The sequence below is a fragment of the Vipera ursinii genome (genome assembly GCF_947247035.1).
Source record: "Vipera ursinii genome assembly, chromosome: 7".
Lineage (NCBI taxonomy): Eukaryota > Metazoa > Chordata > Lepidosauria > Squamata > Viperidae > Vipera > Vipera ursinii.
The window spans coordinates 64531998-64604086 of NC_139521.1; the positions used below are offsets into that span (position 1 = coordinate 64531998).

At 40.2% G+C, this 72089-nt stretch overlaps 1 protein-coding gene across 2 annotated transcripts; it reads left to right on the plus strand.

Annotated features, from left to right (window-relative positions):
• Nucleotides 1–1992: 1992 nt before the first annotated feature.
• SNCA (synuclein alpha) lies at nt 1993–36592 on the plus strand (the record flags this gene model as incomplete). Of its 2 annotated transcripts, XM_083366873.1 has the most annotated exons (5): nt 1993–2113; nt 5550–5591; nt 8922–9064; nt 33552–33638; nt 36560–36592. In XM_083366873.1, 5 exons carry the CDS (start codon nt 1993–1995, stop codon nt 36590–36592), a joined length of 426 nt encoding a protein of 141 aa, XP_083222999.1. The 2 variants fall into 2 exon arrangements, with proteins under 2 accessions (XP_083222999.1, XP_083223000.1); XM_083366874.1 differs by lacking the exon at nt 33552–33638.
• Between the last annotated feature and the right edge of the window lie 35497 nt (nt 36593–72089).

Below are 72089 nucleotides of genomic sequence, written 5' to 3' on the forward strand. Positions count from 1 at the left end.
TAGCTTGGGTTCCACGTAGATATGCTGGTGTCAAAATTAAAAATTTCTCTAGTAATTTAAGGGTGAAGCCAAGCTATGACTGTCTCTGGTAGTCCAGATGATTATTGCATTTTTTGTCTTCTAAATTGCACGGCTGAGTGAGGAATGAATCAAAGTGACTGAGCAAGCCAAGAGGTCCTTCTACGTTTTCAGTATACAAAAGGATCTTTGGTTCTTTCTCGGATATTTTGTAAAATAAGGAATTGTTTAAAAACGAACCATATTGTGGGCTTCAACATGATCTCAGCTAATGTTAGAATCCTCCCTTTGAGACAGACTGAAGCTCCTCCTCATCACCTCATTCCACTCGTAGTTCACACTCCTATTTTAAAAGAATTACTCACAAGCTTGTGGTTCGGAAGAACTTGCTGTGATATCAGATTATGGCTTTACATTTCTGTTCTTGCCATCCTGACAGAATTGGGAGCCCTGATTTATTTTAAAAATCTGAAAGACAAATGAGCTACAATGCTACAACCACTTAAAAAGATATTGGGGTGTGGGTGAGAGAATCCTGGATAAAACTGAATGGTTGTAGTTATAAACATTAATATTTTAGCCACTTTGGGATGAGCAACCTCCAACTGTTATTCCACATGTCTCAGTTTTTGAGTAAATTTTATTCCAGGGGTCTTCAAACTTGGCCCTTTTATGACTTGTGGACTTCAACTCCCAGAATTCCTCAGCCAGCATGCCTGGCTGAGGAATTCTGGGAGTTGAAGTCCACAAGTCATAAAAGGGCCAAGTTTGAAGACCCCTGGTTTATTCTGAGATTTATTTGTGAGCTACAGTGCATGACGTAAGCTACATGCTGGTAGCCTCATTCACTAATTAAAATATAATTTAAATTAGTAGACTTAATTTCTTGCTAAACCTAGCTTGGATTGGGTTGTCAATGTACTGTCTGGAATGTACCCCAAGATATGAGAGTGATCAATCATTTCCAATGTATTAATGAGATGTTATCTGATAAGTGTATCACAAAACCATTTACAATATAGGAAACATTTGTGCTGGGTTCACATTGCACATTAAGCCATAATGTAGTGTGCTGAGTTTTGAGTTAGCATGTTGCATGACTCCAGTTACTGGTATTATGGTTTATAAATCATGATTATAACTTAAGCGGATTGTATGAGCCCAATTTTTGGACTAAGGTTTTGTGTTTAGCAGGTTGCATGAAGCCAGCCATTTGTGCTTATTGGCAAGCCAGGATTACAGAAATAATGGCATGGTGTAGTATGTAATATCTGAGTGTAATGAGATTGCACTGGTTCTTTGACTCCCTTGGTGATTTAATTCCAGGAATATCAAAAAATGAACGAACTTCGGGATCTAGTGTAGTCTGTGCTTCTGTTTTATTTGTGAAAGTTGACTTTTTTGTACAACCATCGTTGGACGCTGTAGTTACTAGGGGGTCAAATGAGGTGAAGAGATGGTGTGAGTTTACCATTTAAAAAAATTGGGCAAAATATTTACAATTAAAAACTTAAGGCTGGAATGAAGTAGGAAATGAAATATTCAAAGATCTTTGCATAACCCACCCCTCTTAAATTACACCACTGTGAAACAGTCCCTTTAAACAAGAAACAAGAGTGGTGGTTAAAAAAAATGCATTAAAGCAATGTTTACGAAAATCAAATCACTGAAGAAGCATAGCACAATAACACCAAAATGCAAAGATTTACAAGTCCGTAGGAAATAATCAAAAGTTGTTTTTGTGGCTATAGACGTGCAGGACAGTGGTTCTAATGAGCATGATCCTGTCCCATTTTCCCTCCCTGATGCTTCGGTTATCTCCATATTTAGCCATCTGCGTAGTTTTAGACCAAGGCGATCATGTATGCATAGAGGGACATGCTAAGCCACATGATGTTGTTCTTTCTTAAATGACTTAATAAATTAAATAAAAGCTATCTATTTTTCAGTTCTGGACACAGAGGTATTTTGGCCATGGATGTATTCATGAAAGGATTTAATAAAGCGAAGGAAGGAGTGGTAGCAGCAGCGGAGAAAACCAAGCAAGGTGTGGCAGAGGCAGCAGGAAAAACAAAAGAAGGGGTCCTTTATATGGGTAAGTGGTGAGACACTAAATCGGAAGTGTGTGATTTTATTTTTATTTTTTATATATTTGAGCCAAGGACCACACATGATTGGCACGTCAGGAACCCATGTCAAACATTGAGTGGAGCCAAGACAGAAAGAAACTATGAATGAAACTGAATGAAATCTAGAGTCATAGAACAATATTTTATTTTTATTTTATTTATTTTATTTTATTACATTAATATACCGCCCTTTCCCGAAGGACTCAGGGCGGCTTACAGGGTGATTAAAAAACCAAGATACAAAAGTTAAAAACAAATTTAAAAACATTATATTTGTCCCTGCATAAATAAAACCCCAGTTAAAACTAAGATTAATCCTCAGCCTGGGCCAGAGAGCTCGAAGAGCCAGGTCTTCAGGTCCCGGCGGAATGAACGGAGGTCGGGGGCGGTCCTCAGCTCCACTGGCAGCTGGTTCCAAAGGGCAGGCGCCCCCACTGAGAAGGCCCTATCCCTGGGTGTCGTCCACCGGCAATCTCTTACCGGTGGCACCGTGAGAAGACCCTCCCTGTGGGAGCGCACTGGACGAAGGGAACTTGATGCCGGCAGCAGGTGTTCCCTCAGATATCCCGGACCCAAGCCATTTAGGGCTTTATAGGTCATCACCAGCACCTTGAATCTCACCCGGAGGGCAACTGGGAGCCAATGCAGCTCACGGAGTAGAGGTGTTACATGGGAGTATCGGGAAACCCCCATCACAACTCGCGCGGCCGCATTCTGCACCAGCTGAAGCCTCTGAGTGGTCCTCAAGGGCAGCCCCATGTAGAGAGCGTTGCAGTAGTCTAAACGGGAGGTCACGAGCGCATGAGTGACTGTGCGTAGGGCATCTCGGTCCAGATAGGGGCGCACCAGGCGAACCTGGGCAAAAGCCCCCCTGGTCACGGCTCCTATATGGTCTTCAAAATTGAGTCGTGAATCCAGGAGAACTGGAAGGGAGCTTGGTGGTCCTCTAGTCCACCCCCGGCTCAAACAGGTGATCCTTACAGATCTAAATTCAAATTTTAGTGGAACACGCACTTTCCTGTGTGTCCCAGTCAAATTAAGATTTCTTGCAACTATAGAGACCCTTTGGAGATTCATACAGATTCAAGGTTCATTAGGAACATGTGAAGTTCTGGGCTCTCAGTTTGTAGAATTCTTTAGATTTTCATCTAATTTTTTGTCCATGAACCCAAGGTGAGATTCTTGTATTCCTTTCCTCAATTTACCTTTTCAAAAACAATCTGGGGAGAAACATTGTTTTGAAGATAGAGTGAAGCTTGGATCTCCTTGGTCTCAATCCAACATTTTAATCATGACAGCAATCTAAATCTCTCGTATGTACTGCTATTCTGAACAAAACGAGCAGTCAAGATGACCTGTAGTAATATGTTCCTCCTTTAAACCAAAGGCATTATTACATTTCTTGCTCTATTTGAATAACAAACTTTTAGAACTGAAAATAACTAAAGCGTCTACTAAGCGCATGTACTTTGGATGTAATAATATTTATTCCACTTAGAAATTAAATATCTGTTGTATTGGTGGATTGCGTGCATCTCTTCAGGGAGAGACCTTGAGGAAGTCTTAAAGAAATTCAGAAGAGATGCATTGCATCTGTGGGGAGTAGATTCATGGTTGCTATCCAGATTAACAGGCCCAGGTCTAATTTGTAGAGCTAAATTAGATGAACACTGATGAACCCTGACTTTGTTGTCACATGTGTCTTAATACTTAACCCTACTCAAATTTGCCCTAATAGGTCATATCCTCCTCACCCAAATGAGAATAGATTACAAGAACACAAGCAAGCAGTTAGATGAAGAGATCCAAACTCATTGGTAGCCTCCCATTGCAATGAACAAAGACATACATTCAATTTTGTAGCTATTAAGATTGTTGGCTGAGCAGGGACAAAAAGAGCCAGGGAAATGATTGAAGCCTGGGAAACAGGCCCCTTGTCAGTCAACAGGAGTGCTGATTTACCACCAGCTTAGCAAGTACTTAGGAACCAAGTGCTTGGCAGCACAATGAAACAACAGCCAATGACTTAATAGCCAGCCATCAACATTCCAATCAACAACTGAGAAGCCACTCATAAATATTACACATAGAATAGCTCAAAGCACACATTCTACTAGAGACAAGTTCCCTGAGGACGAGTTCCAGCATGAGTCCAAAACCTTGAAAGACTAAATTTCTTGGCCCAGTGACCAATCCAGATTGGATCCTGCAGTATTATCCTGGGTCATGTATATTTGCCTTCATTCACAACTGAGAATAAGATTATTGTCTAGGCTGGTTTACTGCTTAGAAAAAGAGTTGTCATATGGCAAGCAACTATCTGCTGACCTTTCAGAAGAGGCCATCTAATAATGTGAAGATGTCATCAGGAAGAGTATGGCCAAAATATTTTTTTGGCTTCGTTATTATTTTTAAAGGATGAGAAAGAGGAAACCATTCCATCCACACCAAAGGTTGAGTCCATATAGAACAATTTCTCCATGATTTTAAGAGGAGTTTATGAATGAATTTCCCTCCCAATAATTTCCCAGTTCCATCCCCACCCCTTAAATTCTGAAAAAAAGAAAGACAGTAACCAATTGGTTACTTCTCTAAGGATAAAACAACAAAATGCAGCTATTTTACTGTTGGTGTAATCTTAAGGGATATGTGTGTATGTTTTGAGAGGGGTGCTCCTGAAAACTGTATGTTTCCTATTCCTAGCCTAGATTACTTCACTTCAATAATGTGATAATTTAGGAGTAGAAGTGGATTAGTAGATTTATATTGGATTTATTTACAGGTTGTTTTGATGGAATTTGAGTCCTTAAAGAAACTGAGCCAGCAGATTTAGCCATGCCCAACCAAATAACTGTATGATTCATGCTTCACGGCTGGTGTGAAAGCTGCATTTTCCATAGATGTTGTTTCATTTCACAGCACGGGGCAATTAAAAGGCATAGCTAAATCCAACAAACTCGCATCTGGGAGCACTGTCAACATAAACCAGCTTAGCACACTTACAGTATATCATTCAAATGCACAAAAGGCAAATGTTTAATGCGTCTTTTGGGTATGGAAGGGTTACGCATGCATCAGGAATTTTTTGCATCAATAAATTGTAATTTGCTATGAAAGACCTTTAAAGAATCCAATACTTTTCACCACAAAAAATTAAATTCCAAAACGCAGAGGGATTGGAACTCTGTTATTCTCTTTGTGTGAATCAAGCCCTAATGCTAAGTTATAATTTGCAGTTGTTTATTTAGGCTACTATTTTATAAAAAACACAACAATTTGTGTTGAACCTAGGATGAACCAGATGTGTGAACTCAGCCTGGGGTTCTTTAACTGTATCTTTACACTTCCTAAGACTTGTTCCATTCAGTTTCCACTGATTTTTTTTTTTTGTTGAATAAACAGGGTCAAAGACCAGAGATGGTGTGGTTCATGGTGTCACAACAGGTAAGTCCATTTCTATCTGCATTTCCATTTCTAAGTCATCAATAAATCTTTTGCCTGTTTTTTAAAAATAGGCTCTGATTTAGGAAGGAAATGGTCTGCGATATGTTCTGGCATTTGGGAAACAACACTATTGGTCTTATCCAGTGGTGGGATTCAAATATGTGAACAACCGGTTCTCTGTATGGATGCCGCTTCCAGAAGTCCATTTTGGACCCTAGGCAACAAAAAAGTAGCTACCGGTTCTGCCAAACTGGTGCGAACTGGCTGAATCCCACCACTGGTCTTATCGGGAGATGAATATTCCTGTAGATAGGACATTTGGAGTTATTAATCTGTAGTACAAATCCAGTTTCTGACTATTCAAACACATGACATGCCATCTGTAGTGAATACAAAGCCAGCAAAGTATTGGCCCAGAATGCATATCTGTTTTCGGGCAATAACCAGTGGGCCTCAGTGATTATTTTCACCGCAAGAGAAAAATGTCATACGGAGTTCCCCAACCCTTGCAGCTTTGTGGAGCACCTGGGAGGGAGGGTGGAGAGGGGGTGGCTCCACTCCATTTGCGTAAGCAGCAAGCATGTGCACTCCTGTTCACGCAAATGGAGTGCATCTGCATGCACTCACCTGCTGCACATGCTGCCCAGTTCCAAACGGCTCAAGGCCCAGTAGTGGGCCACAGTCCAGGGGTTGGGGACCTCTGATATATAATGGATGGAGTGCTCCTTGGCATCTGTAGTCTTTCCTCACATTAAAAGCAGCTTTCACACCTAGAACTCCTTTGATACACCGGCACTTGTTTAAAAATTAGTTATACACAGTTACATATGCTGGCGTAGGCTTTCACAGCTGGTGTCTGTTGAGCTTCAAGGTTTAGTGAACATGGTCTAGAGAACAGATTTCCCGATGTTGCATGGGAACTGTGGCTGTCAAATTAGTCAGTCAGGCCCTGCTCAGTTGCCTGTGATCTGCATAGCAGACCACTTTGCCTCTGAAGATGCCAACCAGAGTTGCTGGCAAAACGACAGGAAATCCATTCTCTAGACCAGCGCTTCCCAACCTTAGGAACTTGAAGATGCGTGGACCAGCTATGCGTGGACATAGCTGGCTGGGGAATTCTGGGAGTTGAAGTCCACGCATCTTCAAGTTCCTAAGGTTGGGAAACGCTGCTCTAGACCATAGAGATATTATCTTCAGTGATCAAGGATGGCCCTGGAATAGTAAATAGTTTCTTAGCATTTCAGTACAGTTATTGGCTGTCTGCCCCCAACAGCAGCAAATGACTGATTTATATGCCTGTTACTTATATTTCCAGGAATTCTTTTCTTATAAAATAATTTGTGGTTCTTGTTGCCGCAGCTAAAATTCATGTCAGGATCTCAGAACACATTTGGACCTTGCTTAGGCACCAAATGACAGCTGGTACAAGAGCAAATTTTCTTCCTTTTTGATAAAATATGGATGTAAGAAGGAAGTTCCAAAGCATTGGGCAGTTCTGTGTTCTACCTAATTCTCCAAATCATTGAATTGTGCAAAGTCTGTATCAAAGGTACCTGTAAATATTTGGGGTTATAGCTAATATAATCTATAATATTAGTTATGTTGCTGTAGACAAAACCATTTGAATGCCCCAATCTTGGTTGTCTTTCCTCTATTTTCAAGTGACAAATTTTGTCCAATATATTTTGTTTCTCTTCTGCATTTACACCAGAGCTATGTTCATTGTCTACACACTGGACATTGGTTCACACTGGTTCATTGGAACATGTGAATAATGTTGATACGAGCTTCCCTGGAAATAGAACCAAAGTGTTGTCATCTGATGCATTCATTTAGTACAAATCTGTTGTACTCCTGAAAGAGCCTTTAAGTAGGGTTGTGTAAATCGTTTGCAATGGGGAGCTAATTCAGTGAAGTATCTATGATTTCATTTGTTAAATCACACTTATTTATCAAAGTGGTCTGCATGATACATTTTGATTTGCACAGTGCAAAAGAGGCTTTAATGCCCAAGTAAAAAATCTGTTCAACTTTTGAATCAAGTCAACCTGCTCTGTATATTCGAATTGATTATATGAAGTGGACTCAATTCAAATTGGTATATTTTATGTTCAGGTTAATAGATGTTTCAGTATAAACAGCTGGGTATAAATTTTGTAAAACAGTGGGCTATGAGCATCATGGGATTGGAATTGTTCTACCAACTTATTTGATGAAGGAAGATCCATCAGATAGACCAGGCATAAGCAATGTACAGTAGCCCTCAATTTACAACAGTTCAACAGTGGCACTAAAAAGAGTGACCTGTGACCATTATTCACATTTATGATGGTTTCAGTGTCTGCATGGTCATGTGGTCAAATTTCAGATGCTTAGCAACTGACTCAAATTTGTGATGGCTGCAGTATCCCGGGGCCATGTGACCACCTTTTGCAAACTTCTAACAATCAAAGTCAATGGGGAAGCCAAATTCACTTAACAACCCTGTTGCAAATTAACTGCAGTGATTTACTTAACCATGGCAAGCAAGGTAGTAAAATGGGATAAAACTCACTTAACAACTGTCTCACTTAGCAAGAGAAATTTTGGGCTCAATTGTGGTTATAAGTTGAGGACTACCTGTATAAACATTGCAGGCTACAGCTCAGTCAGTTTGATTTCTAAAGAGATTAGAATGCCATCACATGACAATGTGACACGAATGGGCAGGATATTTTAATCCTTCTGGGGATATATAGGGTAGGGAAGGGCAAAGGAAACCCCCAAGAATTATCTTCCCTTACTTTCATCCTTGAGACCACTCAAAGCATCTCAGTTTTTGTTTAGAAAGACTCATTGGCTTTTGTAGATGTTCATCCTCTTTTGAATTATCTACTAATGGCTTTGGGAATTTAACTGGGTAAGAGTTTAAATGGATACTGCACACTTTTATGATCTGGGAAAAATACAGCTGCTACAACATTGAAACGATGCATAATCAGACGTGTTGATCTTTGCATATTTAAGCAAGTGTTCTCCTGCCAGAAGCTCCAGCTGGAAGACTATTTTGGAATTTCAACTGTGGCTTAAGTCATTTTTAAGGTTTTAATTTTTCAAATTAAATTTTAAAAAATTATGTGTAATTGTACCCTGGATACAAAATATGCATATAAGGCAAGTTTGATTTAAGGGAGAGATGCTTTTGTGATTTTCTTTTTTTTCTTTTGCATGCCCAATAAAATTGTACCTTGTGCCACCTGCGAATAGTCGGAGACAGCCATGTTGGCCTTGAAAAGAACACTTGAGAGTTTTTCTTCTCTCTCACCTTTAACATTTCCCCCCCCCCTGCAGTGGCTGAGAAAACCAAAGAGCAAGTGTCAAATGTAGGGGGAGCTGTTGTCACCGGAGTGACAGCCGTAGCCCAGAAGACGGTGGAAGGTGCTGGAAATATTGCTGCAGCCACTGGCTTTGGCAAGAAGGATCAGTCGGGCAAACAGGTTTGTGTGGTGGTGGATATTTCCAAAGATGGATTTCAGGTGGAGTGTCTGCTTTCTTTGTGAGGTTTGGTTTTGGCTTTGGAAAGGCTTAACCAGATGCACTTGCTCTGTTTTTCTTTGCTTATTCTTTATAATGTAGGTAAACCCACTGAATGATGGGAAATCCCTGTTTATGTTGCTTGCTTGCTAACTTCCTACCAAGGCCATTATATCCTGCTTGACTCAATTACTCATCACTCACTGGAGGGATCGGCACAATGCGAAACCTCAGGATGACACAGTAGATGCATGACACTCTGATTTCAAACCATTATCATTCAAGGATAGCTTGAATGGTTTCTTTTTCAATTCTGGGCACGGCCACTTACAATTTCCAAGTGCCTTTCGTGGCTCTTCTGACTAAAATCCTGACTTTCTGCCCTTTTGAGGCAGGAAATAAGCAAACCTGTCACGTCAACCCTCAGATACAAAGGGGGTTTTTTTGTGTTTTTTTTTTAAAAAAGCTCTTCCTTCAAAATCATAAGGACGGGAGAGAATCAGAAAACTGATTCCCCTGCCTATGTGTTTGGTCTGTTCCTGCCCTCGCTGCCTCATCTCTACAACATTCAGTTCTCTTCAAAATGTCAAGGGCGACACCTGACTACCAAAAGATTGTGTAGTTCTTTATTTAAATATAATAAGGGCAGTGGTGGGATTCAGCCGGTTCACACCACTTCGGCAGAACCGGTAACTAGCTTTTTGTTACCCAGGCCCAGAATGGACTTCCAGAAGTGGTAATCACACGGAGAACCGGTTGTTCACATATTTGAATCCCACCACTGAATAAGGGGACTGTTCCGAGATCACATCTGTCAATGTCAAGGCTAAACATGGATTGGAACCTACATCTGTTTTGCCTAATCCAGTGGTTCTCAACCTTTTCTTTACCATGGACCCATTGTGGTCACAAACTCCCAAGATGTAACTCAAGATTTAAATCATAACATTTCTTCAAGCCTTCACACACACCCTGTGATGACATTGTGCCCAGGTTGAGGTTGAGACCTGATGCCCTAGCCTAATATCTTGAGTTTACTGAAGTATGGAAACAGATACCGTTTATGAAGTCTGGATGTTTGATGGGTTAATCTTACTCAGTTTGTTTTGACTGAGAGCATTTTTCTCAGGTCTAACACAGGAAACAGCCTTTCTGATCACAGGTATCCAGTCCATTTTAACAGAGAGTCCCTGAAACTGGCATATTTTGCATTTTAAGCATCTCTTCTCTTTCTGTGGTTTGCAAAGAAAGTGAAAATCAGTGTTGACAATTGAAAAGCAGTGCTTGCTGCCTTAATCTGGGGGGTGGAATTAAGAAGACTTTTATAGTAAATCATTTGTCTAAAAGGATTGTTTTTGCACTTCCCTTTCAAGTTTTTAAAAAACAAATATTGATTAAAGACTACATGGAAAAGATACTTTGCTATATAAGCCATTTAGGAGCATTTACAACTAACATATAGCAAATCACTGGGGAGTCTGATGAAAAACTGTTAGGCAGAAACCACAGTGTTTTATTACTTGGAGATATCTTTCTGTATTTGTCAGAAAGGCGATTTTATTCATTCTTCCTCCAAAGCTTTTTGAAACCATATTGGCCATTTAGCAATGATAGTGCAAATGCAATACCATTAAGCCTGTGAACTGCTTGTGTGGCTTAGTTCTCAATGTTGATGGAAATCTATATTGGAATTTTATCACTTCACTCCGCAAGTCTTTAATTGCATTGACCCTTTTGTTGTATCTCCATGTCTCTTAAATTTTTAATTTGTATTTAAAGCCTCACAATCTGGAGCAGACTTTCCTTTCACCTCAGTTTCGGCCTAAAAGTCTCTAATTCTGATATTCAGTTTGATGGATCAGCTTCCTAAAATGTGCTATACCAGTTTCATAATTTATCACATTTGAATTCAATTTGAAATGGTGTGTGGGGAGGGGTTTCTTCCTCTTTTTGCAGAAATAGATGCTAGTATGCACTTGTTTCGTTGTTCAGATTTTTCAAGGCTTTTTAAAAAAAAATGGTTCTCCTTTAATATATAGAAAGCATCAGCCTTAGAAAACTCAATGAAAGGAGCTTGAATAAGTACAAGAACTGAATATATTTCCAGGAATATAGAGGATTCATGCCTCTAATAAATTGAAAAGACATCTGCTGGAAAGGTGATTCAAATATGAAAAATAGCTTTCAATTCCCCATAGCTTGAACTTGGAAGGCATCACAACTTTAAACTTGCTGGGCATGAATCCAATAACATTGGAAAACTGCTGTTGGCCTTGTGCAATTTATGTGCTAGGATTACAAGTCTGGGGATTATCCATGACAGGTTGTAAATTTGTGGTTGGAGACAGATATGCTAGTTTGTGAATTGCAAAGGCTGAAGTGTGTATGTGTGTGTGTGTGTGTGTGTGTGTGTGTGTGTACACACACACACACACACACACATATATATGTCAAATGCTTGTTAACTATTTTTAGATTACCTTGCTAGGCCCCAAACATGGGACAAATCTTTATTTCCTGTGTCAGCCTAACCTGAAGGCCATCGACAGGCAGTAGTCACACCGGTGACAGCTCATATTTGTGTAAATTTTAAATTGCTAACAAAGAATTAAGGGAGACAGATATGATCATTTCAAACTTATTTGTTCTCATCAGTCAGCCATACCCTTCTGAGATTCGAACCTGGACTGACTGCGTCTTAAGCAGTTGTATACATATACATACATACATACATACATACATACATACATACATATTCCTGCAAACTAGGGTTATTGAAAAACACATATATATGAAGTGTGTGTTTTTGTTAACCAAGTGGTAATAAACAATAAAAGTCACCATAACTACAGAGGATAGTGGTTATACTTTGGTTTATAGGAATATTGAGCCACTTTTATGAGAGAAATGAAAGAGTATGTTCACTGTGACAAAAAAAACATTGAGAATATTACATACCTTTCACCTCAAATTCTAGGACAGGGGTGTCAAACTGCCAGCCCTTGGGCTGGATGTGTCATGGCGAAACCGGGCCCACCCCACTGTGGCAATGGAAAAAAAGTCACTACACATCACCTGATGTTGCGAGTTTGACACCCCTGTTCTAGGATCAACCCAAAGAGATGTTGCCAAAGAAAGGTACCTTTGGCAGATGACATCAAAAAGTCAAAACGGTGGTCATGACTATGCAATCAAAACCGCACCTCCTTTTTATATGGATAAGGGTCACAATTGCCAACTTAACTTTTTTGATACTTCTGGCTGCCTAAAGTGAATAAGTAGCTGATGCTCCCACTAACTCACCCGTGTTAAGGTGTACAGTGTTTAAAGTTAGTAAAAAATTATTTAAGCATAGGCAGCAGCAAATTTTACTAACATTGTCCCTCTCTGATTGAATATTAGGAGCCAAATTTTATATCTTTAGACAAGAAGATAGTAGGCTGCCTATTATTTATGTTTTATTTATGTAAAACATTTATATAGCCACCCACCTTTCAACCAAGCCTGGGTGGCTAGAGTTATGATAGATACTTCTTTAAAAGAAAGGAGTAAGACATTCTACGGAGAGAACTCAGACTTTGCCTGCAGGCATGCAAATTTGTCTAATTAAAAAGATAAAACAGGAGAATTTGCCAAATGTCAAGAATGAAGCATTGTAAGATCTGAAAAGTCAAGCAATTCTTGTTAAATACCTGCAAAATACAAACAAATTGACACATTAAAAATAGTGGGGGAGTTTGCATCCTGTTATGGGTTCTCTTCTTACATTTCTGCCAACCCTGTTACCTCCACCTTTTTCCTTCCTAGAAAGAGAAGTGTTTCTTTAAAGAGATGGCTTTTAAGTGGGAATGGATTTGAGGGGTAAGAACCAATTAGTGGGTTAAGAGTAGCAATTCAATATAAATGCCTGCATCTGTTACAGCTTAAGAAAATAAGTTTTATTATAACACTATGTTTTCAGAAGAGCAATAAAGGTAAAGGTAAAGGTTCCCCCACACATGCGTGCTAGTCGTTTCCGACTCTAGGGGCCGGTGCTCATCTCCGTTTCAAAGCCAAAGAGCCAGCGCTTGTCCAAGGATGTCTCCGTGGTGATGTGGCCGGCATGGCTAGATGCCAAAGGCGCACGGAACGCTGTTACCTTCCCACCGGAGTGGCGGAGTGGTCCCTATTTTTTTACTTGCCTTTATTACCTGCTTTCGAACTGCTAGGTTGGCAGTAGCTGGGACGAGTAACAGGCATTCACACTGTTATGCGGCACTCGGGATTCGACCCACCAAATTGCCGACCATCTGATCGACAAGCTCAGCATCCTAACCCACTGAGCCACCGCAATATAATGCAATATAACTAATAATTAATTATAATTAATTTATTTATTATTAATAATAATTATAATTAATTATAATTAATGCAATATAACTGCATTAATCTTTGGTAGTATTTTAAACTCTTAATATTTTATATCTGGCTTGGAGGTAGTTAAATATCCTTTTATATTATCAGTTGCACCAGGGGCAATTTTGGATGATTTTTATAAACACACTGCCCTTAACACAGTGTGAGGCACTGAATGTTATGTTTATGATATTGTTGCTTGAACCTCCTTTTAAGCATAGTGCAGGCATAAAACATAAAAATTAGAATATCTTGGAGTCCTTGGTGCTCACTGAGCTTAATTATTTGCTTGCAGGTGTTTCATTTCCTGACTAGGTAACATCAATGCATTGATGATGTTACCTAGTTGGGTAATGAAATGTCTGTAAGCACAGTTCAACCTTGAGCTACATACATGCTCCTCTATTGGAATAGAATCTCTTTTCCATGTCAAAGAACTCTGCAAATTGAGTAATATGCATCTGATAAAATTTAATATATATATCAAAGAATCCAGGATGGAAGAAATCAATAGAATTTTAGAATAACATCTTCCTTCTATATTAATAACCCTATAAAGTTTGAAAAAAACATTTCTTTCTACATTAGATAACTGAAGTAGTATGTAATATTTAAAATAAACATCATTGATTCCAGACAAGCCACAAGTCATACTGAGCGAGGAACACCCACTGCTTATGCATTTCCTTTGATTCTAAATTGGGGAATAGTTGATGGACACATCTGGTAATACCCTGATTAAAGAATGCTCTTTTAATGTAAGTGTTACAATTAAGATTTACTTAATTTCAACATGAGAATACAAAGCATATTCACCCCCACCCTATGTTACCAGTGCCAAACATGGACACTTATAACAAAACATAAACGAAAATCACTATGGAAATGAGATCTGTTTGAGGAAAGCTGCTGGAGTAACCAGAAGAGATAAAATCAGAAATGATATCATAAGAAAAAGAATTGGCATGGAACCAATCTTAAACTACATACAAAACAGCAGATAAAGTGGTTTGCTCACCTGGAGAGGTTGTCATGGGATCCCATTCTGTACAAGGCATATGCAAAAAGTGGAGAAGGTCAAAGAACATGATGCAGACCCAGAAGAAGATGGAGAGACACACTACAACAGAGGTCTTCAAACGTGGCCCTTTTATGACTTGTGGACTTCAACTCCCAGATTTCCTCAGCCAGCATGCCTGGGTGAGGAATTCTGGGAGGTGAAGTCCACAAGTCATACAAGGGTCAAGTTTGAAGACCCCTGCACTACAACATCAATTAACAATGGTTGAGGCTGCCAGAAGAGCAAGAACCAGCCCTTTATATCTCTCTCAACACAAAAAGAGGAAATTAAGAAGAAGAAGAAACAACATGAGATTTTTTTGTAAAATATTCTTTACTTTATTGGGAGCAGTGACCCTTGAAAAGTAGTTCTAGACTCATATGCCCTTCAGTAATGCAATGTTCAGCAATTCAGTCAAAAAATTAGCATATATTTTTAGGGCAAGTTGTGTGAAGATTTAATGCATATTTAGCATTTTTCCTCCCACCTCCTACACACAATGAGTTTTTCAGGTTGCTAGTGTTCTCTAAGATTGTTGTGCAGTTTACTTTTCGGACATGTGATTTGCTCTGGGCTGAATGGAAAATGATTGATGAAATTTTCCAGGGATGCTGCTTTTTCTGTAAAGGTTTTACAGGGGGGGAAAAAAAACCTTTATTTTAAAGATGGCAGGTCAACTTGCACTAAAGTTTTCTGAAACTTGCTAGTTAAAGAAACAAGAAAATAACTGTCTTCTGTTAAGAAAAAAATGTAAAATCCAGCTGTTAAAAGTCAAAACCTGGACTTTATATCTGTATTTGATACCATTCAGTTCTTACATATTTCAGCATTTTCTAAATCAGTAGCTTGATAAAATCATTGCTTCACTAAGTAGCCATATTTCTGTATCTTACCTCTAGTTCTTAAAAAGCTCTGCGCTGTTTTGTGGATATTTAGTGGATACAACAAAATTATTGCCAATTTAGTTTATTTCCCTTGATCTTGCCCTTTTGATATTATACTGTTGTTAGGGAAATAGCCTTTGTAGACTGAATCAGATTTACAGTTCTGAACATCTATTTCAGTATAAACTCACTCCCCACAAAGGACACATAAGATTACAACTGCAGTCCATCTATTTCTTAATTTAGATTTTAAAATGAAGTATTTGAAATCCAGCCTTAAGATTTTGTACAAAAACAGTCCCATTGTCTTTAATGGAACTCCTTCAGAAACATTTGAGCATGTTATTTTAGTCCCATTTCTGCATACATCAGAGGTGTCACGCACATAATTTAGAGTTTCCAGAATATAAATCAAATAACATTAAGAAATATCAATTAGAGACAAAGAGGAATATATGTGTTTGTGGGAAATGAAGCATTAATACTCTCAAGGAATGGGGTGCTTTAGGGTGAACTTTAAGAATAGAAAAATAATGATGAAGGTCCTTAAGTCATGGAAATAATTTTAATACAATTTTGCATTGTTCAGCTAGTGTAGCAATTTAGAACAAATCTTCAATTAAATAGGGATCAGCAAGTGCATCCACACCTGCCTTTTGCAGTAATGCCTCCCTAGAGATCCATGTTGTTCCCACTCTGATGATATTCTGGAACGATTTAAATCTTGTTCCCCTAGCCTTGACATACGGTACTGTAAGTCAGCAATAAAAGCTAAGATAATCTTTATTGTCATTTTTTACTATGGGCACAACCTTTCCAGCTTTGGGAACTGGCAGTGGTGGGGTAGGGAGAAGAAGGGATGGTTTCGTGCAAGCAATAGGCAAGTGCGTTCATGCGCACAGCTCCATTTATTTATTTATTTTAATTCCATTTATATCCCGCCCTTCTCCGAAGACTCAGGGCGGCTTACAAGCTTAGCAGTAGCCTTCATTCTATGTATATGCCTGCTTATTAGGGCTTTCACACACACCCCAAGCGGCATTATTACAAAGTCAGCTTAATTGCCCCCAACAATCTGGGTCCTCATTTTACCTACCTCGGAAGGATGGAAGGCTGAGTCAACCTTGAGCCTGGTGGGACTTGAACCTGCACTAATTGCAGGCAGCTGGTGTTACTTAAGGAGGCATTAGCCCACTGCTCCACCAAGGCTCTTCTAATTTGCGCAAGTGGTTGGCCTGCACTCCCACTGCTTCCACAAATGGAGCTTTACGCATGAGTACACATGTCCACCATTCATGCAAGTGGAGCTGCATGCATGAACGCACTTGCCTGCCCACACGCGGCCCGGTTCTGAATGGACCGTGGCCCAATACTGGATTATGGCCCTGGGGGTTGGGGACACCTGCTGTAAGTGATATTATTTGGAGGGAGGGTGTTTGTTCACATCCTAGGTATTATTTCCTTTTTCTTATTTTTGATGTCAGCTGCCCTGAGTCATTTGAATTTGGGTGGTCTCTGAGCCTCATAAATAAGTAAATAAATAAAATCCAGTCTGTAACCTCATCATCTGCTACTATCGGGGAACTGATCAACTAAGCCCTGTATGACCTATTTGTTTTAAACAGCTGCATATTTTTAGGTAAACGTAAAGCCGAAAGTGGGGGATGGCAAGAATAGCCATTCAGTGATATAATTAGAGCAGGGGTGGGCAACTGTGGCAACTTTATGACTTCAAATCCCAGAATTCCTGGCTGGCTCAGGAATTCTGGGAGTTGAAGTCCACAGGTCGTAAAGTTGCCATAATTGCCCACCCCTGTGTTCCTCTTTGGTGAACTTTTAATGTCCTCCTTATTTCCTGTCCGCAGTTGATGAGAGCTGTAATGGATGTCATAATGTCTTGATTCTTGGATATGGTTTTATAGGTTTCCTATCAAGGTTGCTTTCATCAGGGTTTCTGTTTAATTCTTGGTGTGTTGTTGAGTACTTGGAATGGTTCCATTTCAGAACTGTTGTTCTTTGTTTGTCAAAACTGATGAAGTAGGCTTAAGGGAATGGGATTACTGGTAGAAATCAAAGCCAGGAAGCCAATCCATTAATTTTCACAGTGCAGTACACGTCCTGGTACCATTTTGAATGACCTTTCCTCTCAGATTCAAATGCCATTTAGATGTGTCTTCATATTGTGCTTTTGAAGTTTAAAGAAGCAGGAAAGCCTATTAACTGTCCAAAATTTCTGTATGTTTCAATACCATTCACACTCTTTTTTTGTTCTATCATTAACTTTCAGTGATGTTCATTATGCTTGGCCTCATTAGACCACCATAGTAATATACAATTGCTTTGTGGTAACACAAAATCAAAAACTCTAGAATGGAATAAATGGAAACTTTAAGCTCTGGTGCATGAGCATGAAATATATGTGAAGAAAAATCCAATGTCTCAGAGGTTTTCCATAACATCTCTCAGATTGCTACCTGGAATTTGGAACATTTCAGATGTTGCACAGCAACCCCCTTTAGCCAGTATAGACAAATGTTTAAAAAGTTGATTTCCTAATTATAGTCCTCAACTTATGACAATTGAGCCCAAAATTCCTGTTGTTAAGCGAGACGGTGGTATAAATTTTGCCCCATAGGACTCCATAGTACTGTCTTTCCAATCTAGTGCTCTCCAAATGTGCTAGAGTAGGACTCCAGAGAAGTCCAGCTTCCTGAATTTCCAACAAGAATAGCCACTGGCTAGCTTGCTTGAGGATGCTGGGAGCTGAAATTTATTTAATTAATTAATTAGTTTTCTATACCGCCCTATTCCCGAAGGACTCAGGGCAGTTTACAGGGCAATATTTCAAAGACAATATAAAGTTAAGATAAAAATAGAATTAAAAAGAATTAAATTAATAATAGCCCAACAATAAAACAATGTTAAAAACTTAAAACTAAAAACCCCCTCAGTCCAGGCCAGATAGATCGAAAAGCCAGGTTTTCAGGTCCCGGCGAAACGAGCGCAGGTCGGGAGCAGTCCGGAGTTCCACAGGTAAATCATTCCAAAGGGCAGGCGCACCCACAGAGAATGCCCTCCCTCTGGGGATCACCCGCCGGCATTCTCTGACCGGCGGCACCCTAAGGAGGCCCTCCCTATGGGACCGTACAGGATGATGGGAAGTTGATGCCGGCAGCAGGTGTTCCCTTAGATAGTCCGGACCCAAGCCATTTAGGGCTTTATAGGTCATCACCAGCACCTTGAATCTCACCCGGAGGGCAACTGGAAGCCAATGCAGCTCGCAGAGAAGAGGTGTTACACGGGAGTATCGGGAGACTCCCATCACAACTCGCGCGGCCGCATTCTGCACCAGCTGAATGGTCCTCAAGGGCAGCCCCATGTAGAGAGCGTTGCAGTAGTCTAACCGGGAGGTCACGAGCGCATGAGTGACTGTGCATAGGGCATCTCGGTCCAGATAGGGGCGCAAGTGGTGCCCCCCTGGTCACGGCTCCTATATGATCTCCCAAACTGAGCCGTGAATCCAGGATAATGCCCAAGTTGCAAGCCCTATCAACAGGGGGTAACACCTCACCCCCCCATAGTTAACGATGGACAAAACTGGTTCTCCTGAGATGCCGGTATGCACAACCACTCAGTCTTGGCAGGATTGAGTCGAAGCCTGTTTCTCCCCATCCAAACCCGGACCGCCTCCAGGCAACAGGACATCACGTCAAGGGCATCACTGGGTTGGTTCGGGGTGGAGAGAAAAAGCTGGGTATCATCAGCATACTGATGATACCCCACCCCAAAACCACGAATGAGCTCACCCAGCAGCTTCATATAGATGTTGAACAAGAGGGGAGAGAGAACCGACCCCTGAGGAACTCCACAAATGAGAGGCCTCGGGGCGGATCTCTGCCCTCCCGTCAACACCGACTGCGAGCGGCCCAGGAGGTAGGAGGAGAACCACTGTAAAACAGTGCCCCCCACTCCCAGTGCAATCAGAAGATACTATGCCAGGAGTCTTCAAACATGGCCCTTTTATGACTTGTGGACTTCAACTCTCAGAATTCCTCAGCCAGGCGTGCCTGGCTGAGGAATTCTGAGAGTTGAAGTCCGCAAGTCATAAAAGGACCAGGTTTGAAGAGACCTGTACTGTGCTATGCTAGTGATGTCTACTCTTTGTGAATTAAGGCTTTGTGTTCTACAAGCCTTAATTACCTCTGTAACATCTCCATCTCACGGAAGCAGGGCTGGGTGATCCTTCGTGTAAAACAGAGTCATATGAGGTAGCCTTCTAACTTCCAAAGCTATCATGTTTCCTAACATGGCAGTACTGATTAAAAGAGTAATGTTTTCCAGTGGGACTATTGAAAGACAGCTCTGTAAATTACTCAGTATAGAACAGCACTGCAAAAGAAAAAAGAAAAAAAGAAATTACATGCTACATCCTACACAGTTGAATGCCATAAATAACCATATGAGAAATCTCTCATATAGTCACTTTGTTAGAAAAAGTGACTGCAGGCCATCTGAGTTCATTGTGAATGTTCCTTTTGTTCATACTCTATGCATTGTTGAAGAACACCAACAAGTGCTAAATGCAGCATTGTCCAGAACTCCAAATCTGGAGGCAATCGCATTATTGTCATTTCAAAAGAACTAACTGATAAATATTGATTAAAAAAAATGTAAGAAGCTTTTCACTTTGGAGAATTCAGTTCCTTTTTAACTTTGTCTTCACAAAGGAGGATTTCAGAAAGGACTGTTTGGTCAAGGGAGCAATTTTTTGATTTTGTCCCCCCCCCCAATCCTTGAGGAATTATTGTGTATTGGATGCAAACATTTCTATGTGTGAATAGAAGCCACTTCTTCTAGCAGAAAGAGTAGAACAGACATGTCAAACACAAGGCCCGGGGGCCGGATCCGGCCCGCGAAGTGCTTTCATGTGGCCCACGAAGCCATCCTGGAAACAGTGAGGGAACGGCCCCCGCTGCCTTGGCCCTGGCCCAGAGACCCTCCTTCTGCCAGAGACCCTCAGATCTGTCCCACTCCTGCCCAGGCCCCCATAGGCACCCTTGAGGCGAACGATGTAGAGCTGGCCACGCCCACCCAGTAGGTCATATGCACTCTAGCCACACCCACCCAGTAGGCCACACCCACCCAGGCCATACCCACCCGGCCCCCTGAGGGCAACCACAATGCTGATGCAGCCCTCAATGAAATTGAGTTTGACACTCCTGGAGTAGAAGATGGTGTTTTCTCCCCCTGTCCCACTACAAAACTATACAGGTAGTCTTCAACGTACAACAGTTCACTTAGTGACGTTCGAATTTACAACGGCACTGAAAAAAAAGTGACTTTTGACCATTTTTCTCACTTAGGACCGTTGCAGCATCCCCATGGTCACGTGATCAAAATTCAGAGGCTTGGCAACTGGCTCATATTTATGACTGTTGTAGTGTCGTGGGATCATGGGATCAGTTTTTACGACCTTCTGACAAGCAAAGTCAATGAGGAAGCCAGATTCACTTAACAACTGTATTACTAACTTAATAAATGCAATGATTCGCTTAACGACAGTGGAAAGAAAAGTTGTAAAATGGGGCAAAACTCACTCAACAAAATTCTCACTTAGCAACATAAATTTTGGGCTCAGTTGTGATCGTAAGTCAAGAACTACCTATATTTCCCTTCCAGTGTGGTCACTTGGACGACAATCTAACCAGCCAACAAATCTGCCAACTGATCACAAAATTTATTCTAAGATGTATTACTGGGATTTTTGACCGTAGTAATCATCCCAAAATTGGTTACCCCATAGCATTAATCGTGTGGAATTTTTAGGCATTTGTCTCAATAAGAACAACAACAACAACATCATCATCATCATAATGATGATGATAATGATGATAATGATGATAATAATAATAATAATAATAATAAATAATAATAATAATAATAGTAAATAATAATAATAATAATAATAATAATAATAATAATAATAATAATAATAATAATAATAATAATAATAATAAAGTTGGAAGGGACCTTAGAGGTCATCTAGACCAACCCCCTGCTCAGGCAGGAAACCCTATACCATTTCAGACAAATGGCTGTCCAGTCTCTTCTTAAAAACTTCCAGGGTTGGAGCATTCACAGCTTCTGGAGGCAGGTTGTTCCTCTGGTTAATTGTTCTAACTGTCAGGAAGTTTCTCCTTAGTTCTAGGTTGCTTCTCTCCTTGATTAATTTCCATCTGTTGCTTCTTGTCCTGCCTTCAGGCACTTTGGAGAATAGCTTGATTTCCTCTTCTTTGTGGCAGCCCCCCCCAGATATTAAAACACTGCTGTCATGTCACCCCTCACCCTTCTCTTCATTAAACTAGAAATACCCAATTCCAGCAACTGTCCTTTATATGTTTTAGCCTCCAGTCCACTGATCATCTTTGTTGCTCTTCTCTGCACTCTTTCAAGAGTCTCAACATCTTTTTTTACATCGTGCTGACCAAAACTGGATGCAGTATTCCAAGTGTGGCCTTACCAAGGCATTGTAAAGTGGTATTAACACTTCACGTGATCTTGATTCTATCCCTCTATTAATGCAGTCTAGCACTGTGTTGGCTTTTTTGGCAGCTGCAGCACACTGCTGGCTCATATTTAAGTGATTGTCCACTAGGACTCTGAGATCCCTCTCACAGTTACTACTATTGAGCAAGGTACCACCTACTACACCTGTACACTTCGTTTTTCTTGCCTAAATGTAGAACCTTATTTATGTTCATCAAAGCTTACAAGAAGCAACGGATGGAAACTAATCAAGGAAAGAGCCAACCTAGAACCAAGGACAAATTTCCTGACAGAACAATTAATCAGTGGAATGGCTTGCTTCCAGGGTGCTCCATCATTGCAGGCTTTTAAGAAGAGATTGGACAGCTGTTTTTCTGAAATAGTATAGGGTCTCCTACTTGAGCAGGGGGTTGGATTAGAAGACCTCCAAGCTCTGTTATTCTGTTATTCTTGATTTGTCACTCTGTAAAATTGTTTCCCCAGCTGCAGAAAAGAGAAACCCAACAATTAAAAGCTGCAGTGCTATAGCATCACATCAGCTGTATTCAGGCATTTCCTTTCATGGCAAGCTATAAATTGGATTAGTAATGATAGTTTTTTGGAACATTGTTCCTTTTCTTCTTGATTCTACAGAGCAAGAGGTGTAAAACCACAGCCCTGCACCCATTCCTATAAATACTCTTTCAACATTAACAATACAATGTTTTGGTAATCTTATCTACACAAATCCTTTCCATTATGCATAGCAGTGGTGCCTGCTAAGCAATGCTAATTGTTAAAATCATATTTGTCTTTTAATCGTCATGTTCTTTTAATAAATCTTCATGCATTTTGCATCTTTGCTCAATGACAAAATGCAATTGCCCTGGAAGGTCACTCACTTATTACTCAGGCTAAATTGTATGCCTTATTATTTGCATAGGGTTGTCACTTTATCACAACTGGACAATTATTTATAGTCCAACTCTTCTCTGCCTAAGTCAGGGAAACAGTCCATATCCATCATCCTTAGACAATATGGCTGTAGTACAACACTAAGTATTTTATCAAGACTACAATATTATTAGGTACTGCCAAACATACAACAGCCTAAGATGAAGGTATTTGGAGGGGCTTGTTTCACTGGGATTTGCCAATTCCGATATTTTAGGATGCTTCCCACATCAGAAGAGCAGTTTTAAATCTTCAGTTTTTAGTATTTTTTTTAAAAAAATGGACGAGAAAAGAGGGCTCAAGTTCCAGGAGTTACCGAACTACATAATTTTGGGGGAAATAAATAGCAAAAGAATCACTTTCGATATTTATTTGAGAAGAAAGGTGGACAGTACTTACAATAAAAAGCCAGTATTTTTATCCCAGTGTTCCTTCCTAGAAGCTTGGTGTTTCTAAAGCCAGTGTTAACATGCTTCATTTATGGATTTTACGTTTGGAAACCAAATGAAAAATGAAACAATGCAATGAACTGTATAGAACAAAACAAAAGCGAAATAAGGATAGAATCGTGAAGCTGTTATGGAGAGCATTTGCATAGAAGGATAATTAGGATGAAAAGTTCCTGATTGCAGTAAAGCTTGAGCTTCCGAGTGAAATTCAAGGTGCTAGTGATGACATACAAAGCCCTACATGGCATGGGTCCGGATTACCTACGGGAGCACCTTCTGCCAGCGTCAACACCCCTCCGTCCTGTGCGCTCCCACAGAGAAGGCCTCCTCAGGGTGCCACCGGTCAGAGAATGCCGGCTGGTGGCCCCCAGGGGGAGAGCATTCTCGGTGGGTGCGCCAACCCTTTGGAACTGCTTGCCAGCCGAAATACGGATGGCCCCCGACCTTCGCACCTTCCGGCGTGACTTAAAAACCTACCTATTCCAGCAAGCCGGCCTGGCCTGATCGATTTTGGGGTTTTATTTGTTTTAATATTGCTTTATTGTATACTTACCTTGCTCTGTACACCGCCCTGAGTCCTTCGGGAGAAGGGCGGTATATAAAACAAACAAATAAATAAATAAATAAATTTGGAGTTTTCTGGTTAAAGTTGCAAGTAAGGAGCGTGTGATTTCCACATCTGACTAATCTATACAGCAAGGGAAAACTGTATAGATTTAACTGTATAATAAAAGAAATAAAGGAGTAAAATAGGTGCTAAGACTATAGCAGCACCAGAATAAATATAAAATGAATAATGTCAAGCGCCAGGGAAATCAGGAGATTTAGGCAGTTCAAGTGATATAAAGATTTATTGCAAGTTTAGGCTCTCTACAAGAATCTGGCCAACCCAATCAAAAGAAATGAGTGGGAGATAAGAAAGCCATTCAAGGTGGGCTGGTCTTAGATCTCTTGTGGGCGTACAGGGACTTGTGACATGTTAAACCCCCTCCCTTGGGCTCAGCCTGGTCATCTCCTATAGATATCTTGTCAAATTATATTAAGGTTGCTATCTTGCAAGGATGAGCACTCTTCTGTAAGTACACGTAATCCTTGACGTATTACCACAATTGAGCCCAAAATTTTCTGTTGCTAATGAGACAGTTGTTAAGTGAGCCTTGCCAATTTCATGACCTTTCTTGCCACACTTGGTAAGTGAATGATTGCAGTTGTTAAGCAGATGACTGCAGTTGTTAAATTAATAATAAGTGAGTCTGGCTTCTCCGTTGACTTTGCTTGGCAGAAGGATGCAGAAAGATGATCACATCAAAAAGGGACTGTCAAGCTTGAAGCTCACTTTGCTGGTGTAATAATTATTGCTTCTTAGCTTGCCAATGAACTTGGGGGGAGGATGGGGAATTGGAATGCAGGTTACAAAAATAAAGAAGGCAGACCGTGAGAATCAAGGACGATTCACCAGGTGCCCAACCCAACTCAGAGACATTTTCTCATAACAATATAAGCACACTTAATTGGGCAATGTGACCTGTTCATGGACGGTAGAGGAAATTCTATTCTTTTACTGTAGGGGGTTTGGTCTGGGATTTGCTAGAGCTGGTTTTGCTTTCATACATGCCAAAATGATGTACTCAGTAAAGTTTTACATTAAGAGATCGGAATGTCTTGAAGGAGTTTGCTTGGTTGGATTCGTCAGTTGGAACCTGGATAGGAACACGGCAACCGTCACAAATATGAACCAGTTGCCAAGCATTTGAATTTTGATTATGTGACTGTGGGGATATTGCAACAGTTTAAGTGTGAAAAAAGTCATTTTTTTCAGTGCCATTGTAACTTTGTCCTCACTAAACAAATGGTTGTGACTCAAAGATTACCTGTAATGAAGCCAATGTACAGATAATTGGCAGTTATGGGAGAGGTCCTTGAAGCAACAGAGAGGAAAATAGTGCTGTCATTTGGCATATCCAGAACAAGGATTCTTTTTTAAACTTCATCCGTAGCTCTGTTGAGACCAAGCAACATGGAGAATAGACTAGAAAAGCAATGAAAGACCTTTCCTATCAGTTCACACACACACACACACACACAGACACACACACACACACACACACACACACACAGAGAGAGAGAGAGAGAGAGAGAGAGAGAGAGAGAGAGAGAGAGAGAGAGAGAGAGAGAGAGAGATAAGTGTATCATCAAAAGAGGATTGTATCAGCCAATATTTTAGGTAGCAGATTCTCATTTGGGCTACTACAGAGAGGCACCCTAATTCTATCTTAAAGGAGGGTGTTTTGGGATTTGCAATAGAACTCTAACTAATATTGATTAACTAGCTTCAAATAAGACAATGCAAAGCTGAACAACAACCAAAGATTCAGATTTTTTTTTCTTTAAATAGCTTGATTGCAGCAGTAACCAAAATATTCCCATTGCAGCTGGCAATTGCATTTACAACCTTTTGAGCCCAATCAGTGAACTCATAATTTTGATGCGTCCAGAGAATAGAAGAATGGATGGGACTAGCTAAGTATTTGGATATCTGTACCTGCTTGATTCGAAAACCATTAATTTCTCTCTCAAACTGCCTATGACTCTTAGCAATTTCAGTTTGCAGTAATTTAATTTTCAGTCCCTTGGCCTGACTTTATTTTCCTGATACCTGGATGAAATGACAAAGAAAGAATTGTCATATCGTTTGTGTAAAGAAGCATGAAGTTAAAATGTGATTTAGCACAGGAGGTAAAATTAACATTTAGAGAGAGTCTGTATGAGTTCATTAGCACAGAATTTATTGGAGGGGACTAAGGCTACAATCTTGGTTATCCCACTTTTGCATTGGTATTGGGCTGATGGAGGTGCCACTGGAGTCAGAGTCCTGTTTAATTTGTATAAAGGCATCCTTCTGAATTTGAAATAACCAGACTGTGACCATTTCCTGTTTCTATAAAGCCATAAAGTTCTGCTTCCTTCAACAGACTCTGGAGTTAAGTGATCTGTTGCATGATGGGAGATAGAAGTAGGAGATGACCAGGCTGAGCCTGTGGGAGGGGGTCAAATGTTTCATCAGTCATGAGTCCCTACACAGCTACAAGAGATCTAAGAGCAGCCCACCTTGAATTCCTTTCTGTTGTTGTTGTTGTTAGTTGCGAAGTCGTGTCCAACCCATCGCGACCCCATGGACAATGTTCCTCCAGGCCTTCCTGTCCTCTACCATCTTCTGGAGTCCATTTAAGCTCACGCCTACTGCTTCAGTGACTCCATCCAGCCACCTCATTCTCTGTCGTCCCCTTCTTCTCTTGCCCTCAATCTTTCCCAGCATTAGACTCTTCTCCAGTGAGTCCTTCCTTCTCATTAGGTGGCCAAAGTATTTGAGTTTCAACTTCAGGATCTGGCTTTCTAAAGAGCAGTCAGGGTTGATCTCCTCTAGGACTGACCGGTTTGAATGCCTTGCAGCCCAAAGGACTTGCAGGAGTCTTCTCCAGCACCATAGTTCAAAGGCCTCAATTCTTTGGTGCTCAGCCTTTCTTATGGTCCACTGTTCTTAATTCTGTTCTTAATTCCTGCTAATTAACCTTGACCATTAGTAGTTCAGATTCTTGTAGAGAGCGTAAGCTTGAAATAAATCCTTATACTTATTTGAACTTCCTGAATCTTCTGATTTCCCAGAAATGTGACATGTTTATGTTATTTCTCCTCTTCAGTATATGTCCTATATTTTTTACTGATTCCATTCCATTATTTTTAGCTATTTTCACCTGATTGTGATATAAGATACTTAGGGTCATGTTGGGATTCTAATAGCATATACATGGGTTAATAAAATATTAAAGTGTTCTATGTACATGGAGTCAAAATATGTTCATTGAATGTGGCTCCATAACCCTCAAATTAAGCTGTTTTAGATAGGTGTTGTGGCAATCTTGTAGTAGTTGTTGCTGTCATTATTTTCTGAAGCATTGCTGCTAACAGAGTTTGCTGAGCTAGCAAGGATGCTTGTACAAACTTTATAAAAGCACATGCAAGGCCATTCTAAACATATTCCATCACTGTTTAAACAGTTTGAAGGTTTGAGAGTACTTATATCAAACATACTGTAAATATGTAGAGCAACATAGCTAATTTCAGTTCTGTAATAGTTCCAATTATCTCTTCAAAGCTAGCATTTTGGCATAATTCTGGACAGCTTGTCAGTAATCATTAACTCAGTTGCAGATGTTACTTGGTGGAGAGAAAGCTATGGTTATTATCCTTAGGTTGCCCCCATCATATTTGTGATCTGGGAAGGTTGATTTACTCTTCCTTCATGTCTGTATTTTTGATTGATGAAACATGAAATAGCCCTTCTGATTCAGCCCTTCTGCTATTACATTATTAATAGGGACCTGGGGAATGATGTTTGTATTATTTAAAGCAATAGAAGCCATCTCCTAAATTATCTGAGAGTCATTGCTAATAATTGTGTTTTCATGTGGGTTGCGGCTTCTTGTTGGGAAATTGTACATACTAGGGTTGTTGTGAGCAGTTCCTGCTGTCAGAGAGAAATTGGAAACAAAATGTTTGCAACTGAGAAGTCAGGGTAAAATGTTCAACAAATATTCTAATAATATTCTAATAATCAGCAGAAGTACTTTTCTCCAGCTGCATGTGGAATTTTCTTCCAACTGGTATAAATTTTGAACAAGATCTCACTAGGTAGAGGGTGATGTATGTACGTAGAATACTTACGGAAGCAACTGAGAAAGAAGCTAATAATGTCAATAACCGCAGGGAAACACCTTTAGAAACAAGCAAATTTTGTCCCCTTAGAAGTAGTGCAGGTTTTTAAATAAATCTGTTTTCTAATAAATGTAGATGTTCTAATTTATCAGGAGATGGAACAGAAAGCCTTAGTCACTTTGCTGTGCTTTCAGCCACATTTATATCGTCTAGATGAGACATGTCCAACTCGTGACGTCACGTGACATTGTGTGTTGTATCAAAACTTTTTCCCCATTGCTGGCAATGGGGTGGGCGCAGTTTTGTTGTGACACATCCAGCCCATGGGCTGGCAGTTTGACACCCCTGATCTAGATAACTTCAGAAGATTAACATTGGAAATCTAAACAGGATTAGACTTGCTTAGTACTTATACTAGAGGCTATTAAGAAATCTCAAGGCTGTAGACTGGATGGAAACTTGGAAAAAAAATATCCAATAGCAAACAAATTCCTTAATTGCTGCCAAAAATATGGATGGATGACTAATATGCAGTGGTGGGATTCAGCCAGTTCGCACCAGCTCGGCAGAGCCAGTAGCTAATTTTTTGGTTGCCCAGGCCCAAAATGGACTTCCGGAAGTGGCATCCACAAAGAGAACTGGTTGTTCACATATCTGAATCCCACCACTGCTAATATGGATAATTAACCTTTATCTTAAGTCAGCTTTCACCTTCACTAGTTTTTATCCTCCAGCAACAACTTTGTGAAATCAGTTGGGCAGAAAGGCTATAACTCCCCCAAATCACTCAGAAAGCTGCAAACGGAGCTGCAAATGGAGATGTCAGCTTAGTCAAAGTCCACCACCTTAATTAGTATGCTACAATGAGCCTTGTTTTTCCTGTGCTTGTTGCCTTGCAAGGAATTCTTTAGAAATTCCAGAAGCAATTGTTACTAAATTTTGGAGAAGGAGATCTTTTTTTCTGGAGGAGAAGGATATCACTGAACATGTATTACTTCTCATGTAAGAAGCAATTTTTGTTTTCAAAACATTGCCAGAATTTCATCAGATTCGATGAACCACTTTGTGAAATTTCATAGAACTTGAAGAAGATTACAGAAATCACACAAAATGGTTTATTTGCAAGAAAGTGTGTTTAAAGGTGGAGGGAGGTCATGAAATTTAATTTAAAATGTGGGTTAGATAGTCCTGCCTCCATTAGAGAAATTCCGGCAATTTTTTAAAAACAAAATTTTCAGACCCAGGGTTCCTAACCAGCCAAATCTTGTTTACACATTTCCTAAACTTTGATCTGGCATTGTTCAAATCTACTGTTATGTATTGGGCTTGTGGTGTTACACCATGTGCTTTGCTGGAGGAGCTAACGGCTCTCCAGCAACCCAGACAGGCCATCTCCGGTCCTACAATTGGTCAGCCCCAGGCGGCAAGTGTGGGTTCAAACCTATTGGCTGCCGCCTAGGGGCTAAACTATATATTGTGGGTGGTTGCGGCCCAAGCTTCAGTATAGTTCCAGCAAGAATAAAAGTATGAGTTATTCTGTACTCAGCCTCATGTCATCATTCCTGCTCTCCAGAGCCCACGACTTAACATCTACCATTTTGTTATTCTATCGGAGGTGGGGAACTGTGACCCTTTTATGACTTGTGGACTTTAACTCCCAGAATTCCTGAGCCAGACTGGCCAGCTCAGGAATTGATGATGATAACTTTATTGTCACTTTGAATGTACACCAATTGGCATACATCAAAATGAAATTTCATTGCATACAGCTCTCAAAGGGTCACCACCTCCGATATATACTCCTTGTTCGGGGCCCGCTCAAATTTCACATTGTCCATTTTAGTCTCTAGGGAGTGAATGATGGCAAACAGGACAGATGGAAATGGGGCTCCATGTGGATTAGCCCTCAAGTTAGCTTGTCTTCTTTCCTTTTTCTGATCCTGACTCTTCCACCCTTTCCTTAAAGAGGCCTTGCTTCTTTTTGCCCCTGGAGCACGCTGCTGCCGCCACCACCAACTCCTCCAAAAGCCTCTCTCTCTTCCTCTGGGCCTGCCAGCAGCCTCATCCAGTTCCTTCGCTCCATAAGCTCCAGGTCCTCTCCTCCTCTGCCTCCTCTGGAAACAGCCCTGATTTGCAGTAGAATCCATCACTGGGCCAGCAGTCAGATCTTGCTGCTGGTAGAACAAATTCAAACAGCGCCAACGACTTTTAACAGTCTCACCAACAGTTCCAAAACAACTAGAAACTCGCCAGGCCAGCAAAGATTGTCGGTCGTATGTCATATGTTACCTTAGTTCAACCATGTTGCTCAAACACATTAAAATCTTCCTGATCATGGGGCCTATAGCCCTTACTATCCCTCCCAAAACTATTCACCTTCAAGAGCCAATGCAGCCGCACCCATTCCAGGCACCGCCATCTTAGAACTTAGAATTCTGGGAGTTGAAGTCAACAAATCAAAAAAGGGCCATAGTTCCCCACCCCTGTTCTAGATGATACTTTCAGCCATTCACATCGCTCAAAAACAAAACCAGATACAAAACTGGGAGACTAATATGCATTTTTTGGGGGAAAAAGACTATTTAGATGTAAATACTCTTACATTTTTTTTAATCCTTAAAATTGGTAATGAATGCCTCATGTGTTGACTGTTAATCATGCCTGGCAGCATGAAACATGGGTTTTGCTGGTGACACTAATAAATGTATAATCAAGCATACAACACTCAGTTGTGTGGCCCAATTTAGCTCAGGTTACAGCCTCTTTCTCTGCAAAAGACTGCCTCCCATTAATCATAGAGAAGCCCAATTACAAATAATAGCAAATAACATTCAGGCAGACAGGGAACATCAGACAACCTTAGCCATTTGGAAATGCATTTCTATTAATGTTTTGTCTTGCTTTTTTTTCCCCAGTGATCTTGGTCTGCAATTACAGACAGAAAAACTGATGGTATATTCTAGGTTATGGTAATAATTCAGTCGTGTGTGAAAGTTAGTTCACACCAAGTATGGCAGGTTTTCCTCTCTCCTTCCTGCCTCCAGCACACTGCTGAGAAGAGATCAAAGTTTATATTTATATTTTGAATTCAATTTCTGTCTGGGTTATTCCACAGGCTAATTATAAAATATAATCTGGTCTCTGAGCACTTGATTTAGTGTGTTGTATGAATTTTGCAAATTGTAATTTACTATTTACCATGATGTAGAAAAGCAGTCAGTTATTACTTTTTTGATATCCCAGCTAACCAAACTATGGCTTAATGTGTATGAACCAGGTTTGCAGTTTATCAAACTATGGTTTTATAAATGAACCATGGCTTAGCATAAAACTCAATCCTGAACCCAGGCAAATCAATCCTGGCTTGTTTTCTCTATCAGGGTTAAGTCCAGCCTTCCTAAACTTTGATGCCCTTTGACCAGGGGTCTTCAAACTTGGCCCTGTTATGACTTGTGGACTTCAACTCCCAGAATTCCTCAGCCAGGCATACTGGCTAAGGAATTTGGGGAGTTGAAGTCCACAAGTCATAAAAGGGCCAAGTTTAGCACCAGCTGGGAATTTTGTAATTGCCTAAATTGGCCTTTTTTCTTCAACAAGAATTTTATAGTTTAGTCTAAAAAACGGTGTCAAACTCACTGAGTCACGTGACATGTCATGACATATTGTGACTCTTTTTGCATTGCTGGAGCTGGGGTGGGTGCAGCCTCAACATGATGCACCCAGCCCGCGGGCCAGCAGTTTGATACCCCTGGTCTAAGAAGATGCTTTCTCTGATCTCATATTCTGTGAAGTACAAAGTGCAGATTTTTCTGGTCGATTCTTGGTAGCTAGAATGCTGAAAGATGTAATCCTACCACAAGGAAGAGTTCTCATTTCAGACTAAGATCAGCTTTTTGTTTCATACAAAAACAAGGAACTGAGATTCATTGGAAAATGGTAGCATAGATTGAGCTGGAAAAGAGGAAGAGGCAAGGAGTCCCAAAACAATGGCCTTTTGCACAAAGTGAAGCTTTTTTGCCAAATACAATGAGAAAGGTTTCATACTTCTTCAGTTCAAAATAAGCATTATCAGTTCAAAATTCCTTGGTTTTGCTCTCGTGACAGGCAATGCAGTCTTAATGGTTTTTATGTTCAGTGGCATTTTCACCTATTCACTAGTATGTCAGTACAGAAAGCACATGATTAAAGTGTTGGGCATTTTTAGACATGGTGGTGTTGCAGATTCTGGGGCATGGACCTTACAGACCTTTCTCTCTTAAAATTAGACCTGAGCTGGAAGCTATTGTAAATTAGAATCTGATGCATGACACTCAAGCACAACTGAGCATTTAATTTGTCCCTATTGGAAGATGTGATGAAATGGCCTCATTAAGGTCTGAACTTGCAGCTGCATCAAGGTGTTAAATATTTCAGTGTATACCAGGAAGCCACAACTGGAGGTAGGACATTATTATAAGCCCTACAAGGAAAATAGAGAGCTTTCTATAAAGTTCTCAGGAGAAATTATGCTAGTTCTGATCTCATGACTTAGGAAATAGCATCTTCTCTTTCATGGAACTTCTTATTTAAACCGAGGTGATATTAACTTTTTGCTGCCATAGATTCTTAAGAAATATAACACTATTGTGAGGCTATAATAACAAGGGTTATCCCATGTCTGGAATTTCCCAGACTAGTTTTAGAACATCCCACCCAGATAAAATCTTAAAAGAGCTAAAAGTTCAGTCTTTTTGGAAAAGGCTATAGTAGTCATATAGCCTCCCCTATAGTAGTCACTAGTATACTACATTTGCAAATCAACAGTTTCTTACAAATATGTGATACTTGTTAGGTTGTAAAGCATACAAACATTTTACAAAAATGTCAGAACAAGGAGTCATTAACCAATTTTATTTGGGAAATGGATAAGATAAGATTTCAGTTCTAATTCGTTGCTCAGTCCGACATTACCAGAAATCCATACTTCTATAAGGAGATTCCAGATTTATGACTTAAGACAAAAGAAAATTCAATATCTCAACTGAAATAATAAATGAATATCATAAATTGGATTTCTGTGAAAAGCAGCCAGAGTCTGGGTCGCATTAAGACAATGGTTTTAACTTTCATAATGGAAGTACATTGTTAGACTGTGTGTATCATCAAACCACCAAGATTTCTTGGCAATTTATCATTTTTAATGGATGCAGAGAAAGCCTATGATGCAATCAAGGCTTTAGCCTTCTTAGAATTGCAGTAAATACTTATGAGCCTTCTACTCAAAATTGAAATTTTGGGAAAAAATTGGCTTTTTGTCAACTTGTTTCCCATGTTTGGGAATGTTTAGTGTTTCCTTTTCTATGTGGCAAATACATAATATTTATGTTCAGTACTCCATTTGCCAAGCTAAATGGCAAAACATTGTATGGAAATGGGGCAATGGGAAGAAATATCTTTTTTACATATCTATGTTTTATTTTAATCATAGAATGAAGAAGGACTTACACAGGAAGGAAATGTGGATAACACAGATCCAGCAGACCCAGAAAACGAGGCCTATGAAATGCCTCCTGAGGTAAATCTATTTCTGACATCTTCTCACAGAGTATTCCAGTAATGGTTGCCTAACTAGAAGATGTGGCACTATCCATTTCTGTTTGAAATGCAGGCAGTCCTTGACTTATGACAACAATTGAGCCCAACATTTTTGTTGCTAAGTGAGACATAAGTTAAGTGAATTTTGCTCCATTTTACCACCTTTCTTGCCGCAGTTGTTAAGTGAATCACTGCAGTTGTTAAATTAGTGACACGGCTGTTAAGTGAATCTGGTTTTCCCATTGACTTTGCTTGTTAAAAAGTCACAAAAGGTGATCACATGACCCCAGAACACTACAACGGTCATAAATGTGAGTCAGTTCCCAAGTGTCTGAATTTTGATCACGTAACCATGGAGATGCCGCAACGGTTGTAGGTATGAAAAATGGTCATAAATCACTTTTTTCAGTGCCATTGTAACTTCAAACAGTGATTAAATAAACTGTTGTAAGTTGAGGAATACCTTGGGAATAAACCTATCTGGCACTTATAGGGAACAAGCTGGTAAGGCCTGAGATGGTGAATTCACCCTCAAGAAATTTTGAGATGGATGTTCAGGAGAAACATTTCCAGAACTCTGAGGAAAAGCAAGTGGCGCTTTGATCAAAGTAGTGCAATTTCTAATCTCTGGAAGCTCATAAATTGCCATAATGACAATTATGATAAAAAATAATCTATTTCTTGCTGTCAAGATTTCTATTTGCATCAAAAGATAAGTGGGTACAGAAATAGAAACAAGAGATGAATGGATTTTTTTAAATTTTCTGTGCATTATTATTCTGAGGTTCTATTACTGAACTTTAGGAATGCAAGTAGGCTTTTTGCAAAAAAAAAAGGAAAATAAGCTAAATATTTTGTAAACATCTTTACTACAATTACTCTGGAGACAACAAAAATTATTCAGCTGTATGAAAAATGTCACTATGGTAGAGCTAGTAGACAAAATACTTTAGAAGTTGTTGAATTACAATCCCTTCATTTGGGCCATTGAGTATTCTGGATGGGGCTGACAGGGAATTGAAATCCAATAACAGTTTAAGAATCGTGCCTCAGCTTTATGCATCATTTTGATCACAAAACCTTCCACAACACAATTTCTAAAACATTAAATGTAGAAATATATATACAGTATGCAACCCTACAAACCTAATTACACCACATCTCAAAGCTGTTTCAAATTATAGATTTCGACAAAACATTTTCACCTCTTCTTTCTCACAGCAATATCTTACAAAGGTATCCTGCCTCTAAATACAAAATGAGAGGTTTTACCCAGAGATCATTACAGCATTTTCCAAAGGACCAGCACCATCCAGGAGTGTATATTTATCATGAATGTAGGCATTTATCTTTTTCCTCTTCTGTATAAATGACAGAGGCATATGGATCAGGGAGTAGGGGGCTTATTCCAGAAGGCAGACATTACAGCAGGAAAGCCACATTTCTGAAGTCCTACAAGATGGCATTGTTTAATCAAAGAAACCTGAACACAACAGCCTTGTGGGATAGAATAGAATAGAATAGAATAGAATAGAATAGAATAGAATAGAATAGAATAGAATAGAATAGAATAGAATAGAATAGAATAGAATTAGAGCTGGAAGGGACCTTGGAGGTCTTCTAGTCCAACCCCCTGCTCCAGCAGGAAACCCTATACCATTTCAGACAAATGGTTATCCAAACTCTCTTTTGAAAAACTTCCAGTGTTGGAGCATTCACAACTTCTGGAGACAAGTTGTTCCACTGATTAATTGTTCTAACTGTCAGGAAATTTCTCCTTAATTCCAGGCTGCTTCTCTCCTTGATTAGCTTCCACCCATTGCCTCTTGTCCTACCCTCAAGTGCCTTGGAGAATACTAGGGGAGATAGGCAGCCTGCAAAGTAACTAGGCTCCATGCCATGTAAGGCTTTATAGGCAATGACCAACATCTTGAATCATACCCAGAAGCCAATAGGCAATCAGTGCAGCTTGCAAAGTAGTAGTATTATATGTGCATATCATGACTGCCCAATGCTACTTCATTCTGGAGCAGCTGAAGCTTCTGGCTGGTCTTCAAGGGCAGGCCCACGTAGAATGCATTGCCATAGCCAAGAATAGAAGCAAGCATTTCCTCTTCAGGGTATGGATCGCCAACTATGGGATGGAGATATCATATTCAATCTACTAGGCTCCATGTCTTTTAATCTACCTTCCCCTTCTAGATTCTCTCAAAGAAATGAGAAAGCCAAAAGGAATTTCAGGGAAAAGAATAAGTACCTGAATTCCTAGTAGAAGGCCCAACTAGGACAGATTTTCTCATTCCAAGATCCTTAGTATGCATGATGTACTACACATACACACACACAAAGACAGACAGACAGACACACACACACACACATTAAAAGAAAGGAGTCCTGTTTCAGTCTCTCCTAACTGTCCCTCAGATGTGTCCACCTACACATCCTATTCTCCACAGCTTACAAATCTTGTAGGAAACTTGACCTATCTCAGATTCACAAGGAATTATATTTCCTGAATACATCAGCCCCTTTTTGCAGGCAATAGCTTAAGTACCCAACTAAATCCTGAAACTATTCATTAGGGGAACAACAAACAAAGCATTGTTCTAGGGTTTTCTGGTTTTTCACCAGAGATTTTTCTTAGCAAGAGAATTCCATGTTCAAAGGCTCTACAGAGTTCAAGGGATGAAAAGATATCTCGGAATAGAGACTAAACAGAAACAAATCCCCATTACCTTTTATTCCACCAGTCTGAGACCTACAGAGAAGCGGTCTGTTTTTACAGATATATTTTTCTTGAAATCTTCTATCTATCTCAAATCTGACAATACCATTTAATGACAACTACATTTCATTCTGAATTGAGCTTTGAATTTCTCCTCCTTCTTTCTGTTCCAACAGGAAGAATACCAGGATTATGAACCAGAAGCTTGAATCTCCTCTCTTTCTTTCTATCTCTTGCTACCAGTCAACAAAAACATCTTGTCCTGTACAAGTGCTGAGTTCCAATGTGCAAACTACTTTTTATAGTTTTTATAGTGTCTTGGAGTTTTCCATCAACAGTGAACAGAGCATCTATAATTGTGTTCAGTTTCCATGTCTGTGACCAATCTCCTCCTGAAATGGAGGCTGGGTTCAAGAGCCATTGTTGTTGTTTGGATATTGTGGCTTCAAGTTCTAAACACCGAAAAACAATTTAAAGAACACCTAAGTGTCTACTCCTTATTTAGAAAGCTGTAAATGTTTTGTTGATAGATCATTGGTAATTTAGTATTGTTTATGGTATGAAAGTTTTTAAAATGTTTTCTGTGGTCATTCTTTGCTGTCTGAGAATGACCCTGTTGTGAAAGTTGTTAATATATTTCTATACATATATACATATATATATATATATATAAAGTAACTGAGCATGAACTATGCACCTATAAATATTAACTATGGAATATTACTGTTTTGTGATAGGTTTTACTAACTTGTATCTGTAAATAAAGATGGCCAACTGGAATAAATAAAATGCATTGACTGTTCAAAGAGGAGCTGCTAAATTGGCTTTGAATAACTAGTACTTCCCATCCCAAAGTTTTCTTCCTAAGATAGCTTCACACATAAATAACTGTACAGGTTGACGGCTGTGAATGGAAACACAGGTAGTTCTCTACTTATGACCATAATTGAGCTGACAATTTCAGTTATAAGTCATGACAGTTGTAAAGCAGGTCACCATGGGACCCCATCAGATTTTATTGCCTCTTTTGTGGCAATCATTAAACAAACAAAGAGGCTATTAAATGAACCTATTTTTCACTAATGGTGTTTTTTCCCAGAACCTAGAAGTGAAGACTGGGTTTCCAAGAGGAGGAAAAAAATATAAATCACAATTATGAGATGCTGAAAGGACCGTAAATGCGGGAGGTTACTAAGCACCCAAAATTTCAAAGTGACCAGTCATAAATCAAGGATAACTAATGTTGGAACAAATCAGGGCACCAGCCTGCCTTGGAGTCTACCATCAGCCCTTCATATGTCTCCTTCTCTTCCAAATAATATTATGAAGGCTTATCATAGTTAAAAAGCCTTAAAGCCTTAGCTGAAAAGCAGCATGTGAAATGACAGCAGGTAAAACGATAATGTGCACTGGATATTTAATAGCTTTTGTAATGTAAGATAAATGTTAGTAGAAAAGTTTATCAATAGTTTTTAATCATGCTAGCCAACAGCGCATTCATAATGACCTTTTCATAACAGTAATCTCCTTCAAAGGGAGAATATAAATGAATATCAGTTGCTGGATAACTGGGGAGCTTTAGTGCCTCTACTGCTGTTTGCAACCAGTACTGTTTGGAAACATTAACATTAACAGTAGAAATCACAAATCATGGTGTTAATGGCCCATCAGACTGATCCACAAGGGTTCTTCTTAAATGAGTGTTCAGTTAACATGATTTACACAAGTACACAACTAAGCTTATCATAAAAGTTTCATTGTGAAGAAATACCAGTTTAATATTTTATAAGGCACAATAGAAATATATTCCACCTTGGCCATATTCTACTTTAATACATTTTCTGGACACAAGAGTTTGCAAACTTAGTAACCACATAGCAAGCATTCCCCTAGGCCAGGGATAGGCAACCTCACAAACTCAGCTCTTTTATGACTCATGGACTTCAACTCCCAGAATTCCTGAGTCAGCATAGCATAGCATAGCATAGCATAGCATAGCATAGCATAGCATAGCATAGCTGACTCAGGAATTCTGGGAGTTGAAGTCCATGAGTTATAAAAGAGCTGAGGTTGCCTACCCCTGCCCTAGGCAAAGCATATGCAGAAAATAGTGTATTTTACCACAGACATGTTGGAAGACCTCACCAATTAATTATTTACTGTATGGTGCTACTGAGTTGTCCTTCTATTGCTTTTTCTTTTTAGCCAAGTGCCTTTGGAAAATATGAAATACAAAATTTATCCATGAGAAGTGAGCACTGCTATCATTTTGTTACATGAATCTTCCCCTTATCACCACACCTTTTAGGTAAATGTCAACAAAACTATTCATGGTTCAAGACTGTTTGCAGCGATGTTATTAGGTTCATGTGCCCTCTTGAAAACCTGCCCTCCCACAGCCAAAAAGTTTGCTGCCTATAGGATTTCATGGTTGTCACGGTAACCCTCTATGCGAGTTTGTGTAGATGTGTGTGTATGAGAGAGAAAGAGAGAGCATGAATAATATGCTGCATTTTAATGAAATTCTTCTAGCATTGGCAAAGCCTCTTTCCCAGAAAAAAGAAATGTCTCTTTTTGTTTGATTACCTGACTATCTACAAAGACCAGCTGAATTTGACCCCAGTAAATGAAACCCATACAATGATCAGAAGAACAAGAATCAAAAGCTATCCTGTCTGTATATGTTTCCAACGTAGACGTTGAGTATCAGGCAATGCTGCCTGCAGAATAATACATGAGGTTGGCTAGGTGATCAATGAGATGTAGAAATGTTGTTACTTACTCTCTGCTTTTGCTTGGATGGAGGCAGTGGTGGGATTCAGCCAGTTCGCACCACTTTGGCAGAACCAGTAGCTAATTTTTTGTGGCCCAGGCCCAGAATGGACTTCCGGAAATGGCATCCATACAGAGAACCAATTGTTCATATATTTGAATCCCACCACTGGATGGAGGCTACCTTTTAGTAAATAGTAACAAGGGAATCAAGGTTGCATGCCATCAGGTGGTAATCTGGTTGGCTTTGCCACTTTTGGTAGATTATTGCAAATCAGGAACTACCACGGTAGTAAACCTTGCAATAGAATGAACAGATTTAGGTGACATTAAAGCCTTTTAACAACCCCACACTGTTCCTGATAAATATACTTTCCTCCTTGATAAACCTATGGATTTGGAAATTATTTTAAATTGAATCCTGGAACTGGCAGCATTTTGGAGGTAATTTCATCCAATCTCTTGATCAAAGGAGAAGAGATAAGATAGTTTTCCACAGCAAGCCTGTACTTCACTTGAAAAATTATCACCTTCTCTTACATTAGCATAAACCAACCACAATCTGCTTCCTTACAATTTCTACTCATTGTTTTTAATACAAAACACTGGTGCAGTAAAGAGCATGTCTGATCCCACCCTGACTGGGTTTGTTAGTCCTTTTTACTGCATAAAATGGGTTCACACAATATGCCTCCTTAAGTAACACCAGCTGCCTGCGATTAGTGCAGGTTCGAGTCCCACCAGGCTCAAGGTTGACTCAGCCTTCCATCCTTCCGAGGTAGGTAAAATGAGGACCCAGATTGTTGGGGGCAATAAGCTGACTTTGTAATAATGCCGCTTGGGGTATGTGTGAAAGCCCTAATAAGCAGGCATATACATAGAATGAAGGCTACTGCTAAGCTTGTAAGCCGCCCTGAGTCTTCGGAGAAGGGCAGGATATAAATGGAATAAAAATAAAAAATAAAATAAAATAAATATATCATGGTTTCCATAATGCTTAGGTTGATACATCTTGCAAAAAAGCTGTGGTGGTACAGTGGTCAGAATGCAGTACTGCAGGCTAATTCTGCTGACTGCCAGCAGTTCGATGCTGACCGGCTCAAGGTTGACTCAGCCTTCCATTCTTCCTAGGTTGGTAACATGGGGACCCAGATTGTTGGGGGCAATATGCTGACTCTGTAAACTGCTTAGAGAGGGCTGTAAAGCACTATGAAGTGACATATAAGTGCTATTGCTACTGCTACTGCTAAACCAAAACCAAGAAATCCTATGACAAATATATATGAGGGTGAATCAAATCAGGAAAGCAATACTGAGGTCATAGTAAAAATCTCTACACTGACTTCCAAATTCATCTAACAATGCTACTGATAAGTGGTGGAGGGAAAGCAAGTGCAATAGAAAAAGGTCCATCAGTGCATTTGGCCAGAGCAGCACTAAAAAACGAACTAGTCCTCGAATAAAGCCTACTAGAATGATTTTTGGTCTAGTCTATGAAAACATCCTCTGCTTAAAATCAAAATATTCAGTGTTTCCAGTGTCTTTTTTCCTCATAGTCATTTCAGAACCATCTAATTTCTCTGAAGGTGGTTGTTGCCAAATGATGCCAGCTATTTGATCATGAATTTTAAACTTGGAAAAAATGTTGGAACTTATCTATTTTCCTGAGCAGAGTCAGAATCATGAAATTTCCCCTTGATCAACAGAGAATCTATTTGCTGGTTCATTGTCACACAGCTTTAACCTTTGGAGTATTTCTCCTAAAATCATCAAAATCTGAAACATTTATTAACCATTATTTTGGTTAATGCTGCACATATCTTTTTTACTGCTGTCACGTTCTACATCAGATGCCATATTCTGAAATGCATAATGATCTTCTCAAGGCCATTAGATATTTCTAATTTGGAGCAATTTGGCTATTTCCTATTTTATTGTGGGCACTTCTACTTTAAGAATAAAAGAAGCTGTTTGTAAATGATGTTTGTTCCTTAAAATAACAAAATATCATCGACTTAAAAGTAGATCCAGACTATTTGGGCAAAACTACCTGGCATTTAACAATATTTAAGAAGCTCTTCTGATCTAAAAATGCCTGGCAGATGGAAAAACTGTAGGTGGGAAGAACACATGAGAGAGCCAGAAAAGTAGGTCAGATGAGAGCCATCATTTTAAAAGAATTCCAGGGAGTGGAAAGGAAATATTAAACTGAAGACAAAAATATGGTTGTCCTTTACAACTTGAGCTCAATGAGATTAAAAGCTTGAATCTTCGGGCTCATCTAATTAACTGTTCATTTTAAAAATAGCAGCTCTCCAGATATATCCCCAAAACTAACACAACAGGTTAGAACAGAGTTTCTCCATCTTAGCAACTTAACGACTTTAAGATGGATGCCTAATTCAATTCCCAGATTTTCCCAGCCAGCATGTGGATTTCTGGGACTTGAAGTCCACACATTTGAAAAGTTGCTAAGGTTGGGAAACAAAGGATTGGAATCTTCACCACCATTTCATTTTTATCTGATTGATGGTATTATGTCGTGGGCTCTGGTGAGTAGGAATGAAGACACACAGCTGAGTACAGAGAAACTCATTCTTTTATTAAGCTGGAACTGTACTGGGGACTTGGGGTGCACCTCGCCACAATATAAAGCCAAACCCTTGGTAGAAACCAATCAGATTGAACCCATGCTTGCCACCCAAGGTTGACCAATTGCAGGACCAGAGACATCCTGTCTGGGTTGCTGGAAAGCCATTAACTCTCCAGCCACACACGTGGTGAGGTAACAAAAGCCCAGTACATAACAGATGGGTTGTTTGTTTATTTTGATAAAGGAAGACTTGTCAGATCTGCCATCAAAGTGCTTCAATTTCACTTTGCTTTGATGTCAGCCTGCCATAAACTTTGGGGAGGCAGCAATGGGAGGATATAGGGAGGCGGGATGACAGGAACCAGAGGTGCCAACCATACACAACAGTTGAGAGATCCAAGACCCCATACTGGGGAAGGAATGTGAACATCCACCAAAGAGGCACCAAAATGTGGAAGTTTTATCAAAACACCTAGTTTGAACCTTATTGGACATCACCAAGATGACGAAGGGGGGGAGAGCCTGAGAGAAGGGAAAATTACTGGATTTTCACAGGAATTCCTCAGGTTTTTGCAATGCTGAAACCACTTATCGTTAGTAAAAGTACACCTTTCACTACAAATGGAGTCGAGGGTCTTTCTTTCCTGAATGCCTAAGCTGTGACAGGTCAGTGGTGGGATTCAAATATGTGAACAACCGGTTCTCTAGGTGGATGCTGCTTCCAGAAGTCCATTCTGGGCCTGGGCAACAAAAAATTAACTACGAACCGTCTGAATCCCACCACTGGGACAGGTCTGGCAAGACCATTCAAACCTTCAAATCACATCTTCTGTCTGGTAGGAAATCTTGATCCCATGAAAGTGTTTTCTCGCTTTTGCTCACAAGGAAAGAAATTGGAATGGTGGGTTAAGCTTAGCTTCCACTCTCTCTTTTTAGAAAAAAAAGCCAAATCATTCCTTTTTAGCCAGGGCTTTCATTAGTTAACAGTTTTTTTTAGTTCTTTATTATTGTTGTGATTCAGGGTCAGCCTGTGGGTTCGGCAGTTGGGTCAGACGACTCAGAGGAGGAGGGGGGTGTTGAAGAGCTTGCTGAGGGGGTTGGAGAGCTTGCTGATGAGAGCCCTCAGCCAGGCCCCTCCCACCTGGTCACGACGCAGACCCAGCTGTGTGAGCCTGACAGCGTCGATGAAGATGACCCACAGCTGGCCCTGTTCAAGGACGCCCGACGCAGGAGGCAGTCAATCAGGAGTAAACAGAAGGAGGCAGAGAGAAGCCACGCCCTGAACTGTATAAAAGGGGAATGCATGGGAGGGCTGGTAGGAAATCTTGATCCCATGAAAGTGTTTTCTCGCTTTTGCTCACAAGGAAAGAAATTGGAATGGTGGGTTAAGCTTAGCTTCCACTCTCTCTTTTTAGAAAAAAAAGCCAAATCATTCCTTTTTAGCCAGGGCTTTCATTAGTTAACAGTTTTTTTTAGTTCTTTATTATTGTTGTGATTCAGGGTCAGCCTGTGGGTTCGGCAGTTGGGTCAGACGACTCAGAGGAGGAGGAGGGGGGTGTTGAAGAGCTTGCTGAGGGGGTTGGAGAGCTTGCTGATGAGAGCCCTCAGCCAGGCCCCTCCCACCTGGTCACGACGCAGACCCAGCTGTGTGAGCCTGACAGCGTCGATGAAGATGACCCACAGCTGGCCCTGTTCAAGGACGCCCGACGCAGGAGGCAGTCAATCAGGAGTAAACAGAAGGAGGCAGAGAGAAGCCACGCCCTGAACTGTATAAAAGGGGAATGCATGGGAGGGCTGGTTTGCTGAAGGCAACCGCTTGAATAGCTCCTGCTTCATGGTTCATGTCTTGTTTTGCTCTGTTTTATGTTAATAAATTTGGCAGGCTTAGTTCCAGCCTCTTGCCATTTGTAAAGGGGTTGTCCCTGCCTTTTCTCCAGGGCTGGTAGCATGCTGGTACAGAACAATTATCTTTTGTTCAATTTTGTTTCCTTATGGCTAGCTGGGGGACATAAACAATAATAATAAATACATCTTGTAGTAGGTTGCTCACTTCAGTTTCCTATGTCTGTAATACCTGCATCTGTCCCATGTGTTAATTAAATAATAAACCATATTGTATACCCGTGGGTAAGCAAAATAGCTGTATGGCTCGCAATTTTGTGCAATCTACTGAGCATTCTGAAATAGATTAAAAACACAGTAGGAGTCAATAAAATGAGAGCCACAGGTTTAAGGGAATCACCATCTCCCTAAATAGCTCTGCAAATTTAATGTTTTAATTTTTAAAAAATGCCATTAGAGGTAGGGTAACTAAAATGCTGTTAAATAAATCTGTAAGTAAACCTCATAAGATTTCAGTATTTTCACATGAGATCTCACAAGATGGGATGAGAACAGTGAAAGCTCATCACACTGAATGCAGTCATGGAAATAACAGGACTATAGCAAACTTAATATTTTTTAATTTAATTTAATTTAATTTAATTTAATTTTTAACATAGTTGATTATCAGCTGGATTTAATTTAAGGAGACAATGACAGGTAGTGCTTGACTTACAACCATTCATTTAGTGCAGGGGCCAGATCTGGCCCCCGGGCCTTGTGTTTGACATGTCTGCTTTAGACCTATCAGATCTGAGTTGAAAACACTCCAGATTACCGCTATATTGGAACAAAAAGTTAATTTTTCTGGTCTCTCACTTCAGACATCTCTTGGTCAGCCAAGTTTTTTAATCCAAATTTGGTAGTCTTCCAATGTCTTGTTTGTTATATTCAGTTATAAGGGCTAAAAATCACAGAGTGATATATTTGGAAAACACTCTTGTCTGGGACATAATTTTTTTTTTTAAAAAAAATCTCTTAATGCCTCTACATTTTCAGCTAGATTTACCTGATAGAAGCCTGCCAGGTTATATTTAGAAACCAATTCAGAACCTTACTGATATTTTGAGTGCAAAGTTTCCTCAGATTCCCCATACAAATCGGGGGTTTTCCAAGCTTGCTGGAAACAGTTTTACTTCAGTACTATTATCCAACTTTATTACTACAAATCATCAATGTTTGATTCATACAGCACACTAATCCATGGCCTACTTAATCCTAGTTTAAGCAATAATTTATATATATAATTTTCATTAAAGTTTTTTTTTAAAAAAAGGAAGAAAATATAAAGAAAAATAAAGAAAAATATGAAAAAAAAATAAAAAAGAAAGCTAAAGGTACAAGAAAGAAAAATGGAAAAGAAAAAGAAATCAAACATTTATGAAGAAGTAAGATATGAGGGGAATGATTTACTGTATTATATTCATATTGATGTTATAAAGCAGCCCATAGGTTTACAAGAAAACAAGAAAATAAACAATATTATAATAAATAAAAGGAGCAATTTCTTAAAATAAATGCAAAACATTATTTTAAAAAATAAATTCAATATCACAATGCAAATATTTGATTTATGCATTATCCTAATAGTTAACAGTAGCCAACTGTTCATTTTAGACAGAATCTTTCTGCATTAACCTTCATAGTTGAGAAAAGAGCTCTGGATTTTTGCAATTTTATTTAGTTAGAAGATGCTGCCAATTCATCACACTTAGTCTGAAGTCAGATGGAAAACAGCATCTGCTGAGATGGAAAATAAAGCAGACAAGCTGTTTCTGAAGCTAGTTGACAATGCACATTTAACTCTGCATGGAACACATTAAAACACACATATCTCTCATTGCTGAATTACAATTGTCTGCCTCACCAAGTCTCTGGTATGTATAGGTCAGATATCGAACTGGAAACACAAAAAAGTAACCAAACAAAACAGCTTTTTTTTAAAAAAAGAGTATGTATGCCAACTCTTCTATGACTCTGGAGAACTTACAGCTTATACTGTAAGCTCTGGAGTCTTACAGTATACCAGTGAGTACAGTACAAGAGTCATCAGTATTACCTCATCACCTGAACCCCAAAATAATTACATAGTAAATGCACTCACATACGATGTCAGAAAGGAATTGCAGCTGTCAATAAGCCCATAATATTAATTACATCCTTAACAGGGACAACACTGGAATAGCAATTGATCAAAATGCAGCATGACAAACCAATCACGGCTTATTTGTCATGCCAGAAATGAGTTTGCAATGGAAAGTGTGCTCTGAACCACTATTCTAATAAAACTCTGATCCTTAAGCAGCCAATGAATACATTTTTTATTGATTTCTCTTGTAATGCAGATAGACAGCATACTCAAGCCAGAGGAGATGGCTTTAGAAGAGTGGGGAAAAATACCCTGATCTTTTATGAGCTTACCAGAATTTGTGGGCTAAGGCAGCCTTGGCTTCTTAAGTAGAGGGACAACTCAGATGACAAACTAGAGGCTATTTCACATTATATATCATGGCAGTGACAGCAAACGCTTTGGGCTCCCTGTGCCAAAAAATCAGAAAATGCCTAATTTGACTCTGCTGGTGTGTCATACATGCACACACACACATCCAAACAAAAGAGAAGCAATTCTTTGAACATTCACTTATTTTTTAAAAAAATAAAATACAGACACATTGAAGTAGGTCTGGTCACATGAAGCCTACATTCTTGAAGCCATTTTAGAAAATGCTTTTATATATAATTAGTAACGCCTGTTACTTGTCCCAGCTTCTGCCAACCTAGCAGTTCGAAAGCACGTAAAAATGCAAGTAGAAAAATAGGGACCACTACGGTGGGAAGGTAACAGCGTTCTGTGCGCCTTTGGCATCTAGTCATGCCGGCCACATGACCACGGAGACGTCCTCGGACAAGCACTGGCTCTTCGGCTTTGAAACGGAGATGAGCCCCTAGAGTTGGAAACGACTAGCACACATGTGCGGGGGAAACTTTACCTTTACCTAGTAACGGCATCAATATAGAACTTCTTTTCTAGTTAGTCCTCTTGGTTGTGTTGTATGTCCTGTTTTCAACATCTCATTTAGACTTTTTCCCCATAAAATTGAAATCATTTTTACCTGTTCAGATTTTCTCAGAATTGATTTATGGTTAAATATTTAAGCTCTTTCCCTCACAATAATCCTCCCAACAATTACATTTCTCATATCATTAAAAAAAAAATACAATATACTCAGAATAAGAAAGAAGAAAAAGAAAAACATCTCTCAAACTAAAATTCATTTATATCCCCCATTTTTTTCATTTTTAACTCTATTCCATTTGCTATTTACTAATTAAGTAATCCATGTTATATTTTAAACATATTCAAACAAATACTTAAACTTTAAAAATTGCATCTGATAAGAGAGTTACATTTCTCATATCATAAATATATATATCTTTTAACTCTATTCCATTCAATAGATACTGGTTGATCAGACCATATTGTATTTTAACCATATTCAAACAAATGCTTCATCTTTAAAAATTGCTTCTGATAAATCCAATCTTCTAATCCCTTGGATCTGATTTTAGTCTTTTTCTTTCGTCAAATGGCTTTTCTCATCCATCTATTCCACTTAGTTAAAAAGTCTTGTCATTTTCTTGTGGATGTTATTAAGGTTGGGAGAGACAAATAAGATAAGATGTTGATTTCTTTTATCTTTTTTTGTCTCTCAAGTCATAGATTTTTTTAGTATTTCTGTAATTCATTTTGTCAGGCTTTTCTTCTTATCTTCGGCTTTGTTTTGTGATTCTGGAGTGTGGACTATCTCTTCCAGTTCTGGTGCTTCAGTCACGTCTTGTTTGTTTTCCTCCATGTGCATTAAATCACAATCACTTCCATTGGTAGATTCTTTCATTTTCTGAAAATTCTTACGTTGTGAGGTTAACATAAAGATATGCCCATTTATGTCATCAAAGTTGTTTTTAATTTCATTGTGGTGTAGAGCTATTGTTTTTTGGATTAGTTGCAACATAGCAAACATTTCCTCCTGGAAAGTATTTTGTTTTTCTTGATAAGTTCTTTTTGCAAGCTCCTGAGATTCCATGATAGCTAGAATTCAAAAAAAATTCTTTCTTTCAAAAACAGCTTTAAAATCACAGTCAATAGGTGTTTATCATCCAAGAAGGTCAGTTATGTTTTTTCAATTATAGTTTTTGCTTATTGTGGCTGCCCAGAATGTTTTGTTTAGCTCTTTTTAAAGATCATAGAAATAGGTTATCTCATTCTGGGCGTCCTGCCAATACTTATAACAAAGCAGCTAAAGTTATATATTCTCTTCCACCACTAGATGTCAGCAACAGTATGTTTCTGTCCCCCTTAATAGTTTAATTCACTGCTTCCTTCCATGGGAGGGTGGGGCAAAGCTCCCCCCCTTTTCACTTTTGGAGGCTTTTTTGCTTCTCGGGGTATCTTTTCCAAATGTTCAGGATATAGAGTAGGAAAGAGAAGATCAAATTTCTCACCCAGTTTCAGCACACTGTTCATCAATGTTCTGGTGAGTACTTGTGGACTTTGGCTGCAAGTAGCTTGGGCTGATTACCAATATGGGGCCAGCCTTCTCCTGTCGGGTTGGAGGGAATTTCCCAATCAAATGGGATGACCACCATCATTCCCAAATGGCTGGGGTGGTCCTCTTTCTTCACTTTTTTGGGGTAGCTTTAGACCCATTTAGGTCTCCTGGCAGGGTGAAAAGAGTTGTGAGAAGCAGAGCTTCACAATCCCACAACCATGCACTACTGCGCAAAACCAGAAGTCTCCTGGAAAATGCTTTTCCATGGGTCCTAAAATCTCTGAAAATCATGTGAAGGCACACCCCATTATCATGTGATTTTTGGAGGTTCCAGAGGCTGCATGACTCCACAACTGATTCTTGAGTGGCCTCCACAGACTCCGAAAATTGTGTGAGAATGGGTTGTCATTCTGAGAATACAGGTAGTCCTTGACTTACAACTATTCATTTAGTGACACTTCAAAGTTACAACGGCACTGAAAAAAAGTGACATGACCATTTTTGACACAACTGTTGTGGCATTGCCATGGTCATGTGATCAAAATTTAGACACTTGGCAACTGACTCCTATTTATGACGGTTGCAGTATCATGGGGTCATGTGATCTCCTTTTGGGACTTTCTGACAAGCAAAGTCATTGGGGAAGCCAGGTTTACTTAACAACCGTGCTATTAACTTAACAACTGCAATAACTCACTTAACAACTGTGGAAAGAAAGTTCGTAAAATGAGGCAAAACTCACTTAACAAATATCTCATTTATCAAGAGAAATTTTGGACTCAGTTGAGAACTACTTGTAGTTCTTTTCAGATGTTGGTGAAAGTTGGTATGTCACCCAAAACATTTTGGTTACCCCTGACATGCATGTCAGAGGTTATTTTTTACTCTACTATGTACTAACTAGCTCACATTTTAGTTTAACATGTTGCATGAAGTCAGCCATGTGGTTTGTTTATGGTTTGTTTGTATCATATAAAGAAATAAAATTGGGTTGAGTGAACCATGGTTAAGATAACTATGGCTAAGCATGTTCTGTGAACATAGTTAGAGAACATTAGTTGCAAGCAATGCAACCCGGAAATAGATTGCACTGGGTCACACAACAATAATGAACATGAGCCAAATATGGGAAAACAAAAGTATCAGCCTGGCAATCAAATGTAGATTAGTCTTCTCTATTGTGTTTCCTGAAGTTATCCATGGTTGTGAAAGTTAGACCTTAAAAGGCAAGAAGGGAAGAAAATTGAGTTGTGGTGCTGGAGAAGGCTCCTGCGTATTCCTTGGACAGCAACACTAACTAACAAGCAAGTACTGGAGCACATAACACTGGACATGTCACTGGAAGGCCAAATCACAAAACCGCATCTCAATTATTTGGCCATGTCATGTGGGGGAATTCACTGGAAAAAGTAACTATGCTTGGAAGAGTTAGAGGTAGGAGGAAGCCAGGCCACCAAAGAACATGGTGGTTGGACACCATCAAAGCTGACACCAGCCAGAGCACAGAACAACTCAAAGAAGTAGAACAAGATCAGAAGACATGGAGAGACCTGGCCCATAGAATCGCCAAGAGACAGACGTGACTGAATAGATAACATCATCATCATCACCACCACCACCACCGCCATCATCATCATCAATTGCGGACAGTAACAGATAGGTCTGACATCTATACCTGAGCTGACATTGTATAATAGAACAGAACAACAGAACTGATAGAGCTCGTTATACTCTCTCTCTTTTAAGGGATTAGCAATAATATTTATTACTTATTCTTAATTTATGTATTATTTTAAAATAAAGTACCATTGCTCTCAACTAATACTCATGCTCGCCTAAACTCTACTTCTACTAAATCAATTAAATCCAGGGTTTAAGATTACTTAGTGTTTCCTTCACTTCCATGGATGTTCAAAGCATCATGGTCACTGAGATAATTATGGGTGTGGTAGGGTACATATCAGGAGACCCCCAAAGTTAGGAAAAGCTAGTGAAGTGACAAATAAGAAGAGGAGAGCAAACATTAGTCCTGTTTTTTTTTAAAAAAAAGGGAAGTAAAAAAAGGATTGTGGGAGTTATGGAACAAAAATCCTGAAAGTAAAATAAGATACAACCAGGTGGGAGTTATTTAGCACCCTTCAAATGCCAAAGATTTCTGGAGCCCAGCATTAACTTGAAAATTCTTCTTATACAAATAACTAATAGACACATAAAGGGACGCAGTGGGTTAGAACGCTGAGCTTGTCGATCAGAAGGTCGGCAGTTTGGCGGGTCAAATCCCGAGTGCCGCGTAACAGAGTGAGCGCCTGTTACTCATCCCAGCTTCTGCCAACCTAGCAGTTTGAAAGCATGTAAAAATGCAAGTAGAAAAATAGGGACCACTATGGTGGGAAGGTAACAGCGTTCCGTGCGCCTTTGGCGTCTAGTCATGCCGGCCACATGACCACGGAGACATCCTCAGGCTCTTCGGCTTTGAAATGGAGATGAGCACCAGCCCCTAGAGTCGGAAACGACTAGCACACATGTGTGGGGGAACCTTTACCTTTTAATAGACACATGGTGAAGGAAAACATTCACATACTGTCCCCATAATAATGTTGGTGTTTCAAATGAGAAGTTCTAATCTACAACCCTGCTTGTGTTGTCATCTGAAAGAAATCTCTTGAGAATTACAACGAGAGAATTGTGTTGTGAAAAATCTGGAGTCTGCTCACGGTGATAATGTTTATATTTGAGGGAAAGAAGGAAGCACAGAGGCAATTCTCCTTGGGTTTAGATTCCACTTCATGACGCACAGCAGGCTTTTAAAATTTCCTCTCTAGCATTTCCACTATTTTTGTCTCTTGTCCTCATAAAAAAATATGTGTTAACACTGGAAAAATGGTGCAGCCTACATACAAAACATTACCACCAGGGCACCCTGTATTATAGTGAATAAACTCAATTGACATAATTTGATTCCCAGAAGATATTTTTTTTAAAAAAAATCCAAGCACCGTGTGGCAAAAAAGAAAGAAAGAAAATAAATGCCATAATAATCTTTTGCCACAAAAAAAAAACAGGCCAGGAGCAGAAACAAGCTGTGGTGGATCTTCTCTTTGTGATGGTAATTATCTGCAGAAAAAAAATCTGCCTGGGATGTTTTTCGCTAGCATGCAAAGAACAAGATGTGCTTTCAATTTCTGAACATGTGCAGTGATGTCACCAGGCAAGCTTTTGATTTTGAGGGATCTCTTACTTTGTCCCTTTTGCTATAGACCTGGAGGCATTAGGAAAGGGTTTTTAAAAAAGTCAAGATATCTTTTATATACATTGCACATTAAAGAGGAGAATCTTTGATAACATGGTGATAGCTGCCATGTTCGCTGTACAATAGCAATAGTGCATAGACTTATATACTGCTTCATAGTGCTTTATAGCCCTCTCTAAGCAGTTTGGGGCAATATGCAGTCAGCATATTGCCCCAAACAATCTGAGTCCTCATTTTACGGACCTTAGAAGGATGGAAGGCTGAGTCATCCTTGAGCCTGTTAGGATAGAACTGCTGGCAGTGACCAGAGTTAGCCTGCAATACTGCATTCTAACCACTGCACCACCACAGCTCTTACCATTGTGTTGAACAAATATATGTATTTCATGTATTACATATGTTTTACAACAATATAATAAAAAATAGCTATCTTTTTTTTAACAGCTGCACTCCCCCAAAACTATCCCCTGTTTGATATTTATTATTTAAATATTCTAGTCATGAACTCTGATCAGTATTTTTTGTGGAGTGAACCAATACAAAACAATAAAGGTTTAAATATTAGTTACCCTGAAAATACCGAAGTGCTCCAAATGATAACTTACTTGGAATATTTTTTATAGCAGAAATAGAACATCAATTGAAAAACAAAAATGCAGTTTTGATCTATATAAATATCTTTGAAGTTTCCAAAACTGGAATGAAAAAAATGTTGGATTTCTCTATTTATCCTAATCTCAAATATCATTTGGTTCATATGCAACACTAAACTGGACTATTAGCTGTAAAAGTGAACATCTAAACAAGTTTGGACTAAATCATTATTAAAGGTAAAGGTAAAGGTTCCCCCGCACAGGCGTGCTAGTCGTTTCCGACTCTAGGGGCCGGTGCTCATCTCCGTTTCAAAGCCGAAGAGCCAACGCTTGTCCGAGGACGTCTCCATGGTCATGTGGCCGGCATGACTAGACACCAAAGGCGCACGGAACACTGTTACCTTCCCACCGTAGTGGTCCCTATTTTTCTACTTGCATTTTTTACGTGCTTTCAAACTGCTAGGTTGGCAGAAGCTGGGACGAGTAACAAGCACTCACTCTGTTATGCAGCACTTGGGATTCGACTCGCCAAACTGCCGACCTTCTGATCAACAAGCTCAGCATCCTAACCCACTGAGCCACCGCGTCCCAGAAATCATTATTAAGCTGTATCAATAGAAGGCAACAGCAAACCACCGTATGACTGGCATAATGAGTGCATAATCCAGCTCATTGTTTCCAGCGTTAGTTACCAGGATCTGAGGCCTTTTAAAGCCAATGTTTCTGGGATTTTCTAATATTCCAAATGCCAACAATTCATTTCTTCAGAAGAAACTTACAAAGGAGTAGACCTGTTTTTTAAATACAGTATACATGATTTAAATTTGTATTTGGCTAGCAATCTCCATAAGATTTAATGGAACCTCCGAATTCTGACTTGCAGGGATTTACATCTTTGAATTCTAGACTCCATGCTATAATTTTAAAAGCCAATTCATCCATTATAGCCAACTGTATCCATTGTGGTGATACATATTTTACTAACAGAGATGTAGTAACAAAGATAAATCACTTCTTTACATGTGGTAGTTCCTATTCTAGTCATGCACAGACATATAATGTTGCATCTATAGTTTGTTGTTTTGGTTGGGAGATCTAGCGTCTTACTGCTGTTTTATTGAATGAATTGACTGAACTTTGCTAAAAACAGGGCATAAGTGCAAATTCTGGCTCTTAAGGTCAACTGTGATTAAATTCACTGATGAGAGACCAATTTAATCCAGAAACTAACAAAATGGCATTTGCCTTTCAGCTCAGAATTAATCTGGACTGGGAAATAGCCAAGAGTTCATTTCACTAGACCACTGCTATGAGATTTTTTAATAATTAGATCATTATAGCTTAGTTCCCACCAGACAGCTGATAAATGCTTCTATTGAAGTGTGGGAAGTCAGCTACCCCCACCCCAGAGAAAGAAATATTTTTGGGATTATTAAAAGGCAGAATATTATATTTCCCCAAAGGAACTTAAAGGCAGAAACCAACTACCCCCACCAGACTCTCTGCCCCAAATAGAAACCAGGTCTGCAGAAATGTGCAGAAATGTGGTGATCTTATCAGAAAGACTGGACAAACATCCCTAGAATCAACAATCCCTCACACCAACAAAATCCAAAACTCATCAGCCACAGCCCCAGGGAAGCAGGATATGACCTTTGGAACATAACAGGATTAACCCACCACCATCAGAATACCAGAAAGGCACACTCAGACTCTGGTCAAAGTTCATGCTACAGGAACAACTTCAAACAAAAGCCCAAGAAGGTATAAAAACCCACCACTCCCTACTACATGTGGTCAGTTTTTCCCAGAGCCATCTTTCTGTCTGGCTCTCCTCTTCAATAAACTACAACCTTTTTTCTAAAGCAATCTCCATTTTGATTATTCCCAGCTTGGACTAGACCCTGATGAAGATTTTTCTTTCTACAGAAGGTTGCCAACTTTCCAAGGAGCTGATGTGGCCATGCTATAGACAGTAGTTTGATATTATTTTCTAGAGATACTTAAATGGACAGGAATAGTTTTAGACAGTCAGCAAAATTGTCATGAGAAAAAAACTACCATATGCTTGTAAGTAAGTGATTAGTAATATTGTAATAACTGTTCCTAATTTAGACAGCAGCTTAGAAATCACCATGAGGAAATATCTAAATCAGATCTGGAACTGGATCATCTGGATATTGGTGTGCACACAAATTTTTATTAAAATTTTCCAAGAGTAAAAACAATACAAATTTTAAATTAAAGATAATAAAGTAGTAGCAAAGTGAAAAAGGAAGGAAGGAAGGAAGGAAGGAAGGAAGGAAGGAAGGAAGGAAGGAAGGAAGGAAGAAAGAAAGAAAGAAAGAAAGAAAGAAAGAAAGAAAGAAAGAAAGAAAGAAAGAAAGAAAGAAATTTTTATTTTTAATTCCATTTATATCCCGCCCTTCTCCGAAGACTCAGGGCGGCTTACAAGCTTAGCAGTAGCCTTCATTCTATGTATATGCCTGCTTATTAGGGCTTTCACACACCCCCAAGCGGCATTATTACAAAGTCAGCTTAATTGCCCCCAACAATCTGGGTCCTCATTTTACCTACCTCGGAAGGATGGAAAGCTGAGTCAACCTTGAGCCTGGTGGGATGCGAACCTGCACTAATTGCAGGCAGCTGGTGTTACTTAAGGAGGCATTAGCCCACTGCTCCACCAGACTTCTGAAGATGAATCACGAGATTATTTCTCCCACGTGGAAAGCAAAAGGGAGGATCATTTGATTCTCTGCAACATACAAGAATCGAGCCCTCTTGAGTCATTCACCTAAACACATCATAGCTTCAGAGTGGCTAGATGTTGGGGCCATAGACATAGAGACTTGTTTTTTTCAATTCCCACGTGCTCAGTTGGAAGATCCCAAGAAATGTCATGCTTGGGTAGCTTGAATGAGGAGACTTTTGGTGACAACTGAATGATACCTTACAGCCCAACTTACATGCAAGTAATTCATAGTAGCGCTCTCCAGAAATGGGTGAATGTGTCAAACTCAGACAAAATGGGAGACTGGGCTTGCAGCCTTACATAGACAAACAGCTGAAGAGGCATTCTCTGTATTTAGAATCCAAAGAGCCCATGACGGCTGCCAAAATACCTAGTTCTGATTATATTTTTCACGAGTACCAGGTTAAATCAAATTATATAACAATAATCAAAATGCCTTTTTCCCAAGGCAATACAAGCTAGACACCATCCAAACCTTTCTGAATGTAATCTACTGAAACTAACACAATCATGAAAATGGAAAAGCAGCAAAACATTATGTCTTTAGGGTTTTGCTTTGTTGTGGTTAGAAAAATGTTTTCAGTTTCCCAGAAGAAGGTGATCTCAAGCATTTGAGTAACATATAAGTACAAACTTTTTGAGGGTCCCCCAAGCTACACCTTTTTTCCCCCACTACTGAGCTGAAACACTGGTCACCTATTCTCCAGTTGGCTGAGGACAATCAGCATGGAATTTGCTGCCTTTTTCCAATCTCTGTCTTGTTTCTAGAGCAAAGCTCCCCAATCTTTCCGGGTTGGTGGCCCAGAGGGAAACGGAGGAGCAGGGAAATGTACACGTGCACGTACATGCACATTTGTGTACACACACATGTGCAAAATGGGTACACACATGGCAGTGGTGCTAGTACCTGTGCACATGCACAAGCGGGCCATGTGCACCCACAGAGGCACTGGTGGCGGTGCTGGCAACCACACATATGTGGAAATGGGCCACTAACACCCATGCGCATGCGCAAATGGTACCACTAATGCCCACACAGCAGCACTAGCATGAGGGGGGAGGGTGCGTGTCCATGTGTGTGTACTCACCAGCCATTCCCACAGCCCAGTGGCCAATAGGCCACGGACCGGGACCGGGCTGTGGGCACAGGTTGGGGACCCCTGTTCTAGAGAGCCATTTTGGTGGTGGGGTTAAGCTAGAGCAGGGGTGTCAAACTCAATTTCATGGAGGGCTGCATCAGCATTGCGGTTGCCCTCAGGGGGCCGGGTGGGTATGGCCAGGGTGGGTGTTGCCTACTGGGTAGGCGTGGCTAGAGTGTGTATGGCCTACTGGGTGGGCGTGGCCAGCTCTACATCGTTTGCATCAAGGCTGCCTATGGGGGCCTGGGCAGGAGTGGGACAGATCTGAGGGTCTCTGGCAGAAGGAGAGTCTCTGGGCCAGGGCCAAGGCAGTGGGGGACGTTCCCTCACTGTTTCCAGGATGGCTTCGCGGGCCGCATGAAACCACTTCACGGGCCGGGCCCCCAGGCCTTGTGTTTGACATGTCTGAGATAGAGACTGAGAGACTGGGAGTTTCTATGGAGATCATCCAGGTCATGGTTGTCCCAAAGGTGCTTTTTAAAGAGGCAATTGGATTTTCTTTGTTTTTCCTTGAAGACATTTTGCTTCTCCACTAAGAAGCTTCTTCGGAAGCTCTTGGATGAGAAGCAAAATGTTTTCAAAGGAAAAAACCAAGAAAGTCCAGTTACCTCTTGAAACGGCACCTTTGGGATGAGACTGTATTCTAGTGCTGCCTTAGGCAAGAAGCCAGCTGGGTGACCTTAACATAGTCACTTTCTCTCAGTCCAAGGAAGGAGACAATGGTAAGCCACTTCCGAAAAACCTTCCTATGAAAACTGCAGGGACTTGTCCAAGCAATCTCCGAGAATCGGACACAATAGAAAAGAAGAAAAAAAAATCTTGCTTCCATTGTCAATCCTCTAGCTTCCTTCTAGAATAATGGCCAGCAAAGCATAACACCGTTTCCACTCCTTAAAGTTGGTTTTGGACAATGCTGGATCAAGAAAAGAAAAAAAAACACCACTTAACACCAGTACAGTTCAGGACAACTTAAACTGGTTTCATTCAGTCTCCATTCCTGGGAGGGAGATGAGATGGAAACATTGTCATGGAGACATAGTATTTAAAAAAAATGTACTAAAGAAAGCATGCTTGTGCCATGAGTCCACACATATGTGAGTTTTAGATGATGATCTATAACTTTAAGGGCCTTGTAAAGGAACAAGGCTGGACATGTTCTTCTCAGTTTCTGATCCAGGCTAAGAGACATAAACACAGAACTAAAAAGTTTAGCTATTCATCTGGCTATCTGCATATTTGGGTGCTTTTCTTTTCTATGTTCTACAGAAAGCACAAACTATATAGCTGTTTGTCTGAATTTGGGGGGGTATTACAACAAAAAGAGCCTTGGTGGAGCAGTGGGCTAATGCCTCCTTAAGTAACACCAGCTGCCTGCAATTAGTGCAGGTTCGAGTCCCACCAGGCTCAAGGTTGACTCAGCCTTCCATCCTTCCGAGGTAGGTAAAATGAGGACCCAGATTGTTGGGGGCAATTAAGCTGACTTTGTAATAATGCCGCTTGGGGGTGTGTGAAAGCCCTAATAAGCAGGCATATACATAGAATGAAGGCTACTGCTAAGCTTGTAAGCCGCCCTGAGTCTTCGGAGAAGGGCAGGATATAAATGGAATTAAAAATAAAAAAATAAAAATTGTAAGGGACAAGAAATACCTCTCAGGTTGAACAAACTGAGGATACGTAAAATATAAAATGATTTATGAAACCCTACATAAATATACTCATGCAACATTTTATCTTTGTTTCATTGTATTCCATTCTATATGTGTCTTCTAAAATCAGCCAGGCATTAAGAAGATTGGGCTTATTCAAAAAGCTGATTCTGAGCCCTTTTCACGTATCACGTTAAGTGATACCATTTCTTTTGCTGTCTTGGGATGATGTAAAAACCTATAGTATGATTTGTTTAACAAATTACGGTTAAAATATCCCAGCTTAGCAATAAGTGGGAATCTGCACACTTAACAGGGTGGGCTCAATTCTCAGACTTTGGACTAACATTTAGTTAATGTAGCATTTTCAAGAAGTCCTGTATATATTATTTATTTATTTATTTCATTTGATTTGTATGCTGCCCAAACTGTATGGCTTACAGTTGTTTAGCTTCATAAAATGTAAAAAATGAACCTAAATGTAATCCAAAGCCAAGAATCAAAATATTATCTATTCCCCTTTGGTAGATAGGGATGACATCTGAAGAGAGCTGAATAATATTCTGGCTAAAAGTGGCACAACTTGGCGACCGCAGATAAATTGAGAAGAGTGTTAGTAGCACTCTGTTATAAGTCAAATAATTTTCAAATATATTTCAGACCCAGCAGATTCTTTCATCCTTTCCATCAGTCAACTAAGTGTTCAAATACACTGGAATCGGCATGTAATATATAAGCTTCTATCATCTAGGGACATTTGTCTTTCATCTTGAACTTTGAGATCCATAATAAAACATACAGCCCTGACCAAAGGAAGCTATAATTTTACTCCTATATTTAATTGGCTTTACTAACTTATTTTGAACCACAGGTTGGAATTTTCCAGTTGCTGGCTTAAAATTTTATCTGGTAAACTATTTCTCCCTGTAATTATGTATGTGATGTGGCTCTGGATGGTGCTGTTTTCTGAAGAGGCATAACAAAATTGTGAGATTATTTCGGCATTGCAAGAAAAATTGATACAGCCTTGATACTATCTAGCTCTGGAATTGGACACTGCCACAAAGGAGAAGCTCAGGGACAGTAAGAATAATAGAAAATTGAAAAGCTCTCCATCTAAGCTACCTTAGAAAGTAGAAATTTCCAAAAATGGAAAGAAGGAAGATTCTAAGAACTCTTTTCTCCATCTATAGTATGTTTACTTATTACATTTGTGTAGGCACTCATCTCATTAAGTGACTCTGGGCGATGTACATACAAATAAATAAAGAATCCAAATATATAACAAAACATTATAGGTAGACCTCGCCTTACGACCGTTCATTCAGTGAAATTAGGGCCACTGCAGTACCTCTGCAGTCACATGAACTTAATTCAGGGACTTGGCAATACGCCTGGCTCTGTGCTTGATACAGCAACACTGCGACCCCCAAATCTTGCCCATCATCCCACCCCACTGGTTCCCCATGTACCTTGGGCCTGCCTCCTACCCCACTGGCTCCCACACCCTCCTTTCCCTCGTGACAAATCAGTCTACTTACTTTTTACATGGATTACCTTCATACCACCTTTGCGTTCAAAGTATTTGATGGGCTGCAGGCATTCTGCTGTCAAATAAGGTCTCTTCCTTTAATCTTCCTGTTATGTATTGGGCTCAATAGTAATACCACGTGGGTTGCTGGAGCAGCTAACGGCTCTCCAGCAACCCAGACTACAAGTCTCCAGTGATGCTATTGGCTATCCCTAGGCGGCAATGGTTGCTTCAAACCTATTGGCTGCTGCCTAGGGACTAGTCTATATATTGCGGCTAGTTACAGGCCAATTCTCAGTTCAGATTCTGCAAGCAAATAAACATGAGTTTTCCTGAACTCACTTGCCTCGTCTTCATTCCTGCGCCAAAGAACCTGCTATACAACACTTCCTACTCCACATTTTGAAGTATGTGAGGGGTGGGGAAAGTTCACATGTCCCTAAGATATGACTCAGAAGTATTTTAATTTTCTTTGTTCTTGAAAATATTAACCAGAAATTTTAACAATTACTTTCAGTTAAATGTGCATTTATGGAAGGAAGGGAAAGATATCAGCACTCAATTGGTCTTTTACGATCGGTCTTTTAGTTTGAGTAAATATTCGTGGAAGCCCACTGAAGGTAATTTGAAGTAAAAAAAAACCTTCAAATTCACCACTGTAGCTTGATAGATACAGAAGAAAATATCTGGAATGATCCTTCACCTGTCCTCCAAGTACGTTTTAGATGCATGACTCAGTTTATTGCAAGCACAACAACATGGAGGTCTGTCTAATAACAAAGCGCATAGAAAATAAGGGTTGATTGGAGATATTTTGAGTTGTAAAAGACGAGAAGACATATCTCCATTTTTATCTCTCTGCTACAAGTCCTACCTAATGTTTCAATTATGCTGGCAACATGTTGCCAAGGATAAAACATCACATCTTCCTACATAGAACAGCCATGAATTTTAATTAAATGCTAGTTGTTTGCCGTTCCATTTTAGGCAAGCTTGCTATTCATTCTCATGCCATTTCTTAGATTTTATTCCAAGCCTTACTGTATAAATTTGGGCAGTGACTTTGAGTCGTGTATTGAGAGTGAAATCAAGCTCAAGAAAATAGAGACATTTTGGCACAGCATTCTTATCTTGTAATTATCTTGTAACACATCGAATTTTCTCTAGATATGTTGCTGAATTAAGTTATTCAAAACAACAAGAAAAACTGTAGGTTTGGGCTGATATGAGACTGAAATGAAGAAAATCCAATTGTTCTGCTTCTAAAGTTTGTGCTGGAAGGAAACGTATGCATGTAGTCCTCGATTTATGATTATTCATTTAACAAGCATTTGAAGTTACACTGGTGCTAAAAAAAGTGACTTATGACCAGGCCTTGCAGTGTCGCTGCAGTCACATGATCAAAATCTGCGTGCTTGACAACTAGCAATTATGTACAATGGTTGCAGCATTTCATGATCACATGAATGTCATAGAACAGAACAGAACAGAACAGAACAGAATAGAATAGAATAGAATAGAATAGAATAGAATAGAATAGAATAGAATAGAATAGAATAGAATAGAATAGAATAGAATAGAATAGAATAGAATAGAATAGAATAGAATAGAATTAGAATGGAACAGAGCAGAGTAGAGCAGAGCAGAGCAAAGCAGAGCAAAGCAGAGCAGAGCAGAGCAGAGCAGAGCAGAGCAGAGCAGAGTAGAGTAGAGTAGAGTAGAGTAGAGTAGAGTAGAGTAGAGTAGAGTAAAGTAGAGTAGAATAAAACAGAGCTGGAAGGGGATTTCTAGTCCAGGTCCCTACTCAAGCAGGAGATCTTATACCATTTCAGACAAGTGATTGTCCAGTTTCTTCTTAAAAATCTTCAGTGATGAAGCACCCACAACATCTGAAGGAAAGCTGTTCCACTGGTTAATTTGTCCTCACTGTTAGGAAGTTCTGCCTTAATTCCAGGTTGCTTCTCGCCTTGATTAATTTCCATCCCTTGTTTCTTGTCCTGCCCCCTGGTGCTTCGGAAAATAAATTCCACCCCCCCTCTTCTTTGTGGCAGCCTCTCAAATCCTGGAATTTTTAAATTTAATTTAATTTAATTTTATTAATATTTCTATACCGCCCTTCTCCCGAAGGACTCAGGGCGGTGAACAGGGCAAGAATAAAATGCAAAGTTACAAATATTAAAAGAAGATTAAATAGTTCCCCATTAAAAAACAATTAATACAATACGTTTATAAAAAACCCAAAAATCCAGCAATAAAAACCCCAGCAATCCCCCATCAGGCCAGGCCGGCTTGTTCGAATAAGAATGCCTTTAGATCGCAACGAAAGGAGCGAAGATCGGGCGCCATCCGGAGCTCCACCGGTAACTGATTCCATAGTTCCGGAGCGCCCACAGAGAAGGATCTCCCCCTGGGGGCCACCAATCGACATTCTCTGATCGGTGGCACCTGTTGTGACTCAGGGCCAGCCTGTGGGTCCGACAGCCGGCTCCGACGTATCGGAGGACTCAGATGAGGGGGAGGAGGGAGACGAACCGGCTGATGATGGTTTGGAGGCTTTGCAGAGTCCTCAGCCGGGGACCTCTTCTCAGCTGCGTGAGCCCGAGAGTGCGGAGGATGATGACCCACAGCTGGCCCTGTTCAAGGACGCCCGACGCAGGAGGCAGTCGAGCAGGAACAAACAAAGAAAGGCTATGGGACTCCTCGGGAGGAGGCACAGGGAGACCACGCCCTGAGCTCTCTATAAAAGGAGTGTTTGGGGAGGGGCTGGTTGCTGAAAGCAACTTTTCCGCTTGAGAAGACAAGCTCTAGTGTTTTTGTTAACTGCGTAATTAAATCTTGGCAGATGCCTTTTAGCCTTGGACGCTCTCCAGTCTCTTCTTTCTGATAAGGGGTTTGCCTTACTACAAGGCCAGAAGGGCTGGTTCAGAACAGCACCCTGAGGAGTCCCTCTCTGTGGGAACGCACAGGGCGCAGGGAAGTTGATGCCGGCAGCAGGTGTTCCCTGAGGTACTCCGGACCCATGCCATGTAGGGCTTTAAACACCATTACTAGTACCTTGAATCTGCTATCATGTCCCTCCTAGTCCTTTTTTTCTCTAGACTAGCCAAACTCAAAGCCTGCAGGGACTGCATGGACCTTCCCAGGGACTGCCAAAAATGAGGGGAGCCAAATCTGCTTAACAACCATAATGATTTGCTCAATCATGACAAAAAAGGTCTTAAAATTGGATGTGACTCACTTAAAAATGACATCACTTTGCAACAGAAGTTTCAGTCCCAACTGTGAACATAAGTTGAGGACATCCTGTACCAATGAGCATTGGACTATAAAGGTTATCTACTGGCTATTGGATGTAACCTCATAACACAATACTCTAACTTAATCCCGACTGCAGTCTTGCAATTGTTTTTAAAATGCACTAAAATGTACAAAGTTTTAAAACCAACATAAACTATCCGGGGTGTAACTATGGCATCATTTAAAAAAATATTTCCTTGATTATGTAAATTAAAGTACAGGTGGTCCTCAACTTACGACTACCACTGAGCCCAAAATTTATGCTGCTAAGTGAGAAATTGGTTAAGCGGGTTTTGCCCCATTTTACCACTTATCTTGCCATATTTGTGAAGTGAATCACTGCAGTTGTTAAGTTAGTAACCCGGTTGTTAAGTGCATCTGGCTTCCCCATTGACTTTGCTTGTCAGCAGGTTGCAAAAGGTGATCACATGACCCTGGGACATGGCAACCGTCATAAATGCGAGTCAATTGTCAAGCATCCAAATGTAAATCACGTGAGCATGGGAATGTTGTAAGGGTCACAAGTCACTTTTTTCAGTGCCGTTGTAATTTCAATTGGTCACTAAGCAAACTGTTGTAACTCAAGGACTACCTGTATAGGTCAAAGCTCTCAGGAAGAGAACCAATTTTGGGCAGGCAATCAAAGTCAAAGCAAGACTAGAGAAACACAAGGGCTATGGGGGAGAATACCACTTCCTAGATTTAGCCAACCCTAATTCCAGGAAAATAAGGAATTGCCAGTAATTTCTCCAGGATAACAGCCAGGCAGCAGTGGTTCTGATGGTTGGGATAGCAGCTGCCAGCATTCAATAAAACTGTACAGTAGAGAACTTTAATACTTAGTTGTAAGGAAAAGGGAAAGCTTCTTTCTCTGGGGAGAGAGTTAAATGGGGCTTTCAGCGTTCTGTCTATAGAAACTGGTGCGGATATGTTGTAGTAAACATCCTTGTTGGCAATACTCAGTGTTTATCTTTATAAGGCATCATCTTGCTAACTAACCTGGCCCTTGGGAAAGCTACAGAAAGGAATCCGAAACTTGACCTATTCTGTTTAAGCAGCATCCCTGGGGAGGGAGGAAATGGTCTATTGTAAAGGCACAATGCAGCAAGCACCAACTCATCACTTTGGTTGGTGCCAGAAATGGACGGTGCTGGGAAAAGTAATGCAGGACTTTAATTGTTCTGCTCAATACTATGACTAATTGATTTATTTCTTCCCCAAACCTCTGTGTGTGTGTGTTTGTGTGTGTGTGTGTGTGTGTGTGTGTGTGTGTGTGTGTTAATCAACTGGGTAGATGTGCAGGTGGCCCTCAACTTACAGCAGTTCATTCAGCAACCGTTCAGAGTACAACAGCACTGGGGGAAAAAGTGAGTTTGACCATTTTTCACACTTACAGTCGTTGCAGCATCCCCATGGTGTCTGTGATGAAAATTTAGACACTTGACAAATTCACTCAGATTTATGAAGGTTGCAGTGTGCCAGGGTCACGTGACCCCCTTTTGCGACCTTCTGACAAGCAAGGTCAATAGGGAAAGCAGATTCACTTAACAACCGTGTTACTCACTTAACAACTGTGTTTCACTTAACAACTTTGGCAAGTAAAGTCATAGTGTAGGGCAAAATTCACTTAGCAACAGAAATGTTGGGCTCAATTGTGATCGTAAGTCGAGGACTATCTGTACTCAAGTTTACATGCAGCAATGGAGCACATTCTTCCAGTGTATTTAATTAACACCTATGAGTTTTCTTAAGACTGACTCAACTGAAAATAAGGAGGACTCAGACCAACTCTCTTTTTCTGCCATTGATTCTGCTGAAAGTTGGAAGAAGAACATATTTGCTTAACTGGAAGTACATTGCTCCACATGGCTTGGGGCAAAAATTGTTATAGAACTGGATATAGCAGTTTGGAGACTTTCTGTTCAAATAAAAAAAAATAATACATTTTCCTTTGGATATCCAGATGAACACTTAGTGTTTGGGGAGAATAGGGACAAGGCTGCATGTCGGAAGCCTTCCTTTTTTTGTTGGAAGACTTCCAGCTAGGTAACAGAACTAATATGCTACTTCAATAAATTACAGTACCTACAGTAGATTTTTTTTCTCCTCACAATAATTACAGTTTTGTTAGTCATTGAATAAGTACATTCTAGATTTCACAATTATAACCAAATGCAGAACCAGTCCCTTGCTTATAACCCAGAAACATGCCTTCTGCAACTTCCTTCCTGCTACCTTATCCACTCGATAGAGAAACTTCTCTGACGGGAGAGTCCTGTACATGATGTTACCAGTTTCCAAAATACAGAAGGAGCTTTCACATAGATAACAGTGTCCTCTCTACTGAGTAAAAATTGTGTGATTTATATCCCCAAATTGCTGGCCTTTTTTAACAGTATGGAGGAGGAGGAGGAGGAGGAGGAGGAGGAGGAGGAGGAGGAGAAGAAGAAGAAGAAGAAGAAGAAGAAGAAGAAGAAGAAGAAGAAGAAGAAGAAGAAGAAGAAGAAGAAGAAGAAGAAGAAGCAGAAGCTCCTTTACACAACTAACATTATCTAAAAGGTAAAGGTAAAGGTAAAGGTTCCCCCGCACATGCGTGCTAGTCGTTTCCGACTCTAGGGGCCGGTGCTCATCTCCGTTTCAAAGCCGAAGAGCCAGCGCTTGTCCGAGGACGTCTCCATGGTCATGTGGCCGGCATGACTAGATGCCAAAGGCGCACGGAACGCTGTTACCTTCCCACTGTAGTGGTCCCTATTTTTCTACTTGCATTTTTACGTGCTTTCGAACTGCTAGGTTGGCAGAAGCTGGGACGAGTAACAGGCGCTCACTCTGCTACGCAGCACTCAGGATTCGACCTGCCAAACTGCTGACCTTCTGATCGACAAGCTCAGCGTCCTAACCCACTGAGCCACCGCGTCCCTTTTAACATTATCTAAAGGAACATCTAATTAGGGCGATTTGTCCAGTCTGCTTCAGGGATGAGGTTCAGGTCAATAAGATAAAAGTAAAGGTTCTCCTGTTCAGTCGTCTCCAACTCTAGAGGACAATTCTCATATCCGTTTCTTAGCTGAGGGAGCTAGTGTTGTCTGAAGACACTTGGTCATATGGCCAGTATGACTATATGCCATGGTGCAAGGAACATTGTTACCTTCCCACCAAAGTGATACCTATTTATCTATTCACATTTGCATGCTTTCGAACTGCTGGGTTGGCAGGAGCTGGGGCAAGTAACAGGAGCTTGCCCTATCACACAACACTCGGGTCTCAAACCTGGGCTATCAGCTTTCCAGCTGACAAGCTCACAGATGTAATGGAATGTGTAGATCACCTTGAGGAATGAGACGAAGAGATCTGGCCTAGGAAAAAATCAGAGAGAGCGCGAGGGAGGCAGGGCCACCCCAGTAGCTTAACAATCAGAGAAATACACTTAGAAAAAACCCACCCTAATGGATCAAGTAGCTAAAAGTAGAGATTGTGCCTTCAGACTTGCAAGATTCTGTTAATGTAGCCTTACAATAAAGTAGATTTAGCTTGTCTAGTCATATTTCCTGTCTGGTTTATCTGGGGTGGGGCTGACACAAGGCAGGCAGATTCTATCTGGACAAAATGGTCCCTAAGATACACAGAAATCAATCCATATAGGAATTGATTGATAAAAATCACCATTATGAATTGAACATCTGTATTTATTCATAACCAGACATAAACTATAATGCCAGTGTTATATTATTAAAACACCACATCTCTGCCAGCGACTTATCTACTACATTTTCAACTCATTGCAACTTCCAAGTTATCTCTTAAGACAGTCTCATGCAAATTCTGTAACATTAGTCTCATCACATGGTTATAAGAGTTTACATCACTATTATTAGGACTCCTTTGACAGAAAGAGTCACAATAGGTACATCAACCAGCTGAGCAAAAGCTGAGTTGCTATTCAAGAAGAAACTATAAGTCCAGGAGATAACCCCAAATTCAATATTAGTTTCTTTAAGGAGTGTATGACCATGTAATTTTGGAAGCTAAAGTATAAATTATGAGTTAATGTTCAAAATGAATGTATACAAAGTAAATCCCTGGATACTTCGATAGATTTGAATTTATTAGCCACCCAACTCCAATGGACTCTGTAAGTATAAATTATAATTATGGAAGACCCTTAACAAATGGGTTAACCTGGCATAAACTGATATTTTCAATACTCTTTTCATCCGCTTAATCTCTTGTTTTTGGATCTTGTCCAAATCCAAGCCACCTTTTGTAAGATTTTGTTTCCAATTCTTTCATACTTTTTAAAATTCATTTATTCATTCACTTAATCAATATCTAAGCTGTTTTAATTTTAGCCACTCGAGGTTAGCTAGAATCATATAATAAATGCATTAGAGAGAAGAAAGAGAAATCAGTAACAGCAATATCAACTTTAGCAGCCCAGGTCATGGAAACCTCAGCCACGTAACAAACATCAATCAGTCTCAAAAACAGGGTTAAAAATCATCCTTTGCCAAAGCCTGTTGAAAGATCCACGCCTTCTCAATTTTTCTAGTTCCAGTAGAAAAGGATAGAAGAGAATGACTTTGACAGTCATCAGGAACATGTCGATTTTAAGGGGAGTACTGTGCCAGATGACAGAGGCCTCAGAATAATAATAATAATAATACAATAATAATAATAATAATAATAATAATAATAATAATAATAATAATAATAATAATAATAATAATAATGTTGGAAGGAGGTCAACTAGTCCAACCCCTGCTCAGGCAGGAAGCCCTATACCATTTTGGACAAATGGCTGTCCAGTCTCTTCTTAAAAACTTCCAGTGTTGGAGCGTTCACCGCTTTCGGAGGCAGATTGTTCCACTCATTAATTGTTCTAACTGTCAGAAAATTTCTCCTTAGTTCTAGGTTGCTTCTCTCCTTGATTAGTTTCCATCCATTGCTTCTTGTCCTGCCTTCAGGTGCTTTGGAAAATAGCTTGACTGCCTCTTCTTTGTGGCAACCCCTGAGATATTGGAACACTGCTATCATGTCACACCTCGCCCTTCTCTTCATTACACTAGACCACAGGTCGGCAACCTGCGGCTCCGGAGCCGCATGCGGCTCCCAGCCGCCCGGTGCGCGCGCACCTCTTCCAACGGGCAGTGGTGCGCGCGCACCTCTCCAAATGGAGAGTGGCACCGCTTTCGGCAGCTTCCTCAAAGAGCGGCGCCGCTGCCCCTTCGCACGGAGGTACGCGCGCACCTCCCCAAAGGTTTGGGGAGGTGCGCGCGCAACTCCGGTCGTTCGGAGAGGTGCGCGCGCACCTCTCGGAATGGGCAGGGGCGCCGCTCTTTGAGGAAGCTGCCACGGCCCGTCTGCAAAGCTGCCGAAAGCGGCAGCTTTGCAGACGGGCCGTCGCCATCGGGCAACCGGGAACCGGTTCCATCTCATTTTTAAAAAAATGGCAGCCGCGTGCGTCCGCGCATGCGCAAAAAACCTTTTTGCGCATGCGCGTGCATGGACACACGCACGCGGCTCCCTCTTTTTTTAATTTGTGATGGAACCGGTTCCCAGTGGCTCTTTTTCTTTTTTAGGTTGCCGACCCCTGCACTAGACATACCCAATTCCAGCAACCGTTCCCTATATGTTTTAGCGTCCAGTCCCCCGATCATCTTTGTTGCTCTTCTCTGTACTCTTTCTAGAGTTTCTTAAAGGACATAAAAATGTGAAAGAAACCCTAAAATTAGATTAGCTATTTTTCCCCGGAGAAAGTCTTCCAAAGTTTCCATGGTTCACAAAAATATAAATACTCCCAGCCATGGGATGACCTGTTTTTGATCACTTTGCATTAATTGCTCTCCCTTCTGATACATATGGACCTACACATGAAAAACACACAATTGTAAGTGGCATCAAACACAGCCTATTTTTGATCTAAGAGTCTATCTATATGTTGAAAACATTCTCAAATTGTAAATAGAATAGCAAGCTGGGTTACTCATTGTGACCAGTGATTCCCTGTTGCTATGTTATCATCATCATTAGATTATTTACTACCACTAATTTATAGTCTCATGCTATTTTTCCCTGTATTTTTGTGCAAATGCTGAATTGAAATAATTGAGCAATCATCATTACAGAAAGACCGAGAAAGCTTGAATAGAGTGAAATAAAACTACACTTTGTTCTATAAATAAAAATTACCCTTGAAGGACACCAAGTGGTGAAAAGCCATAATGACTAAGACTTATATCTTTCTTTAAATCCAGTCAGACAGAATGATAGCTATTATACAACTGAATACAAGACAGAGTTGCCAAATTCAATAAAAATCCTTTTAACGAAACTGAGATTTTTGTCAATAAAAATAGGCCCCTTTTGAAATCATGGCTTCATAAGGATCTTTTAAAAAGTGTTATTTGAGGGCTAAAATACCTGAAGCCAGAATGTGACACAGAAAATCCGAAAGGTGTCTTTTTGCTGTTGATGGAATAAGAGATAATATATGAAGCTATATATGGATATGGATATGGATATGGATATGGATATGGATATGGTGGAGGCAAAGATGAGTTGCAAGGATAGAAAGATATGGAGAAGTTAAGTGAAAGGTAGCAGTAAAAACTAGGATTAACTGTATAGCCTTTTCTTATCTCCTATCTTTAAGTTATTTGGCTTGCTGCTTCTCACTCTTTCTTTATGTTTTGTGTAACATTGCTTACCCCAAAAGGGAAAGGTGTCATTGACATGGAAGTACTTAGAATCTTTCTGCTCTTCATGTTGGCCGCTGGCTTCATGTTGACTGCTAATTGCAAGGTTATGAGCTATTATATTAAAGCCTGTTTTTTTCCTCCAAAGAGCTGAATATACCATGCTGCTCTATTCTATTGTAACAGAGAAAGAGAAGTAGAAACTTGACTAAGATTGTCTAGTGAGTATGAATTTTGCTTGATTCTCTCTAGCATAATCAGAGCCTGAAAATGACATACCTGGCTGACTTTGGCTGATCTAAAAAGTGTTAGGCAGAATAAGAAGTGCAAATGTTTAACTTTTCTTTTACATTTTCAGTATAGTAATCTTAAAGGTAAAGGTAAAGGTTCCCCCGCACATGCGTGCTAGTCGTTTCCGACTCTAGGGGCCGGTGCTCATCTCCGTTTCAAAGCCGAAGAGCCAGCGCTTGTCTGAGGACATCTCCGTGGTCATGTGGCTGGCATGACTAGACGCCAAAGGCGCACGGAACGCTGTTACCTTCCCACCGGAGTGGTCCCTATTTTTCTACTTGCATTTTTATGTGCTTTCGAACTGCTAGGTTGGCAGAAGCTGGGACGAGTAACAGGCGCTCACTCTGTTACGCGGCACTTGGGATTCGACCCGCCAAACTGCCAACCTTCTGATCGACAAGCTCAGCGTCCTAACCCACTGAGCCACCGCGTCCCTCATAATCTTAGCACTGTTCAATTCTGGCATTTACTATTGTTGCTGTTTTAACCATTTAGTGCTCTCCATGCTACCCTGTCAAGCACAGCTTCTTCCAATTCATCTTTGTATCAGATTTGATGTTATCAAGCCAGCCTGTTCTTTGCTTGCCCCTTCTTCTTGTTCCCCTAACCACTCCTAGCATCATTGCCTTCTCCAATGAATTTGCACGCATGACAAAGTAAATCAGGCATAGTCTTATGATTTTAGCGTCTAGTGATGTGTCTGGTTTTATACAATTTAATTCCTCTCTGCTAGTTACTCTGACTGTTCATGGTATACACAATTTATGCCAGCGCCACATTTTAGAGGCAACAATTTATTTATTTATTATTTATTTATTAATTGAATTTATATACCACCCTATTGGTTATGATCTTTAAGTCCTTACATGGCATGGGTCCGGGTTACCTCGGGGACCACCTGCTGCCGGCGTCAACTCCCCTCCGCCCTGTGCGTTCCCAAAGAGAGGGCCTCCTCAGGGTGCCTCCAGTCAGGGAATGCCGACTGGCGGCCCCCAGGGGGAGAGCCTTCTCTGTGGGTGCCCCGGCTTTGTGGAACCAACTGCCGGTGGAGCTCCGGATGGCATCAGACCTCCGAACTTTCTGTCGTGGCCTGAAGACCCACTTATTTGAATTAACTGGTCTGGCCTGACGGGGGATTATGGGTTTTAAATTGTTGTTTTAGAATTGTATTATTGTTTTTAACTGGGCATTGGTTTAATCTTTTTTAATTTTTGTATTGTTATTTATATATGCCCTGTGAACCGCCCTGAGTCCCTACCAGGGAGAAGGGCGGTATATAAATTAAATAAAACCTAAACCTAAAACCTAAACCTATTCCTGAAGGACTCAGGGCGGTTCACAGGGCAAGTTAAAAACAATACAAAAAGAGAGAATAAAATACAATTAAATTAATACAAGCCCACAAAAATTAAGATAACATTAAAATTGAAATTTAAAATTAATTTAATTTAGTTTAATTTAATTTAATATAATTTAAAATTCCTCAGTCCAGGCCAGACAATTCAAACAACCAAGTTTTTAAGTCCCGGTGAAACGAGCGAAGGTCGGGGGCAGTCCGAAGTTCCATCGGCAGTTTGTTCCAAAGGGCGGGTGCACCCACAGAGAACGCCCTCCCCCTGGGAATCACCCACCGGCAATCTCTAACTGGCGGAACCCTAAGGAGGCCCTCCCTGTGGGCGCGCACAGGATGATGGGAAGCTGATGCTGGCAGCAGGTGCTCCCTAAGGTAATCCGGACCCATGCCATTTAGGGCTTTATAGGTCATCACCAGCACCTTGAATCTCACCCGGAGGGCAACTGGAAGCCAATGCAGCTCGCGGAGAAGAGGTCTTGTTTGTTGATCAGCCATTCTTAGTGTCCAACTCTCACCCCATACATCACTACAGGGAAGACTATTGCTCTAATTAACCTGCTTTTTATATACTGCTCAAAAAATAAAGGGAACACTTAAACAATACAATGTACTGTATTTAATAGTAGGATGTCTTATCTTGTGTTCCCTTTATTTTTTTTTTGAGCAGTATATTTATAGAAATATATCTCCTTTTCCGGATCATATTCATGTTAACCATTGCAGTGTGGCTAAGGTTATCCTGTGTCTGATTTCAAGAGTAGAACATTTACTCTAGTACTGTGGTGGCGAACTTATGGCACGCGTGCCACAGGTGGCACGCAAAGCCCTCTCTGTGAGCACGCGCGCCATCACCCCAGTGTTAGGCCTTCAGCTGGGTTTTATAAAACCTTTTCATTTTAGGCCTCTGCCGCCGTGTGCAAAAAAAGGGTTCAATCAATCAATCAATTTCAGCTACTCGCAGGGAAAAAAAAGATCTTGCAAAGTTGGAATTGATTGCTTGAACTTTTTAGTCCCAACCAGTCTGCCATTACTACTGCAGCCACACCCACCCAAATGGCCACACCTACCCAAATGGCCATGCCCACCCGGCACCCAACAATACATAATTGGGTTTTGGGTTGCAGTTTGGGCACTCGGTCTTTAAAAGGTTCGCCAACACTGCTCTAGTACATGGTATCTGTATTTCCTACATTTTTATTCCATCCTTTTCCAATAAGCTGTTGTGGCTAATTCTATTATGTCAGTCTCATAATACTCTGTGAAGTAGGTCAAGCTGAGAGATCATGATTAGCCCTATTTCACTAAGTGAGCATCATGCCAGATTTCTGTCCCAGTCCTGCTGTTGATTATTTCATATACCAGTTT